This window comes from Anoplophora glabripennis, unplaced genomic scaffold (genome assembly GCF_000390285.2).
Source record: "Anoplophora glabripennis isolate ALB-LARVAE unplaced genomic scaffold, Agla_2.0 scaffold456, whole genome shotgun sequence".
NCBI classification, from domain to species: Eukaryota; Metazoa; Arthropoda; class Insecta; order Coleoptera; family Cerambycidae; genus Anoplophora; species Anoplophora glabripennis.
In genome coordinates this window covers 20,595-73,008 of record NW_019426021.1, presented here as the reverse complement: position 1 = coordinate 73,008, position 52,414 = coordinate 20,595, and the positions used below count along the sequence as shown (strand labels likewise).

Sequence of the window (52,414 nt, the reverse complement as noted above, 5' to 3'; positions counted from 1 at the left end):
TAAAAAAATATGTCTAAAGGACTGACAATGAGATCGGGGCTGTTTTCTGGCCACCTAAGGTTTCTAATAATATTTTTTAGTGTTCGTTGACGGGATTCTTCCTCCAAAATAAATTTGCCAATATTCCTGAAGAACTTTTGCACATTATTGTTATTTGAATAATACAGTTAATTATGTTTTATTTTTCGTCATCAGAATAACCCATTGTAATTTTTTAAATTTTTTAAATTAAAATGGGTTATTCTAATAATGATAAATCCCATGTATTTTTAAAAGAAGGTTCGTTTCTGCCGTTTTTGTCTGATTGTGTGCGAGAGAGATAGAGTTATAGTGTGCGATAGAGATAGAGTGACTCTGTCCTCATAGAGGGCTTCTCCCTCTCTCTCTATCTCTCTCTGCTGGCTTCAGGAGTCTCCCCAGCAATTTCAGGACACCTAGGGAGGGAGCGTGGGGTAAAGCGCGTGGCTTTTTTAGCCTTCGCTATCGATCTATGATATATAAGAAAAAAAAACGGTTTTTGCTCGTAACTCGGAAATGGCTGGAAATATAAACAAATTTCCTCTTGGTTCTGAGTAGAGCACTCGGTGTGTGACGCAGAGCGGTGTCACAATATATGAAAGAAAAAAAAACAGTATTTGCTTGGACTATAAGTATCAAAAAATCTCCCATGGCGAACGAGTGAAAAACGTCAACACCCGCTTGTCAAAAAAAAAATCGGGACCAACGATGTTTGACATCATAGGATAAAAAAGTGTTTAGGTATAACTCGGAAACGGTGTGTTGAATCGAGAAAATAATTGAAAAATCTCAACACAACAATAATTATTTTACCTATCTAAAGAAATCAACAATAAGAGATCCATCTAAGACCCATCTAAGCATACACAACCTGTATAATGCAATTTTTTTAAACATAGGTGTTAATATCGTACCATATTGGAAGTCGACACACAAATCTAAAAACATTAATTTCGAATTTTTGAATTTTCCCATTCCAAGGTGATATAAAATAAATAATTAATTAGGTAAATTCATAGCTTTAATTCTAACTTGATTTATTTTATTTAGTATTTAAGGCAAATGTGATTTCCAAACAGAAGATAAGTTCCATATCTCTATAATTACATAATTGAAAGCATTAAATTTATTTAGCAGTTATTATTTGGCAACAAAGCCACCGCTGGAACTGCCGCCTATTACCAAGTAGAAGAGTTACCACGCTAAATTTCATCGATGGAAGCCGGCTAACAAAAGCCTGCATCCATTTCGGGTTGCCAATTTCCAGTATTTAAGAAGCAGTCTGTGGCGATACGCTATATTGTCTGTGCTAAAACTATGCCACAAATGACTAACTTTAAACAATAAAATAAAAATGTCCTCTATATCCCAATAAAGTAAAGCCAGTCACTCATGAAATACCCTGTATAACTAACAGGCCATCTTAATAAAGCAGAGAGCCGATAAGCCGTTTAACTTATTTCATAAAAGACGGTCGTTTAAGTATTTATCATTCCAGTGTAGACATTTTAGATTTATTTAAAGACTCGTTGGCTGTAATAACCTGTACCGACTTACAATAAATTCTGTTCCACAATACTTCCAAATATATAAATTTCTTTAAAGCATTACTTTTGCATGGTACGCTTTATATGCACGCTTCAAGACTTTCTTATATAAAACATGCATAAGGCCATAACAAAAAGACAGTATATTAATGCTCCTATCAAATATTTTTAATACTGGTAAAATTTATTAATAAGCATAACCGTTTCTATCGGAATAGCAACGATTAACATGAAATAGCATAGAAGGGTACCGGTGTAACTGTAGGGTTGCGTGATCAGAACAGACAGAATAATTTATGTCACGCAATATTAAACATATGAATGAACATCAATATATCTATTGTTTTACATTATTTTTAATCATAAAGAAATGTTAAATTGGATTTGTTCTAGGGAAAAATAGCCATTAAAGTGGGAATTTTTCTACACAAAAATGTAATTGATTTTTATACCATAAACAAACACGCAATGTATTCAAAAAATACATTGGTGTACAATTTTCTTATAAAAAATAAGACTGATTTAGCCTTATCTCATTTTTTTGATCCCATATATTAAAACCTAAATCACTCAGGAATTCTTTATCATATTTTTGATACTGGTTGTCTGAGGAATTTTATTTAGATATCTTTTGTGGAAGATAAACGAGTAAAGGCGGACTTACCATGTTATTAACACACAGCAGGTGTCAAAAACAGAAGAAAAATTACTGCCAATGATATTAGTTAATAGTTACAAGATATCGTCTGCTGCCAGTTTTGTAGCAGAAGAAAGTAACGCTTTTTTTGTTTTGAAAACTACACTCACTACATCATAAATAAGCTAAAATCGCACGTACAACAGTTATAGAAGTCTTAGTGGACCTGCTTTTTCTTCACTCCATGACAAAGAAATAATCAAAAATGCGTTTTTTGCCAAGGGAACTTCCAGGTGGATCTATGATACAATGAGTGAACAATCTAACAGATGTATACAGGGTGTTTCAGGATTAAGTCGACAAACTTTAAGGAGATATTCCTCATAAAAAAAATAAGAAAAAAATGAAGTATAAATTTTTTTCCAGAGACGCTTCATTTTCGAAATAGAGGACGTTAAAAGATTTTAAAAAAAATTCGAATTTATTAAATAACATCTAAATGAAGAAGGCTATTTAACCCAAATTTGTCATGACACATTTTCTTATAAGATACCATTTTTCCATAAAAGTAGAAGTCCCGCAAGCAACCAGTGGCGGAGTTATGGGGACTCAGACTCATTAAATTATAAAAACAAATAATACGGCCCTACTGAAAATAAAAAATTATTCTGTTTATAGATAGAACAGTATGTTATTGACAAAAAGTGTACATTCACTTTTTTCCTTACTCTTATAGTTTCATGGCAAAATTGATTTTTCGGAAGGGTGCTTCTGGAAGACGTTCCTCATAAAACCTAAAAAAATATAGTACCTATTAAAATTAGTCTTAGTCTCGAGTATGTGTGAGTCAAATAAGCTTTTTTGTCTCCCCTTCCCTTGGGTTTAACCAATAGTATTAAAATTATTTAGGAGATGCTTCGTTTTTGAGATATAGGATGTTTTTTTTAGAAAAAAAAAATGATGTTAATAAAAACAATAGAAATATTTAAGTACCTAACATCTAATGTGACTATGTCGTAATGCGACAACGTAACGACCCTTGCAATACTCCTACATTTTTTCAGGCGGTTTGTAGTCACTTCATTTACTTGTGTTGTGTACTTTTAAATAAAATAAAATGTCAAACAATACATGAAAATTTATTTGTAAATTGAAACAATCAATAAATTACCAATTAATATTATACCTAGACAAAGCAAAACGTGAAACAAAAATCAAATGATTTAAAAAATATTTTGTTCAAAATGGGCGCCTCCGGACTGTAGACAAGCACGACATCTTCTAATTATGGTGGTAATGGCCGATCGACATTGAATTGGAGTTAATTCTCGACACGCTTGGGCTATTCTCTGTCTTAGATCTTCTAGGGTATCAGCTGGCACCTCGTAGACTTTTTGTTTAACAGCACCCCAAACGAAAAAATCCATCGGTGTCAAGTCCGGTGAACGTGCGGACCACGCTGCAGGTCCTCCACGACCAATTCATCTCCTGGGATAATTAATGTTTAACCACTCCCTAGGACCTCTACTAAAATGGGTAGGACAACCATCTAGTTGAAACCAACTGTTCATTCGAGTATTAAGCGGAACATCTTCTAACAGATCTTGAAAACCATTTTCAAGGAACTCGGTAAACATGTCAGCATTTAACCGATGCGGAAGGAAGTAGGGACCAACTATAGTGTTGTCCAACACACCCAACCATATGTTACATTGGAATTCATGCTGAAAACTATGTTTCCTTACCGCCCGTGGATTCTCGTAGGACCAAATATGGTTGTTTCTTTGGTTTAAAATTCCCCTTCGGGTAAATGTTGCCTCATCTGTCCACATTACTTTTTGCGTAAACTGATCATCATTCTCTGCTTGGTTTAACATCCAGTCACAAAATATGCGCCTGCATCGTATGTCCTGAGGCAATAAATGTTGCACACGCTGGATATGGTACGCATGGCGTCCATCAGCCCGAAGAGTCCTCCAAATGGAACTTGACGAAATACCTAGCTCATAGCTAGATCTTCTGACACTCGTGGATCGATTTTCATCGAAATGGTTTAAAATAGTATTCGATCTTACTTCGTCCTGAAGTGGGGCAAAATGTCCATCAGCATAAGTTGGAATACCGAAAGACCCAGTTTGTCTGAGACGACTGAATGTCGTTGAAAATGTTTCCCTTGCTGGTAGTCTGCGATGAGGAAATCTTACTGCATATTCACGGCGAGCCGCCGTGGCATTTCCATCACAAAACCATATACAAAGACCATATCAGCATATCCATTGTTCGAAAATATGGACGGCATTATTAAACTTATTTTTAACATTAGTTTGAACGCTTTATGTAATGGATAATTTATGCAACAATTCGCAAAATAACATTTAAAACATCAAATTAACATTGCTTGACAGCAGCCTACTCGAAAATTTTTGTTGAGGTTCATTTTAAAGTTAATCGACAGAATCCAGAAGCACCCTTCCGAAAAATCAATTTTGCCATGAAACTATAAGAGTTAGGAAAAAAAGTGAATGTACACTTTTTTTCAATAACAAACTGTTCTATCTAAAAACAGCATCATTTTTTATTTTCAGTAGGGCCTTATTAATTTTTTTTATAATTTAATGAGTCTGAGTGCCCATAACTCCGCCACTGGTTGCTTGCGGGACTTTTACTTCTATGGAAAAATGGTATCTTATAAGAAGATGTGTCATGCCAAATTTGGCTTAAATAGCCTTCTTCATATAGAAGTTATTTAAAAAATTCGAATTTTTTTAAAAATATTTAACGCCCTATATTTCGAAAATGAAGCGTCTCTGGAAAAAAATTTATACTTGATTTTTTTCTTATTTTTTTTATTAGGAATATCTCCTTAAAGTTTGTCGACTTAATCCTGAAACACCCTGTATATTAAATGTGGGGCGAACCAAACATTTTCAGTTCAATTTTAACAACAGAGGAGATTATTGCCAATGTAACGAAAAATACAGGGTGATTTACAAAAGTGCCGATAATTCAATACATATCGTCTTTTGATTTTGAGATATAGGTAGTCAAGGACAATTTTTTAATACAATTTTAGTCATATTTTTTCCAAAAATCAGCATAATTGATGCAGGTAACTTAGTCTTAAGGAAACTCGCGAAATAGCAAACGAGAAAGGAGAAGCTGTTAAATAAACTGTCATTCTTATGCCGGTCCCCCAGGACGAGCTGATCATACTACGATTTTTAGATAAACATTACGTCCAAACCTATGCAGCTTGAAGAATTCTACATCGAGCGAGCAGTTTACTTATACAAGAGAGAATCAGATAAAGCAGGCAGTAACTAGACGAAAATGAGAAGAATCTTCTATAACAAAGTACATAGGTATATTTTTTATTTTTTTTCAAAAAAGTCCAATTCATTAAAAAATAGTATTATTTGTTTAATAATTCAAAGGAATAAAAAAAATTCGAAAAAATTATGTTAAGAGTAGTTACAAAACTATCCTTATTTATAACCGATTTTGATGAAACTTATGGTAGTTAAAGACCATGATAGTATGATTATTATCTACAATTTTCATTCTATTATCTTAATCAGAAAGAAAGTTATTTTAAAAAATATCCAGATGATAAGATATGGAGGGCCATATCTTAGTAACGGTGCTCTGGAAGACCAATGTTTATAGGAACTTTTTTACTATTTTTGGCTCGACTTTCACCCCCATAAATTTTGTACCAACTTTTCCAAACAACCTGTATGCGGAAAACATTGGACAAATGAGAAAAGGCGTCAGTATGAGCTTAAAGAAGCACTAGTATCAACAATAGACCTAATACCAAGATTCCAGTGGGAGAGAGAAAACTCTACAAGGAGACGACAGAAATCCAGAAAAATTGAAATAGTTTCAATCGAGTCGAGGGGTGAGGAATTTGGAAACGACTCATCGCAGAAATGAAGAACAAAGTACGAGATGAACTGGTGACTACAAGCCATTCACCGGAACGCCATGAACCAGTACATACAGCAGATAGAAATACCATACAAAGAACTTAATCTCCCTTTTAAGAGTTTCTTCTGAAGAAGAGAGCGATATGTATCTCGAAATGTCAAGAAGCTTAAACTGACAACGTGACTAGTTGTTCCAAAATTGTTCAGCCACAAATATGGAAATTTAGTATGAGTAAATTTTTGAGGGTGCTTAAATATGACAGTATAGTATATCTGACCAACAACTAGTGTTTGATATCTATGAACTTATTGAGTGACATTTTATGACATAACTTTTTATTATTTTGAGAATAGCCTTCTTGGATGGAAATTTACATCAATTCACGGTATAATTTTGTTTGTTTAAGAAGTTATCAACCTTCAGTCTTTTTTTCTCCGATTTAATACTTACTATTCATTTCATTTTCGAACACCTTGAGTAGAAGCTGTTGACTTTGGAATAGTCAATTACGTTTTTCTCTAAAACTGTGAGTTTTCAACGATTTCAACAACAATACCTTTTTATATAAAATAAAATTCTACATGGATAATAAATAATATACGACATACACCGTAAGAAACATGACCTCAAAAACTTGTCATAAAATGTTACCGGGAAATGACCCCTAACAAATAATCAAACATTAACAACTTAATATATTTAGTACACTCAAAACTTATCTGTAACGTATTTATTTGCACTAGATTGTTTTCTGAATAGACTAAAATTTAATTTTAAAAAACCATCGTTGACATTGTATCTCAAAAAAAAACATGACTCTTTTTTAAGGTCAACTGATATTGTATCCAGGGTTGTATTCGTGTTTAGCTACCCCAGATTAAGTACAAAAGAATTATTGTATGTGGTCCAGAAGCCGAGATATCAAAGATTTTACAAGCGCGTGCCATTTAGACTCCACGTCATCAGTTTTCAGAACGAGCGCGCGCCACTTCCCCCTACTTCTTCGTCCGGTCCAGCTGACACACTCAGCGCTTGCTCGCTTCAGTTTATTACTCAATTACTAATACTAAATATCAAGTAAACATATCCTACTATTTTTTTTTTTTTGAAAATATAAGTATTCAATATTAACCTCCATCAAGCGCATCGCTGTAAAATGTTAATTGCGGTTTCAAAATTTTTTTTAAATAAAAAAATTATCACGGCTCCAGAAGGTCGTAGAAAAACAAATTCGTGAAAAAATGTCAGCAGTTTCTTTCTTTAAAAGTCATTTTCATAAAATAAAAATTGAAATAGTTATTTAAAAAAAACGTACCCAAAAAAATGCAACCTTTTCAGTCATTTTTTGATCCTTAAAATTAATAAAATCGTCAACATTTTTTAACAGCATGATAATATAACTCTTTACGAAGAAAATAAACCGAAAATCGTTACTGAAGGGCTATCCGCTGAGAAGATCTAGCCAATTCTCGAGAGCGCCCTTTTTTCAAAAAATCGATATATCTCGAAATATAATTAATATTTTTAAATTTTTAAAAAATATACTTTTTTGGCTTGCCGCGGGCTATGCGTGCAGTAAATAGCAAATATGGGCACGTAAATGTAAACAAGTTATAGAAGAAGAGAAAAGAGAAGATTTTTAACGGTTTTTGCGATGTATCTCGAAAAGTAACAAAGCATTCGATACTTACAAATAATCAGTCGATAGATCTTTTTAAAACCTACAACTTTCTCGTTTAAAATTTTTCAATCGCTGCTATTTTTTTAGTTATTTTGCAACTTTGCGATTTTTTTAACCATGTTTGGATCGAGTTTAAAGAACAAGAATTTAATTTTCTATACGGTCATATTTTTTTTGTCCAGGTAATAATTTCTGTAAGCATTTCTCTATAATGCTTGGACTATAACTGTGTCAGTAATATTTCATGCTAATTTGACTAGTGAACATACTTTCATTTATTAAAAAGTAAGTGGGAAAACATTTAGATGACATTCCACATTTTCAACTATAAATACTATGATAGTAATTAATTTCCCTACTCGATTAAAAAGTGTTTTTTTATACATAACTAAGAAAACTAAAAGTCAGGAGCTGTTTTTTCTATAACATTTTTTAAGCTTTTTTTTAGTGCGAATTTTTATGCAAAGATTCATTTAATTTTTTAATTTTTCGAAAAAGAAAATACGAGATCTGTTCAGAAAATAACCGAACATTTTGAGTTACGCGCTAATGGACATATTTATATCACATTCAGTGTGTGGAAACGAATGGATGTGCGTTCGCGTGCTCTTCGTTGATTTGTTTAAAACGTGCTGTTGTTAATGAAAATATTTTAATTTTTATTGTATTGTGCTTCTTAAGACTTTATGCTGCTGGATTCTGTTATTGAGTCCTTATAGTGATCTTACCAATTAGTGGCAGCTACGAGTGCAAACCAGCTGAATCTGGTGTTATAGTTGAAGTTTAATATATAGGCGTCTCGTGCGGTCTGAAGAAACATGCCAGCCCTTTTGTGTTCATGCTGCAATTATCCTACTGAGACCAATAAAGTAGTTATATTTTCTGTATGTAAGAAGGTTTTTAGACATACTTGTGTTGGCTTATCTACAGGTGAAGCCAGGATTCTTAATTCAAGCAAAATATTGAGATGGACATGTGACAGCTGTTCGGAGTTGGGAAATGATTTAATTTAAGAGTGAGATTTTGGAACTGAAAAAATCTTCTGCCGAAGGGGTTTCTTCAAGTTTGGACAACAAGCAGTATGAAGAAATAATTCAGGAAATCAGTGAGAGACAAAAAAGAAAGTCAAACGTCATAATATATGGCATAGTTGAAGAGAGTAATGCAGCTACTGAGGTACAGACCNCGCTAATGGACATATTTAGTGATACGCAGTTGGCAGCATTGCGTTGCGCATAACCTCCTCTATAATCACATGTTCTTGGATTGTTGATATCTCAATTAGTTTCAGTGATATTGTTATTTGAGTTAGTCGATTTTTGAACAACGATGCAAAGTAAAATTTTGCGTTAAACTGGAGAAAACGTTCAGGGAAACGTTTCCAGTTTTGAAACAAGCTTATGGAGATGATGCTCTGGATCGTACACAATGTTACAAATGGTTTTCATGTCGTCAGTCAATTGAAGATGATACTCGATCAGGAAGGCCTTAGACTTCAACTGATAACTCCCACGTTCAGAAAATTAAATATCTGGCGCGTGTAAATCGCCGATTGACTATCAGAGAAATTGCAGAAGAGGTTAGTATCTCAATTGGGTAATGCTACTGCATTGTTATGGAACAGGATTCATTCATAATTAGATCAAAGAACGGCCATTGGAAGAATAGCAGATTTTGCGAGAGACCAAGTTTCTCATAGAGGGCTCATGACCTCAAACAAATCGGAAAATCAGCGTTCTTGGCAGAACACTAGGATCTTCATAGGATGGGTTATGGACGTCTAAACAAGCACGTCAACAAAATCGGTTTGAGTGGCAGTGCTAGATGCAGGTTATGTGGACAAGAGGACGAATATTAATAGTGAAAAGACACAAATACCTAAGGACAACATTTCTGTCACCTCTGGACGTCGTGTTTCACAACAACAGCTATTCTTTTTTTATTTTTTAAACTTAGTCTAAATGGGCAACTATTGTCACAATTTTTTAACTTCTGCGAAAAAACGAGATACAAAAGGTTTAATTTGAATTGGTCTATCCAAATCTGTTAAAATATATATTATATTTAAGTTCAAAATCACTTTTTTAGCAGCTGAAAGTCCTCACCCTTCTCCTAATTTCAACCGCGTGATCTGTACTGATAAAAAATTGTGTTCTCGATTCAAGCTAAGACAACAACAAAATATAAAACCCCCTTTATTTTAATGAGATGAATAAGTAACAATGTGACTATTGCAACCTTTATAGTAAAGGGGACTGTTATAAATTATCTCCTTTTAGTTATTTATCCCTTTTTCCAAATTCAAATTATATAGGAACAAAATGAACTTACCCACTCATTCTATTAATTCACAAGATTAGTAAATAAATGTATCTCCTTGTGAAACCGATAATGTTTCAAAGAACTTAGGAATAGCTTTACCAAAAAACGGATAATGGAATCGACGTCTGAACGTATACTACTCGAATAAGACAACAGTCAATTAGTAAAACTTAATATCGATCTACTAAAGCAAACAAAAACAATAGCTATCAATCACGTACTCTATTACATGAAAGAGGTCTACCCTTTGATGGTTTGAGTACCTGTCTTTCCAAGGAATCATTAGAAGATTTAAGTACAGTGAATCATCAACCTTATACAAAGTGTATGTAAAAGTTGTTCATAAAATTCTATCACAAATCCTTGAAGTCAAAAAAGGAAAAATTTATATGATCTTATGGTTTACATGATTTTTATGATAATTTATGATATTGAAAATATTCTTTGTCAATATGTATAAAGGGTAAGTATGTTCATCTCTCGGAAGCGTATAGGGGAGGTCAAAATAACACTACTACTCCCTATAATCACTAGTCTCAACACATATATTTTTTTCAAAATATTGACATAGATTCTCTGAACATTTTACATTAAAAAAGATACCCTTAATTTATTTCGATAAAATGGGTGGTTTTCGAGATAAATCAGCTTTTGAAACAATTAGAAAAACAATTAATACAAGTCCAAAAAACCATTGAACTAAGCAAATGATCAAAATGAATTACATTCACGTTTGTGTTTATCAAGTAACCTACAGGTAGATCAATCTATTCTATGAACGACCAGATCGACCGACCAAAATCCAGCAGACTTTTTTGCTGTGGTGTTGTACAAGTGAGCTCATTTATTCAACACCCCCCGAAATACTAGAAAATAACAGGCTGAGCATAATAAGAAAATGTTTATTTTTAATTTTTACTTGTTTTTGTTAAGCAATTGTCGTAGAATGCAAGGCCTATGTTTTGAATCAACTTTTCACCGATCTTTCCAAGATTTCTCCTAAGGCTCTTCATACTTGCTCCTGCCGCCAGAAACGTAACAGAGACAACAACAACGATGCTGTCATGAATACGATCGAGCGCTGCGTTTCTCCGACTACATTAAATTTTACCAATGTTTCGAAAAATGTCGCCGACATTTCGAAGATGTACCCGCCAAGCTACCCGGATGAGACGATTGTCGCAAAGAGTGCCTTCATTTCCTCGAACGACGACGACAACGTATACCGCTCTCTCCCGAGGTCACCGACAAGTGTACAGAGCGTCAAAATTTTTCGCCTCACTTTCCAAAAAGTGGCAAAAATAATTTAATAGAGACTTCAAAATTCACACCCTTTAATTACCTTAGAATCGGTTTTAACCCACATCAGTTTCAGACCTTCAACTCCCCAGAGGCGGTCGTCTTCGCCGAAGATATAGTTTTTCCGGTTTCAACTATACGGGACCATACATCGTCCTCCTAATGGAATCCATGCAGCCAGTGTGCGAACATCAACCAGGTTTTCCCGCAGTTTATTAACCAGAGCATGTATGCCTAGCCAGAGTGTGTACCTACTCGACCGAATCTCAAGGATTCCTATTGAATAGCAACCACTGCATTGCATACACTATATACTATAAAAGTAAATCAATAATGAATTTTGAAACCACATTTCGACTACTAAAAATTACCAAATCGAGCGCAACGCTCACATACACAGCTTTCACGCCGCGCGCCGCCAATCACATACAGTTCTTACGCTGCAATTCTTATAAAGCTTATAGGCAATACACTATCAAACTTTTGGTAGTGTAAAGAGAGTGACTTTTAGACACTGGGGCAGAAGACCCGCTAGTAATATACAAGGTTCAGTTGTTAATCCTTACACAAAACATTTCAATAATACAAACTGTTATTAAAATTAAAAGTGCAAATGTCCAAATTTCGTCTTAAGCCAAACCACAACAATTAGATCGTGGAACATCAACACTAGAACTCACAATGGAGGAAAAGCGATCATCTCCGTGTCTTCTCCTGACGTCGCTTGTGGCTAACGTTAAAAGGGAAACGCTTCAGATACTTGGGCGACTAACGTCCCAGCACCGCAGATGAAAATGAAACCAGAAATGAATGCTCCATCCACCTATTATGAGGGTTTACGACGCTCTAAACATGCTAAGGGGAGATAATGGTAAGTCAACTCCACCACAAGTTAGTCAGTATGAGCAAAATCCGCATCATGGCGCCCACCGTGGGGCTATGACAGGAAATCTACAACCAAACGAACTAACCTACCAAAATCCACGACATTTATATGACTAACCTTTGCAAAAATTTTTGGACTTGGCAAAGTTAAAACATAAAACGATTAGTAAAGAAAATAATTTTTAGTTGGTGCTGACCGTTTGAAAACCGATTTATCATCTGCCTACGTTAAAAAAAATGTCTTGGAGCCAGTCCGTTTGTGAATACTTTGGTCGATTTTCAAAATTTATTGAAACACACAAGGTCTCAAAGAACCCAAAACGTAAATATTTCCGTTAATATATATATATATATATATATTAGAAAAAATATATATAGGAAGTTCTAGCGTTATTTTGATCTCCTTTATATACTTTAGAGAGATTAGTAGATACTTCCTAGTAGATACTTCCCAAACACTGTATAAAAATGAAACACTTGGAATTTTATTAACATTTATTTTATTTACATATTGTGGACACATCAATAAAAGATGTTAATAATATTACAAAAAGATTTTTTTATTTGTTGATAAAAATAATTTCCCATATTTAACAAAAAATTTAAACAAATTTCTATCAAAAATATAATAGATATAATTCATTTCTATTTATTTATTACTTTACATCAGATCACTAATTTCTTTTATAGTTTAATACTTTTTGCAAAAAATACATTACATCTTTTAATTATTTCGAATAAAAAGAAGACATTTTAAAAATAAAGAATTAATGGTAATATTGCTATTTTAATGTTAGCTATCAAAATTTAATATTTCAATTTTCTAGTGGCGATTTCTAGAATTTAAACTAATGAAAGAATTATTTTTTCAGTTAAACTGTTTAGTTAAGAACAATTAAAACTTATTTCATAGAATGAAATACTGTTTATTGTGTGACACCATTAAATAAAAATTTACTACAATTAATTAATTGTAAATTTTCTTGAGCAGTAGTTAATATTTTGACAAAGTATTCAAAGCGTGTTATAAAAAATATTCTACAATTTTTCTACACAGAAAGAAATATTAATTTGAATCATGAATACATTTATTTGCTTATGAAAAAAAGAACAATCATTGTCTCCTGATTTTGTGATACAATGCGTCTAAGACGATTTTTGATGATAAATAGTGTTAATTGCACTCAACAATTTCTATGCCAAAGTACAAAATTTTTGCTGTGGAAACTGGAATTCACATAATTTAATACGCACGTCGTCATTGGTTTCTTCAGTTTTGTAAGAAATTCCTTTTCTATATTGACAAAAAAGACGTTTCTTGATATTTTTTAATTGGGATTAGTTTATGAGAAGAACATTATTTTATTAAATCAATCACTTTTAGTACTTCCCTTCCGTCAAACTGCCAATATCTTGGGAAGTCATTTTGTAAATAATAATTTTACATTTACTTAATTAAAAAAAATTAATCAAATTTCTGACAACAAAGTTTATCTCTACTTTAACAAAGTGTAGTTGACAAAAGATATATATTTGAGAATAAAATGAAGCAGACACAATAAAATTATGTTTTGCTACTCATAAAATGGACTGAACCTGAAAGAAGTATATTCTAAAATGTCACGCATCTTTCTTCAAAACACACTGTATGTAAGCATATCTTAATCTTGAATTAAATAAACTCTTTTCCGCGAAGATAGCTTTTATTAGAGATTTTAAGAACTTAAAATTTTCAAAATTGTAGTATACAAAAAATGTATTCTTGACTCAAGACAATACATATCTATATTATACAAAACATTGTGAAACATATTTATCTATATTTCTAACAAAATTAGCTCAATGTCCTGTGGACGGTGACTTTAGCCTGAACCGTTTGGTCGATACTACCATAATTCCTTATGATAGGCAAACTATTCCTGTATTTAAACTTATCGTTTTCTGGGTTGGACCTCGGCTTTCCCCTACTGCCAAACCTCAACAGTTTATTCGTTTTCGAGTCCTGGGGTAGAACTTGTAAAACAGTTTCGAGAAGCTTGGCTTGCTTCTCGGGAGAAGAAGGATTGTTTATTATAATCATCGCATTGTGCTTTCTCTCTAAAGCTGCGTTCTTCTTCATGAGCATTTTGGCTTTCTTGTTGAGCAAGTCTTGAGCTTCAGGATAATGAGATAGAGCAGCGTTGAGGTCAGCTTTACTCAACACGAACAGATTTGAGTATCCTTGTGATCTGGAAATATACAAAATGATTCACATTAAAACACTGAATGTTTTGTACTTGAAAATCTGTACTTGAATAACATTAAGGCCTTATCGTGATCACTTGAAAAACGTGAATGTCAATGTCGGACTGAATAAATATCCTTTACCAATCTTAAGTCAGTTATACTATTATACATATAAAAAACATAAAACACCACAGAAATGAGATATACATATACATTCACTTACTGTTTTTTACCACTGAATGGTATAATAATGATATACTTAACAATAAATAAAGTTTAGTTATTTAGCATTTAACCACTTTTAGATAAAACGTTTTTTAAATTCATAAATTTTGAAATACTTTGAGTGTTAGTTACTTCAGTGCGAAATTTTACAAATTTTTATTTTTCTCTTATATCTAAAGTTTAAACTTAATTTTGTTACAACCAATTCATTTAATTGTAGGACAAAGACAGAGATTCAAAAATACCTTCCTCCAATAAAATACCAAAATTTTCATATAAGAGAAAATCGCACTATAAGCAAATGATTCAATATATTCCATCAGAAACACTGAAACTTTTACATTTTCAAAACTATATATTATGCAGACAAGTATTGTCGTAAGCAGCACAACATCCATGGCCTGCAATCCTATTTTTTTTATTTCAGTCATCAATGAGTTCAATAATAATTATTATCTGCATTTATTGTTTTACTTGAAACCATACAGTCAAATAAAAAATATAAGTTTTCAGCTAAAGCGTCTGCTTGAATTTTTTTTGTTTAATGGTTAGATCAAGAAATTCGTCTTAATTTCTATAGGTAACTAAAAACAATCTTCCAGTAATCATACGGTAAAAAGACATAATCTCTAAACATAAATACCTCTATTGTAGTAAAATAGCAAGTGCGGTCTCTGGTGTGAAAAAGGTCTATTATTCAAATCAGTGGTCATGCAGCAAGCTATATTATTTGAGAATTAACCCGTGACGAGGGTTTTGTTGAATTAGTAAATGTAATGTTAAATAGAAGACCGAGAACATTATTGAAATCGTGTCATTCATTTCAATAAATGGAATGGTAATGGATTACCTACGTGCAATTATTAGAATACCACAACCCATTCTAACATTTATAGACCCCATGAAAATTGGAGTTCTACGTATCTCTTCTCGTACCCATAACATATGGAATTACACCTGAAATTTCATTTTACAAAAGTACCTACCTAATAGTAATATTCTACCTTAGATTTGGCGGTATACTATTTCAAATATATATATTTTACGACTAAATTGAGGTTACTGCGAACAACTTCCTCCTTCTTGGAATTTCAGTAATGCCATCAATTGATTACTACCAGTTTAACTGGACAAGTACTTTGAAACGACGGTATAACTATTTTTCTACTGAATCAATGTTAGTTCACTTAAACGTCAGTGAATACGTATTTGATACAACTGGGCCTAACTGATACCGATGAGCGAAATATTTTGTGGACTTCTTCCAGATCAAATCCTAAACAATCCGTTGGTGTATGGCCAGTCATTATGGGTTGTATCAAAGTAGAATGGCGATCTGATGTAGGAACATGATCCACACGTTGCTCCAAATCTTCGGTTACAACATACACCTTCTTCTTACGGTCCATCCATACTATCGTTTCCATAATTCGCAGGGTGTTGAAGGAAAAGTTTGAAATTCTGGATTGTTAAAACACGGAAAAATGTTCACACATTACACTTGGATATTTTTTTTTGTGAAAATGTACATATCTATTATATATTGTTTTTGAAAATACAACTATTAAATGTTTGATTAAACTTAATATGTTAACTCAGGTGTACCTTCATTTAATTAACTTTTAACAGTTGGGGTTGTGAGTTCCTCTAGTTTTGACATGCCTTTTGTTCGTAAAACAGATACTAGATTCTGGATGACCCTAGGATTTATGTGTATTATTTATATTCGAATCGCATATAGTCCGTAAAAAATCGCATCTTATTAAACTTGATGACGACGTATGGTGATTATTAATCATTTTTCTAATGATTAGTCACTCAAGCTTACCTGACATCCGCAGTTCTTCTATTCATTCCAGGAATTCCTAATAAACTAATTTCTCCAAAAACGGATCCTTCGGATAGTGTTGCAAGAACTTCGATTTCAGTACGCCCTATAACCTAAAAAAAATAACTCTTTACGTCTAAGTAAATGCATCAGTAAAAATGTATTTTAAATTAAATATTTTAAGTTTAAAATAATAATATAAAAGTTTTCTGCAATTTTAAATTAATAGTACTAAAAGGGTACTTGTAGTAATGCTGACAAATCTTTTGAAACATAACGAAAAATTGAACGAAACTAAAATATTGTAATATGTAATTATTTGCCCATCAATTACAATTAACTTATTAGAAAGACAAACATAAAATTAATAAATTTGTTGAAAAACATCTACCGTGATGTACGATATACGAAAATATCTACCGTAGTCATCAGTATTTTTTGTTCTTAAAAAGTGTGGTACTTTCTTCATATATAGGGTGTAACTTTAAGTGGTCACGTTTTTAGGGGTAGTACGTATTCCCCTGAATACGAATCCGAAATTCTTTTTTTTAATCAAATAAATAGGTAGTCGAATTATGATTAGTCTTTAAAAATGCACTTTAACTCTTGTATACCCGTCACTGGACGGCGTAAATCGAGACACCCAGAATTTGCGTATTAGTGCAACGTTATCAGTTGTTTTTAAATCAACCTACATTGTGGTAGTGACAATGAAAAATCATTTAGCAAAACAGATTGCTTTTATATAACTTAGCGACGTGTCATTTTAATGTCACCAGGAACAAGGAAGACGGCGATATCAGATAGATTATGCCGATTTATAAGTAGCGAATAAGAAAATGTTTGTAAGATTGGTTCAACATTGTAGCCGGACCACCATGTAATTGTAAAAAGATTATTGGTAAACCTACAGTGTATGTGGAGACTGAGACACCTGAAGGATACAATCATCCATTTTATTTCTTATCCAGTGTCGACGGTAAGAAATTATATTAAGGATATTTAAACAGAAAACAATTTGTTATTAAATTCCAAACGAACTCCGTACCCTAACGTCCACATAGTGAGAAGTGGCAGGTTAGAACATTTAAAAGATTGTGCGAGCTTTAACGCGAATAAGGCGTTTGGAGGGGAACAAATTTAGAGAATGAGAAATTAAGAACCAGAAATTTTAAACTCGAAGTTTGGCCGCAAAATTGTAAATGTTATAAAAATCAGGTGACCAAACAGACCTTTTATTTTTGTATACTTCATTATTTGTCATTGTTGACTACTATTTGAGTTTTTTGCTAGGTTACTTGCTAAGTAGGTACTGTTTCATAGTTTATCTTATTTAAAAGAATTACACTTTTTATGGAATGCTAGAGCTCATGGCGAACGCTCACTCAACAAAAGTAACGTGCATCAAAGAGCAGTACCTTACGGCGAGTGGTGTGGAAAGTTGCTTTTTAATAACGTTTCCTTTAAATATGAGATTTGACAACAATACACAACCCAGTTCCCAATTGTGCACGTGTTGTGACTAAAGCGCCCCGTTATTGGAGGTCAGCCAGCTTGTCCAGCGGCGGGGTACGAAAATTACTAAAAAAAAGGTTAAAATTAATTTCAAAGTTTTCAGGACGAAAAAATAAACTAGTGATACGTGTTTCTAAAGGTCAAGGGAAGCCTTTTTATACATATAACCTGCACTCAAAGTTACATCCTGTATAAAGATACAATTAATACCTACTTTTTATTATTCAGTCTTGTTAAAAGAGTGTCAATTAAGTGGTACACCCAATCAATAAAAAACACTCTACTTCGTAATAATGCCAAGCCTCATGTCACCATTTTAACGTAAAAAAATACTCAACGAGGATGAAAAACACTGTCACACCTTACTTAGAATTCTGTTCGGCCCCTTGGGATTACTGCCTTTTAGAATATTGAAAATTTCATTCAATTCGCTTTTAATATTTCAGACCGTCCCTTTTTTAATTGTTCCTTATGCCATCTTCTGTTCTTGTTGTGAAAGTTTGCTTTACTGAATTTCTTAATTTATTTGAATGAAATATGTTCGAGAAATTAGGCATATTTCTCGAACAAGAAAACCTTATTACACGTGAAACAATACTTCAAGACTGTCATAATAGTGAAACTAGTATTTACAACTGAAAGAATCGACTATCATCATAGAGTCATGAATAACTTGTTGCGGACGATGTATATGTGTCTAAGATCAATTAAATTTACTGTTTGAAAGAAAATATAAAATGGAAAATTTCAGATTATTTGATAGAATAAATTATTACAAACTGCTGCAAAATTATCATAATTTTATCATCTCTTTTTTACAATAACCAAGGCTGATATTTCAGTACTATAGGGCATAAGGGACGATTTGTAATAATAAAATTGACATTTTTTTAATTTGTTGTCATAATAATGACCTAATTTTACTAGAAAATACAGTTCCTTTATTTGTTATTTATACCTATTATTAGGCCTAATGTATTCTTTCATTTATGATGATGACTAATTGTAAGTGAAGGATGGTGGTAATTTTTGACTATTTATTATTATTAATTTATTATTAACAATATAACAATAGTTGAAATAATCGTATATTTTATACAGTTTCCAGGAAAATTGATATATTAAAAAAATAACAAGACTAACGGAAAATACATGAGGAAAGTGAGGACATAAGTTCGGAAGATACTAATAATTACAAAGTTTGGTATTTTTTAATATATTGGTAATACCACAAACTCTAAAGATATTACATAAAATATTTATGTGGAAAACAGTTTTAACATTTAATTCGCAAAACTTTAAATTTGAATTGAAGTAGTCAATAATAAGAAGAAATGTCATATAAAAAAATGTGTATAAATATTTCGTTATCGAGTGCAGAGTACAGAAGGCTAAAATTTGAAAATTATACTTTTTTGAAAAAAAATTGGATAGGATATGGATCCAAGGCTTGATCAACTCGAAATCCCAAGACAGGCCAAACTTGAAATGAACTTTCTTAGAAGACATTGTTTTGTAAAATTAAAAATAAAAGCCGTTTCGACATTTCATGTTTACGTATTCCAGATTTTATTTTATGAACTCTGTATAGCTACCTACGTCAAATTCTAAAAATATTTATGGTAATCCTAATACTTTGAAATTATTTTAACGGAAAATACCTTAATTTGAATTAGTTTAAAAGCTTTAAAACAACATAGAACTCGTTTACCTGCACTTTTCCTGATTGTATGATGTACATCTCTTTCCCAACATCGCCCTTTTTGCATACGATATCCCCTGGAAGATAAATAACCGATTTCAGTTGCAGCACCAATTCCCTCAAGAGGGCTTCGTCGCAGTCCGCAAAGAGTTTTACTTTGCTAAGAGTCTGGATATGTACATTAATTGCTATGTCGGTTTTCATTTTGTGCGGCAAGCAGTCCATTATTGTATTCTCATCTAAAAGTATAAAATTAAGATGGATTTTTTTCCTGTAAGGGTGGCGATAAGAGTGTCGAATAAATTATTGTATGGGGTTTGTAAAAGTGAAAAAACTTTTTACAAAGCGTTTAGTAAACCCATCATATCACCTCTTAAAATCTATTTCTAGTAGATTTAACTTGGCTATATTTGTGTCATTATATCCCGTCACATAATTATAATGTCCTGAAACTATCACAAAGCTTTATTTTATTAAACTACTAATCAAAGACCGTTTTTCATAATAGTTCCATCTGCTTAACAAACCAATTTAAATTGAATAGTAATAATTTTCCACGATTATCGAATAATGAATTTTAATATGCATTTGCGAATTGGTAAACAAACATTCTCATTATCTTTCTTCTCACAACTCAGGGCATCTAGACAATAAGAAACTTCTAGCTTTGATAATCCAGAAGCTGGTTAAAATTTTCATGATAATCAACAGTTAAACCGTAATCACTTCGTTAAACAAAATTCTGACAAATGTTAATTGGTAGTGAATTTTACTTATTTAAAATATTTTAAGGACTTTTTAATAAATTATGAAACGGGCCGCTATAGGCTTATTGATTATGTCTTAAAAATCAGGGTACTAAGAAACTACAACGTTGATGGGTTTTTATTGAATGAATCGTTCAAATGGTTATTCAGAAAGAAAAAAACGCGGAGTTAAATGAAAATTGGAAATTGGAGATAGGGGTGAAAATGCAACCCTTACGGTTTTTTGAGTATATCTCGAAAACGAAGCAAAATTTGAGGGTATTGTATAGGAAAAATTTTGTAGATAATGAGATGTTCTATCGAAAATATATTAAAAACAATTTAACAAAATAAATGCAAAAAAATCAATTTTTTGTTTTTTTTTTACTTTTATGCAAATAACTTTTTTCTGAGCAGAGATAGGTATAGGCATTGCTTCAAAAAAAAAAGTATATAAAATTTCCTTCAAAACAAGAGGCTGTAGAGTATTTTTGGATGAAAATTGACAGATATATAGTCGCTCAAACTTAGTCAATTTTTCGATTTTCGTCGCGTTTATATGTTTATATGTTTTAATTCTCATTTTTTGCAAAAAAGGAAGGAAACAAGACGTTCAAGGATTTTCATCACATGACTTGTTCGAAGGGTCATTAAAAATGAAAAAACCGCGAGGTGCTATTAAATTAGAGGGTTGAAATTGAAGATAAGTGTGAAAAAACACTTTTGCAGTTTTTTAAATATACCACGAAAACGAAGCAAAATTTCGATATAGTTCATAGGAAAAATTTTGTAGAGAATTGAATTTCTCATCGAAATGGCTTATTTAAAAAATGTAAAAGGAAAATTTTATGCAAAAAATCGTTAATAAGCAATTTTAAAGAAAGCAAAACATAAGATTTTTTGACTTCTTTTACTTTTTAATAAAATAATTTAGTAAAAACTTGAGAATTCAAGGAGGTTCGATACCAAAAGAAAAATGGTAAGAATGTTTTCAAAGCAATTGAAATCTGTTAATAAATATGCAAACTGACTTGTGTAAAAATATCAGATCGATTGACAACGTAGTTTTTTTGAAAAATGAATTTAAAAATTATGCTCTTTTACACAGGCTCTTATGGGAGTTGGGAAAAAACTTTAATCAAACGTGAATATTGCTCTTAAAAATGGTTAGGATCGGGAAAATAAAATTGTAATTAAAGAATTAAATATTACTAAACATTTTAAAACAATAAAAATATGCACTTACAATGTAATTATTGAGATAATGGAATGAATAGATAACGTTTTGACAAATTTGAACAAACATCTGATCCAATGAAAGGAAATATGGCAACACTGTACGCTGTATTTAATGCTTGGACTGATGCGTTATATTTGAATAGCTCAATTATAGATTATAAAATTATTCCAGTCGAAAATATATGTAGTAATAATTAATATTAAATAAATTTTTCGTGATCTAAAGCAATATACTAGCAATTTGAAACAAAAATTGAAAGGATCTCTTTGCAAAACGAACAGTATAGATGTTATGTCATAATCTTCAATTTGACAAGTCGACGTCTCACTATCATACACTGAACTTCTTGATAGTTATCATATGGATTCTCGGTTTGCACATTTTATTTTATTCTCATCAATCCACATTCTCTTTTACACTCATTTTATATTACTTTTCAGTCATTACTTTTCCTTTGTACCTTGGTTGTTCATTCATGTTTACGGAATTCGCGCAAAGTTGACAGTAATGACAGTTGACCCAACTTTTACCACCACGCCATGGCAATGTTGCCAGATTTCATCCATAATTTTACAAGCTCGTAATGAATAAATAGACGCTTTTATTCAAATAAAAAGTGAACTGACGTGTATTAAACACGAAAAAAATATGCAAGCTAATATGTGTTGTATAAATTTCATTCTAAATAGCATACTTAGTTCGCTGAAATTAATTTATGTAAGGTTGGTACTGCAACAAGACTCCCGTGTATAAACATAGGCATACTCTCCGCACCGCCCGCCCCGTAAGAGGTGTATCGAACGTCCTTAAGTACAATAAAGTTTATTAATAATGTATGTCCACGGATGGAGTTGACAAGAGGAGAAACTCTTTTGTTTTTGACTTTATCGAAAAATGTCACTCTTTATAAAAAGTTTTGCCCCTCGAAAAAATGAGACTGTCATACAATCATCTTAGATTACATATACAGGGTGCTCATAAATTAAAAAAACACTAAGATCAAGATTTAAAACAGTAATTTACTTGAGTAGGGGTACATATAGTACATATATAATTTTTTCACGTTTATATTTTTGTCCAAAACAACATAAATTTTATAAAAAATGAAATATCCATTCGATAAATACCAAAAAAAATAAATTTATATATTTATAACGTTTTTTGGAATTTATTATTCGAAATAAGGCATTTGTTCCTTTTTCAAAGAGGAAGTAATATTTATGGCTGAACGACGTAGTGCCCCTTTTTCGTAAATTTTAAAACGGTCGATAGCTTTTTGCCATTTGCTAAATTCAATTTGAACAAATGAATCCGAATCTTTATCACATAAACTTACAATTAGAATTAGGAATTGAAGGATTGGATTCAACAGCACCTTTGCTGATATTTCAAAACACTATCTAAATTTTTATCTTTCAGTAATCCAAGGAAACATCTTATTCCATTTTTCCTTATACAACCTGCCGTTTGACGATTTCTTTATGGACGCAGACACACTGGCCCATTTAAAATTCAACCATGGCAGATACTTTTTATTCATCATTTCCTTGATTTGGATGTTATTGCTCAGACTGCAATTGAATTTTTTCCGGCAGAGATGAAAGCACAATTTTTTCCGTCAGGATAATCCCTTTGAGTTTAACTAAGGATTCCTCATTGGCCAGAGCCTCTGAATTATGCATAAAAAATAATGAGAATACGTGTTTATCAGTTGACTAATGCATAATAGAATGTATTACTCAAGAATCGTGGAAAACTATTACTACTCAACTCAAACTGGCTTGTTAAGCAGATGGGACTGTTATAGTATTTGTATTATTATTTTAATGAATTGCGACAGTTTCAGAACATTATAATTATATGATGGGAATAATGAAAATAGTGAAAATCTTCAACAGATATATCTTTAAATTTATTTAATTTGTTATTTCCTCATATATTGATTTTCTTTTATGAAGTATAGATTCTTTTTTAGGATATCTATAATCACAGAAAAACTATGATTTTTTTAAATTTCAAAACAGAAATTATTATCGTTTGACCCCCTATTCTCCGATTTTATTTGTTTTCGTTTAAAAACCGTTTCGTGAATCACAAATTTTAAGCCCGATTTTAGTTATGGGAAGGTATTAAGGGTTTCGCTAGACTAGAAAGTTATTAAATTTTATTGCGTGCCATAATATTTGATCTAATCTTAAGATTGAATTGAAAAAACGTTTGATTTTGAATATGAATAACTTGTGAAAAATGTAAAAATATAATTTGTGGCAAATGAAGGAGGAAATTGGAAAAATACAATAAATACATGATTTTTATAGCTTAAGGCCACACACCCCATCATCCACTTCCCCCTATATCACTCCCCCCCCCCATAAACCGACTCGCTTTCAACTACTATGACCGGTAGTGGCAGAAAATGTTTTTTAGGCCAGACAAGTAATATTCAGTTGATTTTGGACCAAACGCCCATCTTCCCATACCCATCCCCATAATCACATCCAACTATTGTAACAGACAGGAATGCCAGAAAACTCAAACTGAAGCTCCGATAAACCTAAACTCGGACAAGCAAGCTCAATCTGAATAACGGACTGGTAGAGTGTAATTAAATCATGTCCAGAAAATCTCAAACTGAACCTGTGACAGGAAAACTAATTCTAAACTTCGGACAAGGAAACTCTAACTGAAGGTCAGACATGAAATTCTTATCTCAAACAGAAGTTCAGGCTGCCAAACCCAGGTTGAAGCACCCAACTTTTCAATCAGGTAAAATCAGGCTGAAGCTTGGACAGGGAAACTCAAACTGAAGCTCAGACATGGAAGCTCTCTAACAGAAGTTCTAGCTGGTAAAACAAAGTTGAAGCTCCGTCAGGCAAACGCAAACTGAAGCGGACAGGGAGAAACTAAACTTGGGGTTTTGCTATTTTCTCAACGGCATTTCTTCCATTAGAGTAAATCTCATATAAATGTTAAAAACCTTTTGTTGACTGCCAGTTTAGTTCTACTCTTGGCGTTACCCAGAGACAACGATGTGGACATGGTAGAATACTGCTCCTTTTGCGGATTTTTACTCACCATCTTTCAGTTCCGAAGACAGTGTAAACGGATGTAAACGGATAAGTCTACTGTGGAAAATTTTCACGATGACGGTCTTAAAGTCATTTTTGTGACATCACTGGTTGTCATAATAGTCTGACATGGGTAGGGAATAGTCTATTGAAAAGTTACATTTGGGGTTGCAAAAGTCAGAGCACGCAATTTTATTTTTTGGATGTCAAGAAGGGGTTAGTGTAAAGTTAAATCCATGTTTGTGGGGTCGCAACCCCTGTGCATCGGCCGCCAACTTGTAAAAAGGGCTGCGAATGGTTTTTATACTACTACTTACTATATCGGGCAAACTATTCGTCGCACAGAAAATTTGTAATCATATTTTTTGTTGCAAATTAAATTCTCTACAAACTTGGTTCCATAAGTTTTAGTCGTAGAACCAAAAATAACAAAGTTATTAACGAAAATAGATACAAATTTGGGAACGAATTTTCTCTTGCTCGTTATAACTCTTTTTCTGGTCATTTTACAAAAAAAATACATCAGAGCACGCAATTTTATTTTTTGGATGTCAAGAAGGGGTTAGTGTAAAGTTAAATCCATGTTTGTGGGGTCGCAACCCTTGTGCATCGGCCGCCATCTTGTAAAAAGAGCTGCGAATGGTTTTTATACTACTACTTACTATATCGGGCAAACTATTCGTCGCACAGAAAATTTGTAACCATATTTTTTGTTGCAAATTAAATTCTCTACAAATTTGGTACCGTAACTTTTAGTCGTAGAACCAAAAATAACAAAGTTATTAACGAAAATAGATAAAAATTTGGGAACAAATTTTCTTTTGGTCGTTATAACTTTTTTTCTGGTCATTTTACAAAAAAATTACATCAGAGCATTTTGATAGAGGGGTTTTCAAGGAATAATTTCCATTACAAACTTTTTTCAAATTTTATTTATTTATTAGGGTTTTACAGCGATGCGAAACTTACACTATTCTCCAGTACTAGTAAGTATACATTAATATGAATGATTAGGCATAGGAGGTGTCCTTCAAAGTTTTCTTCCAGTTGTGCTACCACGTGCGTGCGTGACGTATTTAATTGTGAAAAGTATTTTGAGTTTTGTGGACACTATTTTGAATTTTGTGGACAAGAGGTGGGTTTCAGTGTCGACCAAGCAGAATCAGATGCAGATACCCTCATCGTTCGCTCCGCTCTTGCTGCATCCCAATCGTTCGACTCAGTCACTATTGTCGCCGAAGATATCGACATTCTTGTCTTGCTCACGGCATTTGGAAGAACACATTCAAATGTATTTTTTTTAAACCATCAAAAGGACGTACAGCCGAACAATTATATTGTCCGTCAAGTTTTATGTACGGAGACGTCATTGTGGATAATCTGTTGTTTCTCCATGCCTTCTCAGGATGTGACACGACTTCAGCAGCTTACAACATCGGTAAAATGAAATTTCTCACAACCCTGGAGACACGTCCTGAGTTAGCTAGTGGAACAGCGTTATTCCTCAATGAGAGAGTCGACCCTACTTTGCTCACTGCCGTTGGCGAACGTTTTTTCATCTCTTTATATGGTGGCAATAAAGATGATGATTCTCTTGACAGTCTTAGATATAAACGATTCGCCAAGTCAGTGACAAAGAATACATTTAATTTGTCTTCACTTCCTCCAACACAAGACACAGCCCGCTTGCACAGCCTCCGAGTCTATCATCAGGTCCAGTCGTGGCTCGGGAATTACAACGACCCTCAAGACTGGGTCTGGAAAAAGTATGGACAAATATTGATGCCTGTTCAAAGTTCAAAACCTCCAGCACCACCTGAGCTTCTAAAGTTGATATTCTGCCGATGCAAAGGAAACTGTGGAGCAATGCGTGGATGTCGGAAGACAGGCTTCAAATGTTCTACAGTGTACCTGAATTGTTCTGGGGAGACATGCAGCAACATAATGGACATATCAAAATTGATCGAGGAGAATGATTTTAAAGATGAACTGTCAACAATGACGCCACTTCATTCTCCATCCTTCCTCAACAATTCAATATTGGAAGCTCAACCAGTTCCTGAGTCGCAGCCTGGCCTATCAAAGAGACTGAGGACAGTAGATTGGGAAATATATTTCGATATTTTTAATTACACTAATTATTATGTCAGCTAGAAAATGTCCGTGGATTCTGCCTACTAGGGATACGACGTAAAAAATAACGCGCCACCAAACTCTACCTCGTAGGGGGTGGGGAAAAGAGTAAATAACTAATTAACAACATTGCAATGCCAATCATTAAAATGTTTCTTATAAAAATAATGGAAAGATGAGAGAAAACTATGCCTAATCATTCATATTAATGTATACTTACTAGTACTCGAGAATATTGTAAGTTTCGCATCGTTGTAAATAAATCAAATTTGAAAAAAGTTTTTAATGGAAATTATTCCTTGAAAACCCCTCTATCAAAATGCTTTGATGTAACTTTTTTGTAAAATGAAAAGAAAAAAGTTATAACGACCAAAAGAAAATTTTTATCTATTTTCGTTAATAACTTTGTTATTTTTAGTTCTACGACTAAAAGTTACGGAACCAAATTTGTAGAGAATTTAATTTGCAATAAAATGTGTGTACAAATTTTCTGTGCGACGAATAGTTTGCCCGATATAGTAAGTAGTAGTATAAAAACCATTCGCAGCTCTTTTTACAAGATGGCGGCCGATGCACAAGGGTAGCGACCCCACAAACATGAATTTAACTTTACACTAACCCCCTCTTAACATCTAAAAAATAAGATTGCGTGCTCTGACTTTTGCACGCTAAGCCCAAAAGAATGTAACATTTCAATGGACTAGATAGATGGGTTGAATCCGTTTAGCCCAAAACAAGTGAATATTACTTGTTTAGCTCTAGGGATGTGGTAAATCGATTGAATTTTGTCTGACGCTAAGTTATAAAAATTATGCATTTTTAAAAAAAAAGCAAAAGTAATTTTATCTTCATATGTCCTGCATTTTTGTTCCATATATTTGAAATATTTCATTATTTCAATATTTGATTATCACCAATAACGAACACTGTAAAAATTGGTTTCTCGAATCCGCCTCCGTTGCCGCCTTCATTAACATAATTCAATGACTAAAATCGATTATTAATTTAAAGAACCATTATCTAAATATAATACCTAGAGTATGTTGAGTTTCCCAAGTATAATTGAACCAAAGCTGAACTCTTCTCTGCATATCCTGTGGTAAATTCAGTCTTCTCATATACTCCAATGTTTCATCTACTAGTTTTCTATACTCGGTCTTCGATCTAGTCGCAGTTGAAATGATATCCCTAATCTGTCCTATCAGTAACGCGAAAACGAATACTCCCATCAACCACGAAAAGGTCATGAACATGTACTCTATCTCCTGAGTAGGCTTGGGATTTTTACCAATCGAGGTAGCTGTTTTAGTTGCAAAATAAAAACATTTTATGTACGCGTTTCCTTTTCCGTTGAAAACGAAGTTATTGCTTCCAATTCCTTCCCAAGCAGAGAAAGCATAGTATGCACAAGCGTTCAAGTGAATCAAGTACATCATGTAAAGGAGGGTCCTTGTTATCCTTATTATGTAGGGATTCGCCAAAAGCTTATCCACGAAACAAAAGAATTCCCAGAACGTGTGCATTTTGAAGAACCTCGGAAACCGCAATATTACAAATTCTGGGCCCATAATAAAGTAGAACAAATCTAACGGCAAGAGAGATAATAAATCCAGCTGTAATAAAAATATAGAGATTAGCAGGTGGCTTTTGTTTACAAGAGACGAGAGCTATTAATTAAAGGTTTAGAACTTGTTGATCTATAGATTATTTACGCAAACACGTCGCATCTCTGATAATGGGTATATAGAGGCTAGTGCGTAAACAGCTATCTATATCTGAAAGCGGATTGAATGTGATTAAGATTTTGAGCTAATTAGGTATCCTGGAATAGTTTTTTTACGTAGAATTATTTCCAACCCGTAAGTAAATAAATACAGATATAATCATAATTTTATACGTACAAGTTAACAAAAAAATGTTTTGTTTCATAAAAGCAAATCTAAAACTACGGCATTCAAGTAATTCATATTCAGAATTTCCAATTATTGCAATCTACCTATAATAAAATTACATTATACAGAAGTGTTAATTTTTACGACGAAATATCACCTTCATGTTTATCCACATAAGAATGTACGTTTTATCCAAAAGTGGAAAAAAATCTCTACTCGTAGAGCTGAGTATTAATCAAGTACAAATTAGTATTGAATACTTTAATTTAATAGTATTAGTATTCGAATTTATCACTTTTATGAGGTCTGAATTTATTACTCGCAAATAGTATTACTTGGTGTATCATTATGGGCGTGTAACATACAAGGTACCTACGTCTCTAAGTAAACAGGACTTTAAAAAAATAAAAACAACAAAAAGTTTTTTGGCAAAACCGATTTATTTTATTCAAAATAGTCCCCTTCTGACTCAATACAGCGATCGGTCTAAAAGCATGTTGAATGAGTGTTTTAAATCGTCAGCCGAGATATCCTTCAGGATGTCAATAAAAACTTTTCGGATGGCTTCTCCGTCCGCAGAACGCTTTCCTTTCATCGGCTAATGCGTTTTTCCGAAAAAGTAAAAGTCGCACCGTGCCAAATCAAGTGAATACGGTGAGTGGCTCACAGTTAAAATGTCACTTAAAGTCAAAAATCGGTCACAAGTGTCGATCGATGAGATGGCGCATTATCGTGCAACAAACGCCAACTTCCTTTTGCGAGACATTGTGGCCGAATACAATGCACCAAACGCTTCAAATTTGCAAATTATGCATTAACGGTTTGACGTGGTGGAATGAACTCTGTGGACAATGCCCTTAGAAGCAAATCAACATTGTCCTCACTTTTGACTTCTCCAAAGGAGATTTTTTGGGTTTCGGCTCGTTTGGCGCCTTTCACTCGACACTTTGGCGCTTGATTTCTGGATCATATTGAAAACACCAGATTTCATCACTAGTCACAATGCTGTAAAGAAAGGTTTTGTTTTTTTTTTGGCCTCCTCAATGATGTCCTTCTATTGTTGAATTCTGAAACTGTGCAGAACAAACCATGCTCACACTTTTCGGTAACCCAAATGTTCGGCCAAAACGTGATAAATTGATGTTTTTGGGATGCTTAATTTCAATTCCAAGAATTTCAATGAAGATTTTGGCTGATCTTTAATGAATTCGCGCACAATTTTGATGGAATCTGCGGTGATCACGGATTTCGGTAGGCCAACATGTTGCTCATCATTTATGTCCTCTCAACTGTTTTTAAAAAACGTATACCACTCATGAACTCTGCCACAGGATAAACAATCATCACCATAAACTTGGTTCATCAATAGAAACGTTTCAGTAGAGGTTTTACTAAGTTTAAAACAAAACAACATTACATGACACAAACATACTGTCAATTCAGACGCAATAACTCTGCATCTTTTCCTATTTGTCCAAATGTTATGAAATTTTGACAGCATATCAGAGAAGGATCTACCTTTCCAACACATGTCATTGGCAATAGTCAATAGATGGCCTCACTAGAAATACCTATTTTTAAAAGTCCTGTTTACTTTGGAACGCACCTGTATATCTCTGTCTAGTAAAAGAGGTACTCAAGTATGTAGAAGTACAAGTTGATATCTGTACTGTTGGCAAAAAGGATAATACAGGTGAGCCTATTTTTTATTCAATTTAAATAAAATAATACAAAGGACCCCGCACAAAATGCATGAAAATTGGGTCCCTCTAGATTTGTCTGGAATTGTGATGTTATAGTTCTCGACATTCTGATGAAAAATTGTCACGGGCCAAAGTGATCCTATGGATAGTTTCAGAGATATAGAGGGAAGAAGTGTGTGATCTTGGCTGTAGAACTGCGTAAGCTTGACGAAGTTTCAAGTTGATGGATTCAAAAACTGAGGCATGTAATGAATTTTGACCAGTAGGTACAATGCTTTTGGGATCGCTGAACCTGAATTCTTGGATAGCTTAGCTATCTAAGGTCACCTGGAGGTCAGGAAAAGGTCGTTTCAAGGTCAAACGGAAGAAAAAAAACTTGGTATTCAATTTTGACCAGTGAGTGTATAGGTCTTTGGGCTCGCAGAATCTGAATCTGGAGATAGCGTAACCCTAAAGGTCACCTTCAAGTCAATTCAGGGTCATTTCAAGATGAATCTAAAGAAAAGGCTTGTATTGAATTTCAACCAGTGCGTATATAAGTTTTTTGAGGAGAGTAACTGAATTTGGGGATAGCTTAGCCCTACAAGGTCACATTTAGGTCAAGTCAAGATCATTTCAAGGTCAAAGTAAAGAAAAAGCCTTTCACGGATGTTAACCTGTAAGTATGTATGCTTTTGAGGTCGCTGAACCTGAATTTGCGGATAACTTAGCCCTATAAGGTCACCTGGAAATCAAGTCAAGGTCATTTCATTTGACTTAATCTCAATTTAAGCCCCGCCTTTTCTTTAGTTTCATCTTGAAATGACCTTCAATTCACTTGAGGGTGACCTTTAGGGTTACGCTATTTCCAGACTCAGATTCTGCGAGCCCAAAAACCTATACACTCACTGGTCAAAATTCAGTACAAGTCTTTTCTTCAGTTTGACCTTGAAACGACCTTTATCTGATCTCCAGGTGACCTTAGATGGCTAAGTTATCCAAGAATTCAGGTTCAGCCATCCCAAAAGCATTGTATCTATTGGTCAAAATTCATTACATGCCTCAGTTTTTGAATCCATCAACTTGAAACTTCGTAAAGCTTACTCAGTCCTACAGCCAAAATCACACACTTCCCCCCTCTATATCTTTGAAACTATCCATAGGATCACTTTGGGCCCGTGACAACTTTTCTTCAGAATGTCGAGAATTATAACATCACAATTCCAGCCAAATCTAGCGGGACCCAATTTCCATTCATTTTGTGCGGGGTCCTTTTGGTGTCTAAAATGTTAAGAATTGAAGTAGTACATACGTAGTATATACCATAAAGACAGAGTTGTCCACATAAGTGTCACTAACAATAACTGACATCATATATTTTATTATAAAAGAATAAAATATTTGCTGAAGTTTATTGTATTTTTTGAATAATTATATATAATAAATTAATAAGATAAATTAGTGTATTTTTTCCTGCTTTTTTCATTGTGAAATTTTTGATTAGACAAAATTAATTTTATAAAAATAACTCTTGACTGATCCTTTTGGGTATCCTTTTGGGTATAAGGGCACAAGGATCCTTTGGATCCTTGTGCCCTTATTTGTGTTCATTAATTTTTTAACATGGATTCAATTCTTTCTCTGAGTTCATCTTCAGCTCTATTGTTTATACACAGAGAAAACCACGTGGTAAAATACCTACATATCTGATAAGATAAAATGTGTAGAACAAAAAGGAGTAATATTCGAATAAGACACATTTGGTCATAATTTGACGTCTTCCCTTGCGTACCTACATAAGTAGGAATTGTATTGTATTGTTTAACGTTGTGTAGCGCATTCTAGACTTTTCGGTACCCATTATGCTTGACGCCAGTAAGAGGTTGCATACCAAAACAAGTAAAAGTATTATTAAAGTATTTCTAATATTATGAGGTTTCGATCATGACGTTTAAAAATTGAATTGCCTATTTCACCACCATCACCAAGAAACAAATACTTTCACACAAAGTCATCAAGTATGTACAACATATGGGAATTTTACCATAGTCTGTAAATATTTATTCTGGCATCTTTTTGGGTTTTTTTTATTTAGTTGGTTATTTCTGCTACCCTGAAGAGATAATTAATTTTTAAAATCAGTGAAGAGATTTATCAACATTTACAAATTTTTTATTCAGTCCATTTTGCTGTAGAGTGTGAGTCAACGCTGTGGCAAAGTTGATTTATCGCTAGAATATAATTGAGGAAATATTTCAAAATAGTTTCGGATGGAGCGGAAAGAAATGCACATTTTAAAAATAATTTGACTTATACAGGGCGATATTCGTTTTCGGAAAGTTGACCAAAATTGTATTTTTTAAAATGGAACACCCTGTATTTGAGTGGATATTTATATTCTATAAGGAATTATGCAACTTTTTCGTAATATGTACCAAAAATCCGAGATATTAATATTTTAATTTAAAAAATGACATTTTAGGCGTTACACTTGATCGTTACTGATATACTCTTTTTTTGAGATTTAATCTAAGCAATCCTCTCATACATTGTACTAGGTCCACCGTAAACAGTGGTCACTGTTTATAATTGTCATACAGAGTGCTCACAAAATCGTACCAAATATTATCTTTTTCAGAGGTAAAAACTTTGTTTTTACAAAAACACACTGTATTTTTTAACCGGATATGACAATTTTTATATATTGGTCATATCAGAAAAGCAACATGAAATGTGAAAAAGAAAGAAAGTTGTTAACCAGCGGCGTAGATATGAGGTATGCTATAAATAATCTTATCATATAAAAATAATAAAACTGCTTTTATATGATTAGCATTTGTTGACTTACAGGATTATTCACATATCCCCTATCCCCTTATATTTTTACCTTTTTATCTAGGAAATTATGGTAAAGTTTAAAAAAAACAACTGACTCTAGCAATGCAAGGATATAAGCTCAATTTTTGTTTTTTGAAATTAAACTGTATATTTGTCGCCTTTTCGAGTGCCGTAATTTTTCTATTTAGCGTGATTTATTTACTGACCTTCCACGATATAGTCATCGTGGAATAAAGATTGCCATGGAACCAGTGCATATTTATGCATTTCCGCAATTAAATCTACTAAACACATATTTTAATATTTTATTAAGAGAAATATACTTTCTATAGAAGGTGTATTGTATACCCCATTGCGTTCTAGACAAAGGATTTTTTTAAATATATTTTTCTCTGTCATTTTATCCCGAAGAAGTTAATTTGATCTCCATCTAGATCCGAGATTCTGAAAGATAAAGTAAACAAAGAGAAATCTAATAATTTATATGACGTAAGAGATAAAATATTCAACGAATTAGTACAGTCCGTACAATAGAATTCCAAGAAAAGAATAAGCCAATAAAGTTCTGCCAATAAACCAATAAACAACTGTTACAATTTACCGCGACAAGGGCGTGCCTTGAAATATATATTAGGAAAATCAAGAGGATTGAAGTCCGGACTTCTGGGTGGCCAAGCAAAAATGCTTACGTGGCCAATCCGGCGATTTGGAAAAACTGCATCTAAATATGTACGCATTGACCGAGAAAAATGCGGTGGAACTCCATCGTGCATGAACCACATGTCTCTTCTTAAATAAAGTAAAACCATGGTAGTATTTTTGCTTAGCCACCCAGAAGTCCAGACTTCAATCCTCTTGATTTTTCTATTTGGTCTCGAATGAAAGATATAGTTTACAAAGAATCTATTGGTTCGCATGAAGAGTTGCGGGAAAGAATACAAATCGCTGCCAACGAAATAAGACGCAATCCCAATATGAGATCTCTCAGAAAACGTTGTGCAAAGTGTATCATTGCCAACGGTGGATTCTTTGGACAATTACTTTAAATCATTATTACGTATTTCATTTGTTTTATCGATAATTGTTGTAATAACATGAAGAAATACTTAGTTTGTTCGCTTTTAATTTCTCGTATTATCAAAACATAGTGTTCGTTAAATCGAATTTTCTCGAAAACGGATCGAGATACCGAAATGAAACAAGACTACATAATTAATGGAAAAATCATTGCTCTTTCAGGTTTTGAATCAAGTTTCATATTAGACATACAGGGTAAAAAGTTATTAACAAAATTTTCGGTAAAATTGTTCGTAAGTGGCGCCCTCTATGAGCAACGCTGAAATTGCAACACGCATCTTATTCGTCGCTTAAAAAAATATGGTTTCACAAATTTTCAAATTCCTAACCTACATATTTTCAGAATAATCGCAAAAAAGCGATTTAAAATTTTAACTTGCAACGCACTGTATTTCCGAAACTATCAACTTTCGGATAAGGCATGTTTGCGCCAATGGTCACCATTTCACGTGTAGAATCTTCAGCTTTCGATTTTCCCATTGTTAATGGATCACCCTGTATATGTAAATGTAATAAAAAAAGAAAAAAATCCAAAAAAATGAAAAGTATACAATTTCATTAAAAAAAAAAGTTGAGTTTATATTTTCAAAATGCAACAATCAATTGTCTTTTCGCAAAACAGATCCTAAAACTTGACTATTTTTTTTTAATAGAAAAGTAAAAAAAAAGGTAAATAATAATTATTAAGTCGTATGTTTTGAAATTTGGTATTTTATTTGAAATTTTACCACTTTGTGTTTTAAAACTAATCACATTTACGTAAGTACAGCATCTTCATTTTCCGTTTTCCATTATGAAAATAACATTTAACAAGTTATATCGAGCAGGTCAAGTCGTAGGGCATTTAATAATATTAAATATCCATCACATTAAAATGTACCACGGTTTACATTTTAGTTTAGCAAATACACTATCGATGATTAGGAAACCCACTTACCTTAAAATGCTTATGTTTAATATAATTCTGCCTCAGTAGTTTTATATCAGTAACCCAGAACCCCTCGTTCACATATTTCACCCTCGGTTGGACCAAAACCATATCGATAAGATATACCAAATCCGCCAAATAATCAAAGGTCATCCATATAGGCCTACTGTCCACCGTTTGGTAGGGAAACGTGCTTCTAAGTGGAATAACCCAGGCATTGTACAACACGGCCATGGCAGCTACTGACATCCACGTCACATAAATTTTGCCATTGGGGTCGATTATCTTCCTATCTAGGAATGTCGTAAGGAACGAGGCTTTTTCTAGCTTTGTCTGGGGCACCTCTTCGATATATTTGTCGGAAAATGAGATGCTCAGCTTAGGTTTCAGAGGAATAGGGGTCGGTTCTACTGTTTCCCGGCTGCTTATCGACGACGGGGTCGCAGGGGTTTCGATCCGTTCCCTGGCAGCTTGAGCCCTTGTTGAGAAGGCGTCTACGAGATGTCTAATTCTGTCTTGAATGAATTGCCGATTGGCAGACCTAATAACATGTTTTAATTTAACAATTAGTAGTATGATGGAATTTCTGATCAAACGTTAATTTAAGAAAATACAATTCTCTGAATATCGACGTTTCGGCTCCTTACTGAGACATCTCCATCAGGAGTCTTAAATAAAACAAATATGTTGCAATACAAATGTTATACAGAAATAATATTATATTTTTTAAACACATTAAAATATTTATATAAATTAAACAAATAAAAAAGTATGTTACTTTCTTCAGAAATAGGTTTTCGGTATTATTATTAAGTACGTGACATTATTATCACTTCGTTCGTCGGCATCGAAGTGCGTCTGTCACCATGACGCCTGAGAGATGACGGTTGCCTCAGGTGCCAGTTCCTTTTTGCAGTGCACAAACACCACTATTCAGGCAGCTACAGTGAAAACACAGTATGTCTAGGGGTCTAGAGAGAGTTAGAAGTCACAAAAATAAAGTCACAATTTGTAAGTATTTACATTTATTAAGGGTTACTCGATATACAGTCTAAACTATTATAAAGTTACGGTTAGACGGCGACAAGCGACTACGTTGTTAAGCGGCTGACTGAAGGCAAAGCACAACAGAGTTAGTGGTATCTTGACTATATACACTAGTCAAAGGTGGTACATAACAAGCAAGTGAATATTACAACAAGCGTGGTGCAGATACCAGGGGTGGGGAGGAGGGGAAGAAGCGATCAAGCGAACTGGTCGAAACTGTTGCAGTAACGATAAATCGTAGCGTTTGTAATCTACGGATTTTTAAAATGATTTTCCGATAAATACGATAAATCTACGGATTTTTTATCGTTTTAATAAATTTGTCCGTGTTGTCATTCTTAATTTAGTTCGATATTTGTAAATGTCCTTGAATCTAAACGGCAGTTATGGTTAGGGGCGCATGGACGAATTTATAATAGGCTAAGTCATCAATTGTGTAGTTATATGTATCTGACCAATCGGTTCATGTGCGTAGACCTCTGTGATCAAAAAACATGATCGGCCGATTCCACAATAATCCGCGCACACCCACTCTAGTAAAACTACATAATTCGGAACTACGTCAACCTTTCTTAAATAACCCAATTGAAGGAAAAGAATGCAACTTTTTAAATTTTATTCTATATTCTATGCTTTATCTATAGCCATTGCTCATTTTTGACAAGACTGCTGTCCAAATAACATTGCCCACAATTAGGAGAGTTTTAGATCGTTCCAAGATAAATTTTCTTACATTTAAAGAGAAGCCCGGAGTATTTATTACTATAGTAACAATCTTGTAGAACATTTAAACATCCACTTCAGAAGGAAAATAAATAATTTCTAAGAATTTCGTATTTCATTTTTGCGGATTTTTTACAGATTTTATAATTTATGCTACGGATTTTGTCGGATATTTTCACGTGGATCTACGGATATATGTATCCACAAAGTTAAAGACACTGCCGTCAATGCTCATATCACCTCAAGAACCTAACTTACTTCGGCGATCCTCGGTGTTGACGAACTGGACTACTTGCTGCTATAGGTGGACATGAACTGAATCTCCAACTCAACCTAATTTCCAGGCTTCTATGGTGAACGTTGGAGGTTATACAGTCCTCAGAAGTGGGACTTAGGATAATCTTACGACTTATCGATCTTCCTGTTATTGGCCGACTGGACGACTCGCTGCGACGGGTGGAGATGAACTAAATTTTCAAACTTAGCTCGACTACCAAGTTCCTACGGCGAACGGTGGCGGCTGCGCAGTCGTCACAAACTGGACTGGTAACAATCTTGCTTACATCCAACGGTGACATTTCTACTGCTGGGGCTGGTGACAGACTCGATTGTTCGCTCTGGCTGGTGGCTGAGTATTTAGATTCTAATTTGCTAGGTAGGCAAATGCGCCAGCGACTTAACGGTCGCGCCGTGTCGGGTTAATTTAGACAATGTTTAGAAAAGTGCAAATGGCGGTGCGGTATTAAATATTTATTTAAATAAAATAAAGAAACAATAAGGAGGGATGTCTCAGAACCCACATCATAATAAGTAATAACAATAACAAATATGAGAAAATATAGTAGGTAGGATATATTAAGTATTATGTAAAAATTTTCAACTATAACAATAGAACCACCCTCGCATCAGTAATCTGTACCAGCTAAAAGATTATTCTATAGGGAAAGTATTTAATATAGTAAAAAAAGTATGATTTTTATTAGTTCTTCATTTTCCCTATTAAACTAAAATAAGAGATTTTCAATGTCGAATCTTTCAATGTGTTGACTGCATTGTTTTCTCTCTTCGTCAAATAATCTTTCATCTGATTATGTTGCTTACTCTATATCAACGTGGTTCAAAATAAAAATTATTGTGGTTGGTCTTACAAATGGGCGTAAGCGGCAAAAAGAAAATAGACCACTCTTTTTGAAATAAACCCTTAGGTTAATGAAATCATCACATCAATTACATAATTAGTACTAAGATATCCATATCCATATACATATCATAAAAAATTTTCTCATATTGCTTTCCTAAAAAATTACTCAAATAGCAGTTTTGGTGCTTATATTGCCAACGACGTTATGTAAAGTATGACTACATTACAACCTTCAGCAGGCGATGTGTTACAACTTTTTAAATTTTTTAAGCGATCTGAAATGTCATGACAACTTTTAATATGCTTATTTATTCGAGTTTTTTTTTAAATATTTATGTGTGGCATAATACACAGATAGCTAGATTTATTGCATTTTTTACAAAATAATAATTAAGAAGCCTTTCTGAGCAAATGAATTTTTGAGACAAGTGGGTTTAATTATGTTATCTTTAATAAAAAGTAAGTACATGTAAAAAACCTATTTTTCTTTGTTCAAATTCAATCGAAAATTTTACTTATTTTTTAAAAACTCGAATCAATGAGCACTAAAAGGGTTGCCGTAACGTTTTACATCTCTTAAGAAATTAAAATGTAATGATACAGTTCTTGCTAAATACTGTAGATAAATTTTATATAATTTTTATTTTGAACCAGCACAATTAAAGAAAATGTTTGACGAAAGAAAAAAATAATGCAGTCAACAAAAGATCTGACATGAAATCTCATCACCTTTCCATTTTAATCTGAAGGGAAAATAGAAGTCTTAATAAAAATCAAACTACCTATACAATATTAATCTGTCTATGGAATAATCTTTTAGTTGGTACAGTTTATTGATGTAATAGTGTATCGTTTCATATGTGCTATTGTTATTACCGGTCTTATGTGTGCTATAGACTTACGATATTAATAATTCTATTTGTGATGTAAGCAACATACGTCTTTTTATTAGCATATATGAAAGAATAACTTTTATGTTATTTAATTTAATTTGATTTATTCACAAATTTACGTTTGTATCAATTTCTCCCCTTTTTTTATTTGTTTGATTTACAAATATTTTAATATCAATATTAAAAAATAATAATAATTTTAATTCTAACAATTCTAATATCTTCGTTCTAAAGATGTCTCAATAAAACGACCAAACGTGGAGATTTAGACTGGTTGACACATTTCAATTCAATTCGATTCACCCAATTTGAAATTTGAAGCTATGCAGTCTTTGAAGAGGAACAATAATAACCAACTGTCAAATGAAGAAATACGGCTATGTGATAAAAGAGATTTGTCCGCATTCTTTATCAATCTATGGTTCGGTCAATTGTTAGTGGATCTAATAGCGCAAACGCCATGGAAAATTTTTCAAAATAAATATTTTTTCACGTAAATAAGTTAATATACAAGGTGTTAACGAAATAAGTACTCAAAATTGGAGAGTATGTACTCAAAATTGGAGAGTATGTAAAACATGTCGAAATATGATGAAAACTTTAGTAGAGTTTTTGTCAGTGGCGGTCCCTAACGGAGATCCCTTGAAGGGGTAACTCAGAAAATAGTCTTTATTGCATAACTTCAAGACGGTTTAATATTAAATCACGAAATTTTGGAGTTGTATTACTATTTATATGCTTAGTAATCGGTATAATACACAAATCAAAATTTGTTACAAGGGCGTAAGAAAATGCGAGACCATGAAGCAGATTTTATAATTTTTTTTGTACGCAATTTTTTTTACTTCCTGAACCGAAAATATGAAAATTTATCATATTTTCGTAAAAAGGCACTCTTGTTAGATTTTAATAGCATAAGCCGTTTTCTAGTAAAATCCATTTCAATAATTCATTGCGTACTCAAAAATTCCAGCTGCAAAATAAATACATATTATTATATCAAATTGTGCCATGAGAAAAATTACTATTTTTATTTAATTTTCCTTTCGGATAGGTGATCCACGCGGATTCGTCTGTAACTAAACTATAGTACGATCGTATACGATGCAAAGTAATAAATCATTGCCTGTCAAGGGAATCAGTGCAACACATTTTATAGGGGGTTTTGGAAATTGAATAATTTCTTTATGCATTATGGATTAACAGTTATATATTTATGAAGGACAAAATGAAAAACAAAGGCATCTCCTTCGCACATTGGGNTTCAGATTTTACATTCAATTTCATTTTAAATTTGAAACGGTTCATCTTACGCCTCCTAAAAATGATGACACGATTTTCCTTTGATAAAAGACCGACAATTTTTTGCTCTACTTTGCATCGTTTACGATCGTACTATAGTAGCCCTATAATAATTTATTTTCTTCTATGTTTATTACAGTACCCAAATTCCAATATCTTCGATTGAAATTTTGAGTAGGTAATCTAATCAGTAATTGACATATACTTGACACCTCTGTTAAGTGTCAAAAATAATTTTCTCGTGGCACAATTTGATACATTTATTTTGCAGCAGGAATTTTTGGGTACGTAATGAATTATTGAAATGGATTTTACTAGAAAACGGCTATTGCTATTAAAATCTAACAAGAGTACCTTTTTTATGCAAAATATGAAAAATTTTTATATTTTCGGTTCAGGAAGTGAAAAAAATTGTAGAATTTGCTCCATGGTCTCATATTTTCTAAGACTCCTGTAGCAAATTTTGATTTGTATATTATACCGAATATTAAGCATATAAATAGTAATACAACCCCAAAATTTGGTGATTTAATATTAAACCGTTTTGAAATTATGCAATAACAACTGTTTCCTGAGTTACCCCTTCAAGGGGCTGTATCTGCCTTAGGGACCGCCACTGACAAAAACTCTACTAAGGTTTTCAACATATTTTGACATGTGTTACATACTCTCCAATTTTGAGTACTTATTTCATTAACACCTTGTAGATATTTTAAATGATTCTGTGACATGAATGATGGCTGTTTATCAGTTAATAAAAATGTATCTAACAAACTCACGTTTGAGAAGAAGAACTGCTTGAATTCGTATTCGACGAAGAAGTAATTCCATCTTGCTTATTATAATTATTGTAGTTATTAGAGTTGTTCGACGAGCCAACAGTAACATCGATATTATTGCTATTGCTTTCCAAAGGTTCACTGCACCAAGAAGACATTGAATGAGCAGAGGTTTTTCCAATTACTTGGTCTAATATTAACTTTTCGGGATAAACCATTCTCTAAAAATCAAAGTTATAGGAAAATTAACAGTATACAGACAACGTATGCACAACAATAAAGCGCAATCGAGACTAGAGTGATATTTGCATGATAAGATAACTTTATTTGGGATTAAGCAATTAAATTAATTGATTTGGGCAATCAAGGTAAGTAATGAGGCAAGCTGGACATTAAGTTACCTTTTTAAACCGGCAAAGGTTTTCCATTTCTGACTAGTTACGCGTGTTGGGTGTCATTCAGACCTGGTTAGTTTTCCTGCGATGTTCACTTAACCTACCGCACTGTAGCTATGGTTACAAACTCGACTCGATTCTGCCCGGGCAATGGTATCGATTAGATATAAAAATTGGAACATTTCAATAATTATGTGATTTGTTTGCATTCCAAATAGAGTATTACACACTACGGGCGTAATCCGCCCAAGAAAATTTTATCAGAATGGCACATTCTCGAATAGTTAATAAAAAAATGTGGTTCATCTGTAGACGTGGGTTAAAATATGTAATTTTTATTAAAACTTACTTTGCTGCTAATTAATTTTTGGTGTACACCAAAAATACTCTTTTTTCATTGAAAACCAACCGACTCTGAAGTCAGAATTCTAAAACTATAGGACGTATTGAAAAAATTTTCATTTTTATGGCCATTGAGAAAAGTTCACCCTGTTTACTTTTTTCTTTGACTAATAACATTTTATTGCTTTTTGTTCCTCAACTTTTGAAATAACCGTGAACATTTATTTTTAGTTAACATTTCAATATGATTTTAACAAAAAGGTCAGTTGAAACTAATATTTTCTACAAAATTGAAAAATCATAATGATAACTTTTTTATTTACAGGCCATGTATATTTTTCAGGAGATTTCAATATCATCATTAAACTACGTTTTGATTGGGCACAAGTATCTGGATTTATATCGGCATTTATCTATATACATATACCTACAGGGTCATTGGCGTAGCGAGGTACGGGCAGGGTGGGGCAGCTGCCCCCCCCCTTAGAAGAACGGTCGTTCGCTGGTAAACTGTAATTCTGACGAGCTTCATAGAGTTTTTTTGTTATAGAAAAATGAATCGTAAAACGTTTATTGAAAACTCAAAATAACTTTAAAAAAGTAGTAAAGAACCCTAACTAAAATAGACATAGGAGCGGGGCGCATATTTTGAAACACAAGACGCTAGAAGCATTAGACTAAATAGTGAGCTGTCATTGGTTGTTTCGGAATTCGGATTAGTGGCGGGAGTTTTAAATGCATTAATGAGTACATAATACACACGTATTGCGTAACTGTCCATAGGAGTTGTATGTAATTAAAATGTAAAGTACTTCAAGTCTAGCCAGAATTAAAAAACCACTAATATGTAAATAAATGACTATATATTGTCAAAAATACTTTAATGATTTATCTTCAAGAGTATAAATTATTCAATTGACATTTGAGACAGTGGCAATAACTGAAATGTTCATTGTTTTTTATTGTCCTATTTAAATTTGTACCTAGACATTTATTTTTTTTTATAAATAATTTTAAAAATGTACCTACTTATCTATGATTATGATAATTAACTGTCAGTTTTTTATTAAATTAGATAGATTAGGATTAGGAATAAGGAAACATTGCTTATAAATATTGTATAAATTAAAATAGTGAATTTTTTTGTAACATTTTATTTTTTAATCCCCACGTTTAATTACTACTTATAAGAGCAACCTGGAAGAAACTTACGAGATAATTATTTAGATATACACAAATTTATATGAAATAAAAAGCAATTAGATAAATAATTAATCTAATAATTGTAATATATAATAATTAGATAAATATAATATAGAATAATAGATAAACTCCATTTCACGATAGAAAATTTATTTTGACAAACAATTTTATTTTTATATAAATTCATTTTATGCTGGCACATCCGCCATAAAAATATCTACCTACAAAATAAAAGAATGAAACTTTTAAAATGTCCAAAAAAGTAATGCAAACTCAAAATACCTCTATTCTTCTCAAAAATAAATTCACAATGATAAATAATGTGACATTATGACATAAATAACAAATTTCATATTTCGTGATAAAAGTTTTTTAAGTAATCAACGCCGTTATTGCTGTCGAATATCAAAATAAATTTTCTATCGTGACACAGACTGTACACAGTAACAAATACATATACTAAACATACAATAATAATTCTATTCCCATTCTATATTGTAGTCTAGGTATATTCATACATATCTTCAAAATTTCTGAGTTTTTTCGCTTGTTTATCTTATGGAAATGGGCCTGAACTTGCTGACGTGTCGGTAGTCCTTTTGCTACTGTCTTCTGGAATGGCTAAAAAGCTAAATGAAAAGATGTTACTAGATTATGTACAATATTCTGAATTTTTTAAATTTCATTTATGATATTTATGTTTATGTAATAGTTTTATTCATGTAATAAATTTTCTAAATGGTCTCCAGCTTGTTCTACACATAACCTATAATTGCGTTGTAATCATATACATACTATCTATATACTATGAGTTTTGTTTGGATCTTGACCGGAAGGAAAGCCTCATCGCTCTGTCCTTGCCGAGTAAACAGGGAATGGTGCGCATGCGTTAGAAGCAGATGCCGATGCCAGAATGTGACAATTTCGCTAGATACAATAAGCAAAATGTCACAATCTAAGCAGTGGACAATCCGCAGTAAGGACCACAGCCGTCTTGCTCTCTCCGCTCGTTCATGATTTTGTGTGCAGGGCATGCGCATTGGGTTCTAATTCCTCGGGAGAGACAGAAAAGTATCTCCTTCTCTCCGGACAATTCCGTACACAGGGGCCTATAGCCGGCTACCAGTATATAGATAATAAATCACAGACCACCTAGACTGGCCGTATCTAATTTCAGTGCACGGGTACCAGTCTGGCAATCTGATCGCGCGCATCTTTAAGCAGATCCGGATTAAGTAAAATGTTTATTACATATTAAACATTATATTGCATCTTATGACAAATATTCAATTTTAAGTTTGTAATTCAGAAAATAGTATATTTTAGTGTCATATTAAATAAAACTACAAAATAATTTTAATACATTTATTGTCCTCTAAATAATATTAATTAATTTTATATTTGCCTTTTCGTAGATTTTACCGAATTAAATAATTTGACTTCATGATTTATTCGTACATCGATATACTTTTCACATTCAACCCATACAAGTTCTATTAAATGATTACAGTTGTTAGGCAAATTATCAAATTGATGTTCATGCAAATTTTCAAATATGTTCACATTCAGAAAGTTTTTTAATACATGATAAACAATTTTATTTTTCTGTAGCCTAGGTGTTCTGCTTTCATCATTATTAAAAAAATTTATTAATTTTTCTGTTTCTTGGCATATTACTACGACATCTCGAGATGGATACGTCAAACAACCACGATCTTTAATAAAAATTAATTGACTGTACGAATACTGAATCTGAAATTAGTTTTGTTTGCGATTTTTTTAATTGAAAAAAATATTTAATTAATTTTCAGCTATCTCGAAATGACGGGAATTGGTAAAATTTCATAAAAATTTAAGACTCACATAAAGTAAATAATTACTAAAAATATTTTACAGTAATTCATTCATTATTTTATAATAACAATATCACGTTAATCACTACACTATGTGGGCGAACAAAATTATAAAGCTAACCCTGGAAACTTGTGACGTTAACCGAAAAATGGCGTACATATTTACCTTTTATATATTCCTTTTTTTTACTTACCTAAAGAAGGAAACTTTTCGCCTCTCTTCACCAACTCGATCACTTCTATTTATACAATGTTTTACAATACACTTGCCCATGATAAAACGTCTAATTATCGAAATCACAGCGATGCGTACACGTCAAATGCTAGGACACGACTGAGCGCTGGGCTCCAAATCAGGCTCCGAAGTGTTTTCACCAAAGTCGCTCTATATGCCAGTTTAGGTGGTCTGTGATAATAAATATATGGTTCTAATCATAGACAAAATAGACCTGAACTGTAGAGGCAAGCCGGTGAAGTCAACCGTCAGCCCAACCTCAGCCCAGCCAGTCTCGCGCTCTCATCGCAGTCGCTGTTAGACATTCGATGTGTTAACATTGTCAGTATTTTATTAAATATATTGTTTTTATTTGTGCAATACTGGGGCAGTGTATCGTTGACGATTGTAATAGTAGATCTGATCACAATAGTGCTGAAATTTCATTCTTTAGGTAAGTAATAACATAAAAATATTTTACGCCATTTCGACGGCTTCGCGCAGCATACTCCATCTCACATGCACTTATTTCCAGTGTTGGCTTCATGTTTTTTAGTGCCACGTTATTAACTGATGTAAATATACAGGCTCATATTATCAACCGGCTATTTACAATTAGTTTTTTGTCACAATTGGTGTTTATTTTCATGACGGCTATTAAAAATAATTGTAAATATTGAAACCTCAACATATAATTTCAATAATAAACATACATTAATGTTAAATTACAGGTAATTAGTTACTGAATAAAATTGTATTAGGTACCCATTTTCTTGTTTTTATTCTCAGGTTTCCTAAAGAAGGTGGAAATGAAATTGGAAAGGGTCAAAGCCATAAAAAAAAGATTGGGCGCCCTCTAAATCGTCTGTTATATGTTCTTTACATTTTCAAGAGTAGTTTATTATTATTAATAAAAACGACGCCTGAAATTTATCCAAAAATGCAGTGTCAATTTTAAACTGTCGTTTAAAAAAGAAAAATGTCAATTTAAGAAATAGAAATAATAACTTTTTTAATAACTCCTATAAAAACAGTACACCTAAGCTACAAAAAAATTAAATTGTATATCATGTATTAAAAANAAAAAATATGGATAAGAACTTGTGAGGACTATATGTGAAAAGTATATGAAGTTAAAATATTTAAATCAGTAAAATCTACTAAAAGACAAATATTAAATAAACTAACATTACTTAGAGGACAATAAATATACGTTAAATTATTTTGTAGGTTTATTTAAACAAAACATTAAAATATATTATTTTTTGAATTCCAAACTTGAGAAATTTGTCATAAGTGTAAAAATACTGTTTAATCCGGACCTGATCCAAAGTATGCGCGGTCAGATCACACACTTCACTTCCCCGCAATTTGGCTTCATCGGTTCCCATGCTTTGGGATAGGAAACGTACACTCTAGGTGCTCTGTGGTTAATTACAAATCATTAATAAAATAATAATTTTAAAAATATCAAATGCAACTGGTATCAGACTAATAATAATAATTTATCCTATTGTACTATCAAAGTTTTTGGTGCTACGGTGTAGTATACATATCTCCACACCCCACTCCCAGTCCGAAACATTCCGTAATTATTTGTGATGGGGTGCGATAGAATGAGAGCGACCAAACTGATGGGGACTTTAAGTTGCCCGTCATTGTACACTCTAAATGCTCTGTGGTTCTAATAGATGCTGCTATTTCGTGCTTCTCATTTGTTAATTATTTAATTCTATTCATCCATTAAAATTAAAAAGTATTATTTAATTTGGGATTGCACGTTTAAGACGAACACATTTGTAAACATTTGATTTGTTTATTTAAATTATTTATGATTTCGTAGATTGTTTACCTCGTTAAGGAAGAATGGGGATGATAAAATGTTTAATATTAATTTTACAGTAAGCAATAAATATTTTAATTTTCTTGAAGTTTGGTACTAATTACATTGAGTGTATACAGAGTACACCAAAGTCGAATGTCAGATTTCAAATAAAAATATTGCTAACAATTTTTTCCCCTATAACCTGAATAATTGCTTATAATAGGTAACTGGTCAGAGTTAATTAATTTGCACTAGTGATGTAGGTAACGAATATTCACATTAGCATTCGCAAAATTCATGTGAATATTTTGCAAATATGAATATCAGAAAAATATTTAAAAAAAATGTGAAAATAATATTCAGTTAGACAAAAAATATTAATTTCTATAGCATTTTTATTAGAAAAGTTTTTTCTTACTCGTTTAAAAAAAAACTGTTTTGTGTAACCTTGCAATTATACCTATCGGTTATCAGACTTTACTTTAACACTAAGTAATAAATCTGAATATTCGCGAATGCCTAAAAGTTTACATTCGTTACATTAGTAACTTTAATTAAGTATCACTACTTAGTAATATCGTTAAATTGATATCAGTTGTGTCCTACTGAAATATCCGAATATATGTATTGAATTAGGACTTGTTGGTCATATTTATCAGTTTCATGATGAATTCTGCTCATTTCTGCATTGTACAAGCTTACTTAGTTTTGTCCTACATGAAACTATATTTTTTGAAAAAGAGTAATTCACTTGCTGTGGGTTCGTCTAAATTAAAATAATTATTTCTTACCTTGTTTCAGATTATTTCCTACAATTTTTATGAATTTAACGGTTTCTTTGATATCTAGATCATCATATTTACGATTCCAACCAATCTGTTGTTGATGGTACTGCAGAAAAAACAGCTAAGTTAACTTTAATAGATCTAGGTTCTCGCTGTCTTTGCTTGAGTCTATATGTATATTAACTGTAAAGGCGTTCTATAATAATAATATCTCTACTCCTCATTCTAACTACGAGAAATAGCCCAGAAGTCAGAGACTTGTGCGGGAGAGGAGGCGGCATATTATTATTAAGCAGGCCGCATTTGCGCCCAGGAACGACTTATGTTGGTAGGCCCTAACCACCATTCAGTGCAGGAATGAGGAAAACCTCATTAATTAGGGGGGTGGTCAAATGCCAACCGGTGTCAATCTCTCACATTGACCCAAGCCAACATTGTTCCACCCTACCATACCTGCACAGAGGGTGCCAATCCTCCGTACAAGCATAGCTAATCTACGGTCTACCGGCCGCGTAATTCGAAACCCGGGCAGATAGCACATATCGATTTAAGTACTGAAATTGTTTAATTTTTTTTTTTTGTTTCAGTTGCCAAGTTGTTCGTCCGTTTGGTTAAATAGTGCCTCAGCTTTTAATGAAAAATTGAACTTTTCACTTTGCCTTGGTACCAAGGACGGCAATCATGTACCTGCATGAACCTAACTCATGAATTTGATCTTTTAAATAGAAGTTGTAATAGCTTTTTGTTCCTAATGCATTAAAAACAGTTCCCAACAGTCAAACGCAATAAAATTTGAATCGAAGCAATGAATTTTGATCCCTATGTAACCATTATGGTATCTGGGAAAAGGTGGGAAATCTGTCAGGTGCAGATCGGTTAATCTCTTAATGCCTAAATGTTTAACAACCTGCATGATAAAGACTTTAAAATAATAAATCTGGGTAGCTTCAACCTTAGACTATTGTCGATAAAATGAACCGTTTACGAGAAAAAGAATAATAAACGAATTCATGTTTTATTTTTAATAAAAAGGGCCATGATTTATATATTTTTTTTTTGACAACAATGTGACATCGCTGACACATTGTTCATTTACTTCGTTATTAATTTATCAATTTTTGGATTTCGTGGTGAATTTAATTGTGAATTAATTGGAAATATAGAATATACGTTTATTGAGTATGCAGATATGCATCTTATATTATAAGACCATATTATGGTCTTGCGAAGACATTTCAACGAGTTGACCAACGTCTAAGGGAGAATGGTGGGCGATTCCAGTTAACAAGGTAATACATATTATTGACTTTCTTCATATGTTTATGAAAATTTGAAAAAATAGTACTAACGCTGGTCTGAGAAGAACCGTACGTACGCCGTAATTAGAGGAAAATATTTTAATTGCTGTGGAAGACCCTCCATCAACGAGCACTCCAAAATTATCAGCACAGTTTAATACAACGAAAACAATAATAGATATACGAAGTTCTTCAAGAACAGCTGTTATATCCATACCATTTGCAAAAAATACATGAACTGGTTGAAGATTTTCCTCGTAGAATGCAGTTTGCTAATTGGCTATTGGATCAGCAACAAAATAACGTAAACTTCATTAGGTAGCACTATTTTTTTCACGGATGAAGCAAGGTTTACCAAAAATGCCACTATGCCACTATTGTTTCGCGTCATCAACATCAGTTCCAATCAAGTAACATCTGGGCAGGAATAATTGGCAATTTTTTTATTGGACCATTTGTATTGCCAGAACGATTGAATGGACAACTTTATTTGGAGTTCCTTCAGAAAGCTTTTCAAGATTTAATAGAACACTTACCAATTGAATTGAATCCCGCCGAAATATGTACTTCATGCACGATGGGGCACCACCTTATTTCAGCGTTGGCGTGCGGGAGCACCTGAATAACGTCTATCCAAACCATTGGATAGGTAGAAGAGGACCTACTGCCTAGCCTCTCCAATCTCCCTCAAACAATTGGTATATTCCACTCCGGTCGACAGTGTCGACACTAGGGAGGAACTTCTACATAGAATCACGTTTCATTGTGCTGTGATCAGGAACAATGCTGGGTTATTGTAGCGGGTACAGCAGTCCTCAATTTGTCGTGCCCGCGAGTGTATCAGACTTAACGTAGCCTATGTTGAACCCTCTTATGAAGTTTTTCAATAATTTAGTTAACGTGAATCCTGGAACACAACTGCGTTTTTTTAGTTTTGTATTTTTTCGGATTGAACATCTTAAAATGAAACTTTCCTATTATTTGAATGACTTTCGTATCGCACTTTGTTGTCGAGAAAAAAAATAGAAATCATGGCCGTTTTTATTAAAAATAGAACATGAATTCGTTTACTAACCTTTTTCTCGTAAACGGTTCATTTTATCGACAATAAACAAGAGTACCTTTTTTTGGCCTAAGATTGAAGCTACCCAGATTTATTATTTTAAAGCCTTTATCGTCTTTATCATACAGGGTGTTAAAAATTTAGTCATTAATAAAGCTTGTAAAGCTTAGCCCGCACCTTGTAAACTAAAAAAGCTAAATGTTTCAAGGACACTATTTTAAGAGGTCCTTACTAGTGTCCATCACATAAAATTTCTATTAAATTATATTAAGTACTTTAAAAGTTATTCAAGAAAACCCGATTTTTTGCGGCGTCCTTCAGGGGCACATATCTCCGTAGGGAAGGCCTCTACGAAAAAAAATTATAGGAATTTGTCATCTTATTTTTTCATATTCTATCTGCACCCGAGAGATTTCCCATATATTCCCGGACACCCTGTATAGAAATGCGTATGCGTCACATTGTTGAAAACTGTTTCGGATTGTTCTAAGAACAAAGCTATTAAGTATTGTATTGCTAAGCATAACTGGTGCTGATTAGAAATTTATACATGCCGCCAACATTGTAGTATAAAGACGACTATCTGACGGAGGCGTGTAGTTGTCTAAGGAGGATTCTGGCATACATCAAGGTCACGCCATCAGGAACTGACACCAAGTGTCTAGAAGCCAGCAAAGAAAGAAGTTTTTGGAGGTCTTCGCCAACCGCAATATGACCGGAAAGACGTCGTCAAGGAGCCGTGAAATTCATAGAGGGCGGATGCATGCTGCAAGCGTTCATTCCTGACCTGACGAATATTGCAATACTTGAAAACCTAGACGGCATTACCTAACATCAGAAATGGTTGTTCGTTATTTAAAATGACCCTCCGGACGAAGTCTCGAAGAGATTATCGTTCTTTATCTTCTTCGCCTCCAGCTATCATTAGTAGCAGTGTCGGTGATTCACGTTCTCTCTCTCTACCAAGAAAATATCTAAAAAACAATACATCTGTAAGGTCGAATACATATTTTTTAGAAAAACTTACTCAGGTTTTCATTTCATGCACTTGGTAACTTCGAGGTACAGCCCAAATTTGATACGAAAATATTATTCGGAGAGAATTAGAATGGATGTGGTATAGTTGGCAACATTTAAGACAAAGTATAACATTAATGAATTACTTGTAACGAACCTTTCTTAATTTTATCCGTTAAATAGCCGATGAACTATTAACTTTTCATATGTTAGTAATGTAAGCGTGGAACTCTGTATTTATTGTGGGTCTGCGTACTAGCATCCGACGAACTGTTAATCTACGTCACAAACCGGCTATAAAAGGCCGACCTCCGGCACCTGAGATTCAGTAGTGTTCATAGAAAATGGAATATTAACATAGAATGAAATCTGATATACAACAACCTATACCATTTGCATACCTAACATTCCACTGTAACTTCGGCTTCCATATCGTAAGATGGTGCTATTTAGTTTTTGTGATTTCAAACGCAGGTAATGCAGGTATCATTTTGTTTTGATTTTGACCCTTGTTTATGTACTTTTGACGTTTGTCATATGTTAATACGTTTGATTATTGTCTGCCAAATAAAAAGTTATATAGTTAAACCACAGCAAAATTAAACCTGATGGCCGTATATTTATGTCAACACCAAATAATCCTGGTCCATCAACCAGTTCTACCTTTGTACATTTTGGTAAGTATATTTTCATGAATACAGAGTTTAAGTAGTCAACATTCATGTATTTTAATTTTCATAAAAAGCATATTTTAGTATCACATTTAGCTGTATTTCTATTTTAGGTGATGAAAATAATGAATTGGGTGCAATTCAGTACCGTCAGACATCTGAAAATTCTCAAATAAGGTTAAATGATCCTGTAGCACGCAGTATGTAATATTAATGAGTTAATGTAATATCAGTTTTTATTTGCCGTTTTTTCAGAACATGGTTTGTTGAAAAATGTTGGTGTACATAAGAGTTCACAACTGTCTCCTATCTCCAGAATTCTGTATAAGCAAGCTTTGTATTACGAGAAGAAAGCTTCCATACTCTCCAAACGGAAAATGGATTGACAACGTAAAATCCAAACTATCGAAAAATGGTCAAAAGAAAAATGCTTTCAAAATTTGA

At 33.0% G+C, this 52,414-nt stretch overlaps 1 protein-coding gene across 1 annotated transcript; it reads right to left on the bottom strand.

The window, feature by feature from the left end:
• Positions 1-14,117: 14,117 nt before the first annotated feature.
• On the bottom strand, positions 14,118-41,575 carry LOC108908802 (cyclic nucleotide-gated cation channel beta-1). Its single transcript, XM_023457241.1, has 6 exons — positions 41,305-41,575; positions 35,429-35,960; positions 28,036-28,615; positions 19,825-20,054; positions 16,599-16,711; positions 14,118-14,547 (listed from the first exon to the last, which is right to left on the bottom strand). Exons 1-6 carry the CDS (start codon positions 41,520-41,522, stop codon positions 14,154-14,156), a joined length of 2,067 nt encoding a protein of 688 aa, XP_023313009.1. The 5' UTR covers positions 41,523-41,575; the 3' UTR covers positions 14,118-14,153.
• Positions 41,576-52,414: the final 10,839 nt, after the last annotated feature.

Excerpts from the sequence above, each read along its gene's own strand:
- LOC108908802 (XM_023457241.1), bottom strand. The coding sequence starts at position 41,522 with ATGGTTTATCCCGAAAAGTTAATATTAGACCAAGTAATTGGAAAAACC. Across the intron at positions 16,712-19,824 it reads TACAATCAGGAAAAGTGCAG|GTTATAGGGCGTACTGAAAT; the intron begins GTAAACGAGTTC and ends TATTTTTTTTAG. Across the intron at positions 14,548-16,598 it reads AGAAGAACTGCGGATGTCAG|ATCACAAGGATACTCAAATC; the intron begins GTAAGCTTGAGT and ends GTATATTTCCAG.